General features: G+C 36.1%; 2 protein-coding genes across 3 annotated transcripts; one reads left to right on the top strand and one right to left on the bottom strand.

The window, feature by feature from the left end:
- Nucleotides 1-9,626: 9,626 nt before the first annotated feature.
- Nucleotides 9,627-17,359, bottom strand: LOC115950075 (amino acid transporter AVT1H-like). Its single transcript, XM_031067324.1, is given in 4 exon segments — nucleotides 9,627-10,172; nucleotides 11,555-12,173; nucleotides 13,062-13,415; nucleotides 17,142-17,359. Coding segments are annotated over 4 exon segments (1,737 nt in total).
- A 2,698-nt stretch (nucleotides 17,360-20,057) lies between these two features.
- On the top strand, nucleotides 20,058-70,521 carry LOC115994181 (DNA topoisomerase 3-beta). 2 transcript variants are annotated; one of them, XM_031118237.1, is made up of 15 exons: nucleotides 20,058-20,291; nucleotides 20,391-20,447; nucleotides 20,653-20,756; nucleotides 22,142-22,235; nucleotides 24,581-24,680; nucleotides 34,524-34,767; nucleotides 41,500-41,662; nucleotides 41,748-41,867; nucleotides 47,641-47,720; nucleotides 47,992-48,270; nucleotides 57,059-57,227; nucleotides 57,562-57,690; nucleotides 57,805-58,017; nucleotides 68,575-68,754; nucleotides 69,482-70,521. In XM_031118237.1, the coding sequence occupies exons 1-15, from the start codon at nucleotides 20,265-20,267 to the stop codon at nucleotides 70,115-70,117; spliced, it is 2,595 nt and encodes an 864-aa protein (XP_030974097.1). In that variant the 5' UTR covers nucleotides 20,058-20,264; the 3' UTR covers nucleotides 70,118-70,521. The 2 variants fall into 2 exon arrangements, with proteins under 2 accessions (XP_030974097.1, XP_030974098.1); XM_031118238.1 differs by having other exon boundaries at nucleotides 20,262-20,291; nucleotides 22,147-22,235.
- The last annotated feature ends 1,568 nt before the right edge of the window (nucleotides 70,522-72,089 follow it).

Here is a 72,089-nt window from a genome sequence, read left to right as displayed (position 1 = left end):
TACGAAATTTCGGGAGGAATGGCGTGGTTGGACTTTGGGATTAGCTAGGGAATTGCATGGGTGTAGCTTGTGCGAGTATATGGGGCTGGATGGGACACTTTGCAGCTGTTTGTGTCTTTTGAGGCAGGGGATTGTTCTCGTTTAAGATCTTGGCATGATGTATGGTGTGGAAGTCATTCTCGTTTATGCTTGTTTGCTTGATCAGTATTGGGTTGTCCAATGGGAGGAAGGGCGGATCTGAAATGTGATGAGATGGTTTTCATTGGGAGTTGGAGGTAGTTGATTCTTTCTTAGATCTCTTGTATTCCAATATTCCTAGGAGGGTGATAGGATGATATGAATATTCAAAGGGAGTGGCATCTTTTCTGCCTGCTCTTATTATGAGGCTATTCGTGGTGCACCGAAAAAACATTTTCCACGGAAGAGCATGTGGAGTGCTACGGCCCATAAGAGGGTCTCTTTCTATGTTTGGGCTGTTGCCTGGGAGACGATCCTTACCTGTGATAATCTTATTAAGCGGGATCTTACATTAGTTGGGTGGTGTTCTATGTGCTTGTGTAGTGGGGATACGGTAGATCATTTGCTACCAAATTTTGATGTTGCCTTGTTTTTATCTGGGTGGAGAAATTGGTTTGGGAAGCATTATTCAGCGATTTGGAATTTTGCACTGTTTTGTTTGATGTTGCTATTGTGGAAGGAGTGAAATAAGCGGTTTTCTGAGGATAAAGTCAGTTCAAAGAACCAGCTTTAAGTCGTGCTAATTTGATCTTTGTTTGATTGGTCCTGTGCATGGGCTCTCATTGATGTACCACTTTCCTGGATTTCAAAGAATCACTTTCTTTTTGTGCATAATTTTTGTTATTCTTTTAGGTAATGGAGTGCTCATCATTGTGAGCCTGTTGTAACCTTTTTCATCAATGATTTTTTTTTTTTTTTTTTACTTATAAAAAGTAAGTGGAAAAGAAAAAGAAAAGAATAGAAGAGAGAGGAGCTGTTAGGGTCTGCTCTTACTATTCATTCCATTTATAGAATGGGTGATTAAAATAAGACTAGGAATATTCTTGAATAGGACAGGTGGTAGGGACAACTCATCCCTTAGAAACTTTCTGACCCTTTCTAGAAGATTTCCACCCATACAGCATAAGGTGCAACCCATAATAGTATCTTCCTTTTCAGGGTCAGCATTTCACTTGTAATGGACTATGCAATGTGTATATTTAGTGGATTCATTAATGACAAAGTGACAGTTTTACACTGGCCGTCAACTTACTGCAATCCTGCTCCTTTTCCTGGACTTGGGATAGCTGTGAATAGAATATATGACAAGACCAATAGTATCAGTATCTTTAACAAATTGATTGTCAGTTCCTCGGATTGAGATCTTTTAGAGTTTTTAGGGTACTCTATCATGTAGAGTTCTTTTAATCTAAATCTTTCATTTATAATAGAGTCCAGTTAATGTGTGTCCTAAGGGCACACATTAAGCTTTCTATTTTTGGAAACATTTTCTCGGTAATTGAAAAAGTTGTCATTACTTTTTCAATTTTTGAAAAAATTATTTCCAAAAATGGAAATTAATGTGTGCCCTAAGGGCACACATTAGTAAAATCCTTTATAATAAATGGTCTAGATTTTGCCGTATCATTAATCCACTAATAAATCTACAAAAATAATGATTTTATTAAATAACTGCTCATAAATGATAGTTATTACCTTAAATGCAAATAGTGACTATGACATTGTAGCATTAAATGCAAAAGAAATTTGCTTATTTAGAAAATTGATTATTATTCACATAGATCAAGAAGCATATATATATATATATATATATGATATATATAACACAACTTGATCCTTCAAAGATTCCGTCTTTTCTAACATTTTCTTGCTGAAATCTAACTTGTAGACACAAAACAACTTTGTACGGTATGGACAAACCAAAGGTTGTGTGTTACTGGAACTAAGTAAGTAACAAAATTTCCATCAGAGCGTTGGATGATCAAGAAGTCACTTGATGTCTTCAGCAAATACAACTGATCATTGAAATTTTGTCTCTGGAAAATTTACTATCAACATGTTTTAGTAGTGTTTTAATTAGAAGGTTCAATGCTCTAGATTTTCGTGTTGTTCTCTAATCCTACTTATATTTTGAGTCAACTTCTAGTTGATGGGATAAGGTAATAATTATCATTTATGAGTAGTTATTTTTTAAACCATTATTTTAGAAGATTTGTTAGTGGATTAATGATATGGTAAAATCTAGACCATTTATTATAAATGAAAAACTTAAATTAAAAAAACTCTAGAAGATCTCAATTCCCGTTCCACTCATACAAGCATTTACTTGTCAGAAAAAGTTCCCACCCTCTCAATTTTCTTTAATTGCTGCAAAATGCAAATATAAATGCATGACAGTTTGGATAAAAACTGCACGTTATCCACTTGTATTTTTTCCCGTCCCTTTACTATTCGCATGATGCTCACGCTAGGTAAATTTCAGGTCATGCTTTTATTTCAGGGGATGCTTCAAAACCTCTGCAAATAACATTAATTGTTTGTTGCAGTTATTGATTGCACTGGCTTTCGTATGAGGGAAGCTAGAAAAAGGGTTTATCGTGCGCGGTTCTCTTCTGTTACAGACAAAGACATTTGAAGGCCATGGATAACCTTGTTGAACCCAATGAAGATGAGGCACTGGCTGTAGATGCTCGGCAAGAGATAGATTTGAAAGTTGGAGTTGCATTCACGCGATTTCAAACTACTTATTTCCAGGGAAAATATGGGAATCTTGATGCTAGAGTCATATCGTTAGTTCTATTTTGTCTCTCCCATTTTATTTTGCAGTTTATTTATCTGACATCATATATTCCTTTTGTCCTTAGTGCTTTCGCTCTTTGTTTTGATGTTTGTGAATGGTCAGGAAAACTCATATTCTCCTGAAATATGTGAATTACAGATATGGCCAGAAATTATATTATGGAAAATAGAAATAGATGAACACCTATTAAAAAGAAAAAGAAAAAAAAAAACATAGAATGGGTAAACTGAAAACAGGGTAGAGAAAACTGCAGTCTTAGTGATGGAGTCTTTGGATTATTTTTTCTTTATCAATAACTTTTAGAGGATAGATTCTTTTTTCTTTATTAGTAACTTGTAGAGGATAGATAGAAGTGACAAAACCAAGTCAAGCGGCAAAACATAGGTATATGCTTAGGGCTTTCAATTCTACTTCGGTTTTAAGTTGCAATTTTTTTTCTCCATAGTTTAAGTTTCAATTTGAGTTTGCTGACTAATTGAGGTCTGATTCAAAATACATTGGAGGCTGTGATCTATCACAGAACTTATAATTATTACATGGTTTTTGTTCTCAAATATTATGTTTTAATTAAATAAGAATTTGATTGTGTTTTTATCTTCCTTCTTGTCAATCGATGCGTGATCTATTATGAAATATTATATTTTTTTGAGTTCCTTCTTTGATGCACTGTGTGGTGCCAGCTATAGATTCTTTTGCCTACGTATGTGAGTTTATTTTTTTAATTTATCATAATATTTTTATTATCAGTCTCAGTTGAATACTTTATGGACATCTTCATTGTGTTTTGTTGCTTTATTATGTTATATCATATTTGCATTGGTATCTCTAATTATCTATTCTTGGTGGTTTAGAATCATTCTTATTAACACATTGTCTCTGGGAATCAGTTTAATTGCCTTGGGTTTGTGGATTTCATTCCCTTTTAATGTCAACTTCATGTATAGTGTAATATTAATTATTACCTTAGCTATAGCTCAGCTGATAGACCAGGTGGACATGAGTTGGGTAGATCCTAGGTTTACTGTTTTTCTAACAGCATTTCTAAAAGAATTTTAATCTTATATAATATATAAAAGCAGAAACTGAGAGAGAGTTCAGTCAAGACTCTAATTTAGGTTTTGATTGCACTCCAATTTTGTGTTGAGTCTCATTCTAATTGTCATTATTTGATGCCAAGTGTTTCTAGATTTAATGCACTCCAATTTCATGCTAAGTTTCCTTCAGATTAAATTCTAATCAGCATGTCAATTACGTTTACATGCAAATTTATGTATCTTTTTTTTTTTTTTTGAGGATGTGCAAATTTATGTATCTAAACTTAGAAAATATAAAAACACTCAATCAAATTTATTATGCTTCTAAGTAATACTATGAATGTATACCATCTATTACTTATTAATTAAGTAGAAACTTATTTATGTGTGTGTTTGTCTAAATATATATATATATATATATATATAAAGTCTTATTTGAATTAAACCAAAGCCCATAAATAAAGACCCATAAACTAAATAAAACTTACTTATTTATAAAATAATACCCATGGTCCATACCCAAAAATTGTAAAATTACTAAAATATCCTTGACTCTAGATTAACCGAATAAAATATTGTAAATTTACTAAAAATACCCTTCACTCTAGATTAACCAAATAAAATATTGAAACCTAATTAACTACCATGGACACTTATTCTTGGGCTTTGAATTAGCTTAGGCTTTCAAAGAGGATATTCTTTCTTTAACCATGCTATGGTTGTGCCATCAATTCTCCCCCTCTGAAAATAGCTTGACTTCATCGGGTTAGGAGCGAGACCAAGAATGCCATCAGAAGGCACAATTTTTTGAATAAGGAAGGCACTCTTCTTCAACTTCAAGATTGGCATGTCTTTAGCACATGTGAGAGTATACTTGCAACAAAAGGGTAAGTATTGACATATGCCCAGCATGGTGTGCATCGCACTCCCATATCCATGGCTAACCTAAAAGTATGTGACAGCGTTTAAGGGGAAGCACATCACACATAAAAGTCTCCTAAGCTTGCCAATTTCAAATGTGACTAGGCACTATTTATCAACCTTCAATTGTGTTAGTGATCCGTGACACATGATAAGGTTCTGGATTGAACTCTAATTTTAATACCAATTTCTTCATTGCTTCCTCAGATTTATATATGTTTTTGATAAGTAATAAACTTCACTGAAAAAAGATGAAAGAAAATATAATGTAGGGTGATTGTAAGGCCCTATAATAAGACCGAACATTGAAAACACCCCTAGGAGAGAGTTTCCACCATCGCATTTTTTCCGCCTCAGTTTTCCAAGATCCAGAATATATAAAGTCCATAAAAGAGACCACCGATTCTAACTTCCAATCTTGAACCAGTTGAGCAAAATTGATATTTTAATGGTAGTTTGCCTCTAAGGATGATAACAACTTAGCCATTGAAGTTAAACTATATTATGCACTCCCAAACCCCTATATTGAACCGGTACACAAACAATCTTCCACTTATCAAGTGATGCTTAAACTCATCTCCTAGTTCGCCCCCATAGAAAATCCCTCTGTAATTTTTCAATTTCTCTAGCACACCAATCCATATAGCTGCTGCCTTGAAAGTAGCACCTAAAGGAAGACCCAGATAAGTCAGAGGTAACAATTCCACTCTACATCTTAAAATACCTGCCAAAGCTTAGCATTAGGTACATCTCCAACTAAAACCAATTCAGATTTTCCCAAATTTATTTTTAAACCAAACATAATCTGAAACCAGGTGAAAACTGCTTTCAAATGCCAAATTTGCTCTAGAACTGCGCAACAAAAATTCAAAGTTTCATCTGCAAAGACAAGATGAGAGATCTCTAACTAACCCGCAAAATCTCCACCCTCCAAAAAACTTGTCCACCACTTGATCGAACAAGTTCCCAATTTATTTATTTTTATGTTTTAAAACTCATATTTTGTATTTGTTTCATTACTGAAAAAACGAGGTAGGAAAATTGGAGACGATTGAAATTTTAAGATTTTGTACAAAATTGATGCAGCATTAGATGGATTATTGGCTGTGGGCAAATTGGATAGCACCAAAATCAGAGAGGTTTTTGAAGAATGTGGTGAGGGTTGATAGGCAGGAAGTTTAAATACCATGATGAGCTTCTTCTTGCTGGAGAAACAACAATGCAAAGTGCTTAATCGGGGCGTCAATGCTCTTCCAAGGTTTTACTTTATTGCTCTACAATCTTTCTAATATTTTTCTAATAAAATATATCAATTTGTATATACATATGGCTTTAATGTTTGCAATGAAAAAAATAGTGGCATTGGATAATCTCAATTTGCAAAACCTCTTTTTTTTTTTACCATTGTTTTCAGAAATACTTTTTCAGTGGTCTTTGAAAAACAAAAGGATTATTATTTTTACAGCTAACACAAAGCAATGATCATTTAATATCCTTTAAGTGTTTTCAAGTTCCATTTCTTTTGATACATAGTGATATTGCTTGCTTTTGATGGCTATTAATATCTATTTCCTAATTTTGTATGTACTTTTAAATGGGATGGTCTGATAGTTTGTGGTGGTTGTATTTTCAAGCACAAGTAGTGGTTGCAAATATGGATCAGCACAAACTTCAAACTCAAAAGGAGCGAGAAGAGAGGTGTGAGAGTGTTTGTTGTTTTGGGATAGGGTTCTTTTGCCTTCATTTGAGATCTAATATACTTATCTATTTTCATCAATCTTAAATATTTTTTTCAATGGAAAATAATATGGTTTGAAATTAGACTAATTTTGTTTATTCTTTGTGTTTGGTGTAGAATTTGAAGGGAATGTTCTTTATTTTGAACAATGGAAACTAAGGAGAGGACATGGAAATGTTTCTGGCAATGCACATTGTAATTTTCCTCTTCTTCTTTTTTTTTTTAATGAAAATTTTATCCCCTCCATTAAATTATTTTTGGGGGTCAAAATTAATGAAAAATTCTTTTTTTTTAAGAAGAAAATTCATTTTTAAATGTGTCTACACCTAGATGTTAATGAGTGGATGTGATATTTTTGTTATGGAAATAAATTAAAGTTATAAGTTTAAATTCTATAAGGATGTGGTGTAAAACCTAAGTTTCACATCTTCCAATCCCAACATGCCACATCATCTTATCACATATTAAAGAATAAGCACAACCACGTTCAATCAATTTTAATACTCATTTAAAAATCCAACCAAATTGAGAGTTTATCGAAATGCTATTAGGTGTGGTAGAATGTATTGAGTTTTAAACAAAAAGCTAATGTGACAATCTCTTATTGAATGGTGTAAAATATGGGTTTTATACTCTATCTTTACCAAATTTTGATTCTAAAGTTATTATTATACATGTTATATCTTTTTATTTTATTTTTTTATTAGAGTTAAGTATTAAGATCTTTAACTTGTGAGTTTAGACACATATTTCAAACAATTAGATTTCTCATTCATTTGAGAAAATACTAGCACAAAGCCTCATTGGGTAAAGTACAGTGCTCCTTACAAAAAGGGGATCATTACAATATTTGGAAACTAATGGAAGGACATTGCTAACTATCCTATAAGGGCTAGCTATACCTATCTTATATACCTAAAGGGGGAAAGTGCAATCCACCAAATATACGATCCATTGCTAAGATATGCAATTTAACTAATTTGATTGATTACTAAATCAGGACCATAGATTCGTCAGAAATGCATCCAGTCAAGTTGATTACCTTGATGTTCATGGGCTGCATGCTTTAGCAATTGTTCAATTTGGCAACTCCTATTCCTATATCAAATTTCCAATAAGCTATATAGCTAGCATCCACTATTAATCCAGATCAAAACTCTCTCTCACACACAAGCAAAGCCAAAGCATATTTTACAATTAAAGATTCTTATAAATAGTATGCAGTATAACGTGTCCTACTAGCATTTGGTTATAAATATTCCCCCAATCCTTTCACTTCATCTTCAAGGTTCACATACAAAAGTTCCCACTACATCTTCTAGTTAGGTTCTTATATCTAATATTTAGTACTAGGAGTAGGGAGCTGATTTTCTTCATTTATAAATATACCCGGCCGTATGCTTCATTGGCAAGATCCATCCATTGTCTTGTAAATTAAGCTTGAGTGCCTTATAGTTCCCTCAATTCCATCACTCCAATCTTGTTGGAACTTGTTCAAGAGTATGTGGAAAAAGATATCTAAGTCCATAAGAAATTTACTTTGCCTTCAACCAAACCGTCTTCTGCACCGTAATGAAGTTCTTAATGAGACACTGCGTGGTGCCCACTTGGATGTGCAGTGGGTGAGCTCCCATGTTTGTTTAGAGGAAAGCAAACCATGCATGTGTAATCACAGCATTAAGAACTTAGAGTCTGTCAATATATAGCCCAGATATTGCTGGAATATTACAGAGCTGGAGGAATGGTATCTTGCAATTGGATTTTACTTACACCTCCAAAAATGGAAGTGCATGGCACTAATATAAAAATGAGAAGCGAAGTGAAATATGTTTGGATGAAAAATGTATGGAAATAAGTGTAAAATTGTTTAAACAATGAAAATTGTTGTCATTTAAATAACAACACTAACTGAGACATGTCGTATAAGCTTCATATGTTGTTCTAGTAACGCTATTTGTATTTTTTGGAAATACGTTTAGGTGAAAAAGTGTGGAAATACGTGTAATGTTGTTTAAACACTGAAAATCGTTGTCGTTTAAATAACAACACTAACTGAGTACATGTCGTTTAAGCTTCAGCTCTTCTAGTCGTTGGCTGCTACTTCTCTGTTGGTCTTTGATAATGTGAGAGTGAGAGAGGCAACAAACAACATCCTTCTCTATTGGGATGTTCAGCTCACAATTTGAAGTTGTTTTTATTTCTGTCTTGTTCTTTTCGTTTTAAATTATGAATGTGATGTTTACGGCAAAAAAGTAACAAAAATGGACACAAATACGTATTGGCTATTGGGAATTGGGTGCGCTGTTGCTCTCAAATATGAGGGTGTATTATCAATTTATAAACGTTGTTTTAAACTAATATTTTTTCGATTTTTCTAAATAGTGCAATACTTTGAATTAAAATTGCTTAGGCTATCTATAAAAAATATAATTAGTAAATAATTGCTTAGGCTAAAATGACAGTTTAATCACTTCATAAGTAAGGCATTAAGACTCCGTTTGGTAACAGTGTTTAAACAATGAAAACTATTGTTTAAATACCATAACACGTATTTCCATATAATTTTTCATCTACTCGTATTTCCACAAAACTTAAACAATGTTGCTAGAAATTTCTTACCAAACGAGCCCTAATTATTTTAGTTTTTAGAAAGCTAAGCTTGGAGTTGTGAGACTTATTTCAGTTTTTAGAAAGCTAGGCCTGGAGTGGTGAGGCTGCTGCTACTTGGACATATAATATATTCTTATGGCATAGCGTTGGGTATTAGATGCTTTGTATAATAAATTGGATTGTGCATCTTTGCCTGAATTTCATTTTATTTCCTTGCCCAACACATCCTTCCTTTAAGAATGCCAGGAAACATCCTTCCTTTAATTTTCCTTAGAGATACATAGATCTTACAAAGAGGGCAGTGATTGTTGCACATCAGAGTGAAATTGTGTGCAAACGACTGAAATTGTGTTTTTTTCATGATTTCAGTTGTTGCAAACTTGTGTCCATACACACTGATGTGCAACAAGTAAAGATGCTTTCAGAAAAAGTTCAAAACAAAAGCACTACCATTTTTTCAACAGCAAAAAAATAAATAAAAAATCTACTATATATTATCATATTCTTAGGCTGAGTGATGAGCTCTGCTTCGTAGGCTTTGCACAAGTAACTTGGATGAGGAAACGGCACCAAAGACCCCAAGAAGAGAGCCAAAGGCAATGAGGGTCAAGTTGAGAATTATGAGAGGTTTTGGTATTTGACCCCAACAAATCTTGGTGTGGAATGCACAAGGAAAGATTATGCAGATAGCAATGCTAACAAGGGAACCAGTGAGGCTGAGAACGTCCTCAAAATATGGAACAGAAAGAGCCAGTGCTAGTATCAATAGAAGTAGAAATGAACCTACGCAACCCCTTATGATCATCTTTAGCTTGGAACTCATTGAAGCCAGAAGGTTATGCTCAAGTTGAATGGCAAATGACGTTGTTTCCAATGCATATTTGGTCATGGATGTCAGCACAGTGGCCCATAATGCAATCTTTGTCACAAGAAGATGTGGAGGCATGCTGTGAGTGATTTGAGGACTGACTTCTGGCCCAAACAATTTGGCTCCAAAGAAAGCTAATACTGTATATAATGCTGTCACTATTGTGAAGCTGACAATAGATACCTGAAATTCCAAGATGAATAAATAAATAAAGTAGAAAACGAAATATTAGCTCTATTTTTTTTATTTTTTATTTATCAAAGGCCAGCTAGTGCTATCTCTTTTAAGGCCTTTCTCTAAATTCCCAAGCCTCATGTAGAAAAAAGATTCTCTTAATTTGTTTGTAAAATAGGGAGGTTCTAATATTGCAACATAAAGATTTAATATTTAACCAATTTAAATCAAGGTTTTCAGACCCGGGTCGTTCATTGAACCGTTAAAAGGAGAGGTTCAAGGTTTTTAAGGTCGAACTGAGGTCGAACCAGGGTCGAACCGTGATGATGTCATAATTAATTAAATAATTAATTAAAGCCTAAATATAGATATTAAATTTATAAAACTAGCAAAATTGACAATATATTTATATATGTGAGAGAAATTTAATGATTTTCAAGCATATATTTAATAATTAAATAAGAAAGTTAATAAAATAAAATAATAATCATGAAAACATTAAAATTTATGATTAATTTTTAAAGTAAAGTTGAATAGTTTTGAAGGCTTTTAATTATAATTTTTTTTATTCCTTGTAAGAGATGGATAATTTAATTAAGTAGAATAAAATTGTAAAAAAAATAAATAAATAAATTGCTAAGGGGTTGGACCGCACGGTTCTCACCGGTTCGTACGGTCCAACTCCAGTTTTAGCGGTTCACATAATTAAAAAAATCCGGTTCTTATGCTTAAAAAACCGATTTTCATCCCGATTCCCAATTTTCACGGTCCGACCTCCTGATCCGGTCCGGTTTTGAAAACTATGATTTAAATGTGATTGTGTTCTCATGTCATTTGAAATCGGGGTGGGGGGGGGGCGGGGGGGGGGGAATCATTGATTTATTTATTTATTTTTTTTTTGTATGCATGTGCTTGCACCTTTGAGGTTCTAAGTGTAACACATAACTTATTATGTATTATTTTTTCTAGACTTTATCACTTGACATGAATTCAATCTTTAAGTTTTTTTATTCTAGACTTTACTGCTTTGACATCTGTTTCTTATTCGAGGATCACACACTTTACCACCACGAGCTAAGTGACGTTTATAGAATATTAAATCCATTCTTGTATAAGGTTAATGAACAAGAGCATTGTACATCTAGATTTATAAAAAGAGGCAGGACTATATACCTGTATAGGGTAGTATTTGTTCACACATTTATTTATTTTGAATTGAAATCTTGAGTTGAAGATATAATTCAAATTGTGTCTTCAATTTACAATTTCATTTCAAAAATTAGGTGTGTAAACTATATATGTGTGTGTGTGGGGGGGGGGGGGTATCAACTATCAAGTGCTTTATAAATGGGAGACGAATAAGAGAACCTACATGGCTACATAGTGCATACCTTGGTAAACTTGGATGGATCTTTCATTTCTTTATATAATTCAAGGAAACCAATGTGCCCTATATAGCTGAAGATATATAGCCCATATATTGCAGGAATGTTATGGAGCTGGAGGACTGGCATCTTGTGACTGGGTTTTAATTTTACACCTCCAAAAATGGAAGTGCATGGCACTGATATAAAAATGAGAAGCGATATGAGAATTCCGGCAGATGAGAGGAAAGATATTGAAGATACATTTCTCTTCCACACTCTAGGGAGTGCTATTAAGAATACAGCCATTATTGTTAGGAGCTGAGATGAAGATAGTTTAGCCCATGGCACCTTAATCTGCATCCCTGAAAGTACTGTAATAAGGTTCTCAAGCAATGATATTGTATAGGACACTAGTGCCATGAAAATTTCCAAGTACATGAAGGTTGCAGCTAAAACTCTTCCTCTTTTCCCAAATGCATGCTATCCAATATCTGTAAAACTTCTTCACTTGGGATTGATCTTGTCAAGACATTTTCCTAGTAGATGAGAAGTATATGCATGTATTATCCCAAGTCCTATAAGCAGAAAAGCAGATACCCACCCTCCTCTTTCCAGTGCATATGGAGTTGATAATTGCCCTAAACTTGTGAGAAAATAAGTAAAAACATAACCAATTAAATTGCTTGACATCAACAATGGATTTGATAACTGAGAATACAAATCTTCTTTCTCACTTAGTATTTCACTTTATACTATATCTCTATTGTAGCCTATTATATGCTTGATTAAAAAAAAAAAATTGTTTGCTTTACAAGGAGAAAAAAGGGACGTGTGACTGGATGTAATTATTAAAAGATAAAATGGAATATCTTAAAATTAAAGGAGAAAAATAATTAATTGTAGGTGAGAACAAAGAAGAAAAATGAATAAAGAAAGATAATACAAGAAATTACGTGATTCGGCCTAATCGCCTACATCCATGTAAGAAAATCTTTGCTGGCTATATCTTCACTATATTAATTAAATTATGGTTACAATGAACCTTAAGTAGGAGATATGTATTAGGAGATAGGTTTAGGTAATATAGACTTAACACTATAATTGGACCCTTGGGTAAAACAAGAGAAATGCTAAGTTAACAACATTTTCACAACAAACCTAAAGTGGCAGATTGTTATTAGCTAGCATGTAGCAAATTACCATTCAAGATTTGTTGTAAATGTAACATTTCTTAAACACATAAACCTATATCTCTAATAGAATGCTAAGTGTTTGTTTGGCCAAATAAAATTAACCTTTTGTCTCTGTTATTTTTATAAAAAAAATTAACAAATCTTTTTTTTAAAAAAGAAATCTAGTTTTTAGCTTTTTTTCATACATTTAACATTAAAGTTTACAAAAATTATATATTTTGATAAGCACAATGCAAATAAACTACCAAAAACTATGGAGTTCCCAAACAGACACTAATAGAGGAACAAATGAATTTTATTAGATAAATGAAAGGTAAACATGAACAAATGCATGAAACTAATTAGATGATGGAAGAACTTGATTACCTATGAGCATCCTAATCATATTAATGACAGCATGAGCAAAGGAACCATTAGCCCCCACACTGTGCTCAATGGCTATGCCATTTTCGACAAACTCTAAGTTCTTAATGCTGTGATTACACATGCAAGGTTTGCTTTCCTCTAAACAAACATGGGAGCTCACCCACTGCACATCCAAGTTGGCACCATGCAGTGTCTCATTAAGAACTTCATTACAGTGCAGAAGACGGTTTGGTTGAAGGCAGAGTAAATTTCTTATGGACTTTGATATTTTTTCCACATACTCTTGAACAAGTTCCAACAAGATTGGAGTGATGGAATTGAGGGAACTATAAGGCACTCAAGCTTAATTTACAAGACAATGGATGGACCTTGCCAATGAAGCATATGGCCGGGTATATTTATAATTGAAGAAAATCAGTTGCTACTCCTAGTACTAAATATTAGATATAAGAATCTAACTAGAAGATGCAGTGGGAACTTTGTATGTGAACTTTGAAGATGAAGTGAAAGGATTAGGGGAATATTTGTAACCAAATGCTAGTAGTACACGTTATACTACTTACCATTTGTAAGAATCTTTTTTTTTTTTTTTTTTTTTGAGAATATTTGTAAGAATCTTTAATTGTAAAGATTTAAAATTACAAAGTAAGAATCTTTAATTGTAAAATATGCTTTGGATTTGCTTCTGTGTGAGAGAGAGTTTTGATCTAGATTAATAGTGGATGCTAGAATTTTTTTTCTAAATAACAATAAATATTAAAAAATTTAATTAATTGTCATGTTTCAAAACAATTTTGAAAACTAGCATCTCGAGTATCTAAAACTCGAGTTTCAAGAAAAAAATCGAGTTTTTAAGTCTCGATTTGTAAGTGGATTAGTTTAAAGTGGGAAAAAATTAAGCTGAAAATCGAGTTTCAAAGACTCGATTTCCATAAATTGAATAAAAACGCCGCTATAGGTCTATAAAACGTCACTATAGGGCTTAAAAACGCCACTATAGGTGAAATTTTTTTCGCATAAAACTCGAGTCTTAAAGACTCGAGATCTATGCGGCCTTTTTGAAATATGGATCTCGAGTTTTAGAAACTCGAGATGCTACTTTCCTTTATTGTTACAAACGTTGCTTAACTAACTATATACAATTCTTTTGCATTGCTGTTTTGCACATTACCTCGTGGATGCTAGCTATATAGCTTATTGGAAATTTGATATAGGAATAGGAGTTGCCAAATTGAACAATTGCTAAAGCATGCAGCCCATGAACATCAAGGTAATCAACTTGACTGGATGCATTTCTGACGAATCTATGGTCCTAATTTAGTAATCAATCAAATTAGTTAAATTGCATATCTTAGCAATAGATCGTATATATTAGGTGGATTGCACTTTCCCCTTTAGGTATATAAGATAGGTATAGCTAGCCCTTATAGGATAGTTAGCTATGTCCTTCCATTAGTTTCTAAACATTGTAATGATCCCCTTTTTGTAAGGAGCACTGTACTTTACCCAATGAGGCTATGTGCTAGTATTTTCTCAAATAAATGAGAAATCTAATTGTTTGAAATATGTGTCTGAACTCATAAGTTAAAGATCTTAATACTTTCTTCTAATAATAATAATAATAATAATAAAAAGATATAACATGTATAATAATAACTTTAGAATCAGAATTTGGTAAAGATGGAATATAAAACTCATCTTTTACACCATCCAATAAGAGATTGTCATATTAGCTTTTTACTTAAAACTTAATACATTCTACCATACCTAATAGCATTTTGATAAACTCCGAATTTGGTTTGATTTTTAGATGAGTATTAAAATTGATTGAACGTGGTTGTGCTTATTCTTTAATATGTGATAGGATGATGTGACATGTTGAGATTAGAGGATGTGAAACTTGGGTTTTACACCACATCTTTATAGAATTTAAACTCATAACTTGAATTCCTTTCCATAACAAAAATATCACATCCACTCATTAACATCTAGGTGTAGACACATTTAAAAATGAATTTTCTTCTTTAAAAAAAAAAGATTTTTTCATTGATTTTGACCCCAACAAAAATTAATGGAGGGGATAAAATTTTCATTAAAAAAAAAGGATAAAGAGGAAAATTACAATGTTTCAAACTAAAGAGAGAAATTATCTCTTAGGTTCCATAAGAGGGATGCATGGCTGCGCAGCCTGCCGGAAGATAGGTTCACGTGTAGGAATTTCCATTTTAATCTTATTCCCACGATGTGTTTTGTTATATTATTCTTTTATTTTAGGAATCCTTGAATCTCCTTCAGTTTAATTGTTTGGAGGTTTTTCACAAAAAAAAAAAAAAAAGTTTTTAGGAAAGTGATGCCATGGGCCATGGTGAGGTGTGATATACGAATACAACCCAAATCTTTCTCCTACATATATATATATATATATATATATATATATATATACACACATAGAATCTCATGCCAAAATGTTCTAGGGGACGACTTGACATGTGACATTATATTTGTAAAGGAAAGTTACGGCAAAAGATTCTAATGATAATCAAGGTTTTGAAACCCAAACCGTTCATTGAACCATAAAAGGGAGAGGTTCAAGGTTTTTGAGATCAAACCGAAGTTAAACCGGGGTCGAACCGAGGTTAAACCGATGTCGAACTGTGATAATGTCATAATTAATTTAATAATTAATTAAAGCCTAAATATAAATATTAAATTTGTAAAACTAGCAAAATTGACTAATATATCTATAGATGTTAGGGAAATTTAATGATTTTCAAGCATATATTTAATAATTAAATAAGAAAGTTAATAAAATAAAATAAAATAATAACCATGAAAACATTAAAATTTATGATTAATTTTTAAAGTAAAGTTGAATATCTTTGAAAGATTTTAATTATAATTTTTTTTATTCCTTGTAAGAGATGGATAATTTAATTAAGCATAATAAAATTGTGTTAAGTTGTTTTTATTAAAAAAAAAAAATTGCTAAGGGGTTGGATCTCATGGTTCTTGCCATCGATTCCGCATGAACCGTGCGGTCCAACCCCGGTTTTAGGGGTTCATGAAATTGCCACATATGCTCGATTCTCTATGCATAAAAAAACAGATTTCAATCCGGTTCCCAGTTTTCCCAGTTCGGTATGGGTTTGAAAACAGTGATGATAATTTGATCGATTAGATCTCTCATGCATTACATCTAAAACTAATTCTACCATTTACATTGGAAAGATTCTGTATGGTTTTAAAAATCGGACAGGACCAGTCAATCCGACCGGTTCAACCGAGAACCAGTCATTAATCCGGTCCAGTTATGACAAATAACCGAAAAAGAGCTAAAAACTGCAAATAGTAGAAAACAGCTCGATTCAACCGGAAAATCGGAAACTGGTATGGTTGAACCGGTTTTGCAAAATTGCTGAAACAAATTTGGAATGGAGCTTTTTTTGCAGTAAAAATCTTCTTTTTTCTCAAATCTGCTAATGGTGAGGACAGATTTTTGCAATAAAGTCTTTTTTCTTAAGATTGGCTATGCTTAAGAGAGACAAAATGACTGAATGTTCATGCTTGCCGTTGAAATTAGCATCTTGGAGTGGTATCTACAGATCTTCAGTGAGGAAGAGAGGAACCGATGATAGTATTGTAGAGATAAACAAATAAAACAATAGATCTAACTTCCTCTGTGAGAGAGAGATAGAGATATCGATTCTGTGGAGTGTACTTAATGGAGTGCTAATTTATGAGGTGTATACCGTGTAAAAAAAAAAAAAAAAGAGTAGACGTGTGGCTAGGAGTGGTGGAGTGGGAAAGTGTATTGGTAAAAGAGTAAGGCTGCGTTTGTTTTGGCTTCAAAGGATTTTCGAAAATGCTTTTACACCCACGTATATGTTTGGTAGGTATTGAAAATTGGGTCAAACGGAATTGGTATTCCGCATTGACTATAAAATAAGGCATTTCGGGCGTAAAACCATTTTAGGTTTTATTTTACCTTCAAATGAATTACACTCCTCTCACACACGCACCAACCTCATTTCAGCTCTAGCCCACACACCAACCTCAACTCCACACACAGTCTGACACCAAGCTCCGGCCGCCTAGCCAAGCCAAGGCCAGCCCAGATCATGCCGCCCCCATCGCCACTCCCTCCGCCCAGATCACGCCGCACCACTGAGATCATACCAAGATCGCACTGCGTTTGCACCCACTTAACCTCACCGCCATGCTCCACCGCTGCATGTCTCCAATCCACCACTGCCATCACCACCCTCGCCATCATCCAAGCTACCCTCCTCCATATTCCGATCCACATCCAAGCTACCCTCCGTTGGTACCGATCTCTTTCTTTCCCGATCTGGCCGCCGCCGTCCTCCGTTGATATCGATCTCTCTCTTTCCCAATCTATCTCTCACTCTTTCTTCCTCCTCTCACCGAGTATATTATGGATATATTGTGAATAAATGATTTTATTTTGATTTTTGATTGTGTTAAGTGTATATTTTGAAATTCTCTGTTATAAAATTTGTTTGGAAGTTGAGAAAATAGCTGAGAAAATGTGAAGCATTTGTAGGAAAATAGCATTTTCAGAATGTTATCAAACACTAAAAATCGTTTTCCGGACTATTTTCCATTGCTGAACTAAACACCCGGATTTCACTTTCCTTACGGGAATTCATTTTCCCCTGTATTCATTTTACACTCAGAATTCGATTTACACTCAAAATTCGATTTACATCGAACCAAACGCAGCCTAATAAGTCAGTGACTTGTCTAGTCATCTGACTTTGGGTTTTATTTTTTTTAATTTAAATTTTCTTGAATAAATAAATAGTTAACATTATACTATTGTTTATACAAACTAAAAGATAAAGCTTAAATGTTAAATAGTTTATTCTTTGTCAACTGTTACTGACAAGAAATGAAAGGTGGTATGAAAAAAAGCAATTTTTTTTAATATAAGTTATTAAAATTCAAATTTTAAATAAAAATTATTTTAATATTTTAATTAAATTATTTATGACGTCACCGATTCAACCATTGGTCGGACCCCGATCCAACCAGAAAACCGGTAATTAGCTACTTTTTCGGTTCTTTCTCCGTACCGGTTTTTAAAACCTTGAGATTCTGTTGAAATTAAAGAGAAAAAGTATTATAAAGACTATAGAAAAGTGGAAACATGTGAAAGAAAGAAAGAATACGCAAAATCATTCAGCCTGACAAGATAAAAATCTTTACTATATTCTCAAGTAGTTTTATATTACAATCAACCCTAATAAAGTATGTGTGTATATATATATATATATATATATTTATATAAGAGTCAGGTTAGGGACCAGGTCAGTCCGAGACAGATTAGATGGAGCATCACACATATACGTCTAATTAAATTAGACTAGAATAGTAGAATTCTATTTCAGATCTTAAGATTAAAAAAAAAAAAAATTAGAAAAAGATCTTAAGAAAAAAGAAAAGAAAAAAAAAGAGAAGTAGAGAGACAGACTTATAATATAATTGAATCTCTTATATCATTACACATAATAAGCCACAAAACAAACCCATTAATAAATACTAGCCTTTGAGCACGCGCGTTAGACTCTTTTATTTTTTGGGTAAAGATTAATAATTTGCATTTATTATAATTTGAGATTTTTACTTTTTCTAATCACAAAAAAAAAAAAAAAAAAGAATACGTGAGGTGAGTTTTGTAGATTGGAGGAGTTTTAAAACTAACAAAAGAGTGATCTTATTTTGTAGAGAGTTAGAGAGTAGAAGTGAGAATTTAAATTAACGTAAAAGTAGGAGTTTATTAGAAGTAGGAAGACATTTCAACGTAGAAGTAGGAATTTATTATTTTTGTCAATTTACTATTTTAACCCCATTTTTAAGTTGTTGGTTAATTAATTTAGGGGTATTTTTGACAGGAAAAAAATAATAACTAACTTTCTGAATTCTCTTAATATATACAGATATATATATATCTTCAACAGATTCTACAGATCTGCATTAATTTATTGGATATTGAATAGAAGTGGTTGATGTCACTAATTCCATATCGTAAGCATGTCCAGGGATGGCAATTTTTCCCTGCCCCGCTTAACATGCCCCTCCCCGCTTCACCCCGCGCGGGTTTTTCCCGCCTCGTAAACGCAATGGGGCGGGGATAGGGCAAGATTTTAATTCCGCACCACGGGACGGGGATGGGTTTAGACTTTTTAGACCTGCCCCACCTCACCCCTTCCCATCCCCACCCCACCCTGCATTACTAAGGGTTATAATTGTAAATTTTTCATACCCCAAAACCCTACTATTTAAATAAACGTATTAATATTAGCATATTTTATTCTACCCAATGTGATTCTCTGTTTCTATTTTGTTATGTGTTATAATATGAGATTTTTATTTTATTTTTATGATTGTCTTGTTAAACACTTGGATATTTTATTCAATTTTTTATAAAAATTGATTTGATTTGATTTGATGGGATAAATTTATAATTTCAAGTATATTTTTATTAATGAAATAAGTTTCATTAAAAAAATTGTACTAGTTGTAGGGCAAATTAACAAAAAGTAGAGTTTTACGGGGTGGGGTGGGGCTTCGCGGGATCCCAAGGGATGGGGATGAGGTGAGAAAGTATTCCTTGTCATGCAAGGCAGGGACGAAGATCCCATCCTTCAACCCCGTCCTATTGCCATCCCTATGCCCATGTTGCAGGTTAAGATATTACTACATGCTTTAATTCTTTGATACAGTTCGCATCTTAAGAGGGCTAAGAGGACTAGTTCTCTCTCTTTTTTCTTTTATTACTTTTTTAAAGGATTTATTTGCAATGTCCCATAACTTTTTGTCACACATTTAACATAAAAAGTTATCAAAAAATAAATCTTTTGATAACCACTATACAAATAAGATATCGAAAATAAGCCAATTAAATCTAAACACACTTTAAAACATCCTTTTTTTTTTTTTTTTCTTCTTTTTTTGAAAAAGCACTTTAAATCATCTTGATTGAAGAGAACTGTGAGAAATTAATCTCCGTGAGTTCTGCATTTGATATGAGAATCTTATAGTTGAATAGCGCCTGATCGAGAGACGCAGAACCAAAAAAAAGAAAAGAAAATCCGAACCCAAAAACCGAAGACTAAACAAATCTCATCAATCTTCTTCTTCTTCTTCTTCTCATGGCTCCTCCCAAAGTTGTTCTCATGGTACTCTGTAACATCATTATTCTAAAAAATTATCTTGTTTGCTTATTTGTTTTAGATTCTCTCATTCATACTCTCTTTTTCAATCTTGTTTCTATGCAGGTGGCTGAGAAGCCCAGCATCGCTGTCTCCATTGCTACCCAACTCTCCCATGGCCAAGTACTCCTCCTTATTTTCAACATTCTCAAACCCTAGCTTTATAATTTCTAATTTCAGATTCAAATTGTGCCCTTTAATTGTTAATTATTTCATTTTTCTGTTATTTCCTGAATTTTTATTTATAATAAAATTCTATGTCCTTGTATCGTTGAATGTGGAGTGTTAGTGAGGTTTATTCAATGGCAAATGTGTGTGTGTGCTGCAGATGTCTACTAGAAGGGGTAGCACAGATGTGCATGAATTCGAGGGAATGTTTCTCGGCTTTCGCGCTCAATTTAAAGTCACCTCAGTCATTGGGCATGTGTTCAGGTCATTATTCTCTCAGAAATCTCCCAAAAATTGTACTTTAATCAATACTATACTAGTTACTTGATACCCTTAAATTCAACTTTCTTTGTTTACTGTAATGTACTTGTTCAATGTAGGCTTAAATGCAGTGTTTGCCCAGTAATCACTTTTGGTCCTTTATATGACAAGGCCAAACAAAAAACTGACATGTTATCAATCCATAGGGACTGAAAGTGGTAACTTTAAGCTTTTTTAGGGACTAAAATTGCAGTAATGCTTGGACCACAACTAAAGCCACAACTTGTCAACGTGGCAAGTTGAGTGGTGGAGATGTGGAACCACCGTTCATAACTTGCCACGTGGGCAAGTTGTAGCAAAAGTTGTCGTCCTAGCATTTTTGCTAAAATTGAGCACTTTAAGTTTTTTTGGGTACTAAAATTGCTCACAGGTTAAAGTTTAGGGACCAGCAGTGTTTTCTGGACTTCTATGTATTATTTGGTCTTCATTGATTCTTATTTATGCTTTACAATATTTGGATGCATCCATGTACTATCTTTAAACGATTTCTTGTTACATGTTATGCCATCAGTGTTTTTTCTTTGTAATTTTCCAGTGAGCATGTGCTCTCTTCCACTAATAAAGTCAAAACTTGTGCATAGTTTGAGCATAGGAAGAAATGCTAGTTCCAGTTGAGAGGAAAAAAAAGTGAAATCTTTTGTTGGAACACATAAAATGTTTCTGTTTTCATAGAAACTGACAAGGAACCAACTGAATTCTGTTTTCGCAGATATGAATATTGATTTTAAATTATAATGTCATCATTTGTGTTAGTCGTGTTGATGCAGCGTAAAGCGTGTAGAAGCAGAATCTTACTACAACTCTTCCACAAAACCTAAGTTCCACAAGAACACTAGGCTAGTAGGCAAAATAATAGAGAAAACATCTCTAACAAACTTTTATTAATTAACGCATAACATCAATTATCAACCCCTCTATAAAGAGTATTTATAGAAATAGAATTTCTCCTACTCCTTATAGGAAAAGAAATAATAAACCTACTTCTACTTGAGAAAGGAAAAACAATTTAACTAGGAAAAGAAAAACAATTAAAATCCTAATTCAACTAGGAAAAAGAAAATAACATAAAATATTAAAATATTTTATTCTTCCTTAACCAATCTGCATCACGTGTTCAGTTACTCGAGTAGTTGTAAGTTGTAAGTCTAATCATCTGAGAGAATCTGAAAATTTCCAGTGTTTAGCAAATGTAACAAGTAGCATTAGCTTTAATTCACCATTGCTTTTGAATTGTTAATTCTATCTAGTACAACTTTCCATGCTTTGCCTATCTTGATGACTTGTGGTTGGATTTTTCAATGTACTGTTTTTTCTTTGTGTGAATCTAGTGTAGATTTTCCAGCAACATATCAAAATTGGACAGTCACCGACCCTTTGGATCTTTTCCAAGCTCAAATTACTAAGACAGAATCAAACCCTAAGGTATAGCCTTTTTTATGCTTCCTTTCTATTTTTAGTTTCTTTTTCTTTCCGTGTTCATCTTTTTTTTTTTCCTTCCTCTCCCCACCCCCCCAAAAAAAAAAAATCTGGAATTTTTGTACTAATTTAAAAGGACTGGTTGGAATGAATTTTCCCTTTTGGCCCAAAAACTCTTCTTTTTTTTTTTGGATAAGTTGCCCCAAACCAGAGTTCTTGCAGTAGTTGGCAACTTGGCATAACCTTTTTCATGCTGAAATATTGTTGCTGGATATGTAAGCTGCATTATCTGAGATTCTGAGTACATGAAAGATAAGTACATATATAACAGATTTGGCACATGAAAGCAGTTTTTCTATGGTTTCAACTTATATCTGGTTTGAAGATTAATCTAGGGAAATCTGAGTGCCAGGGCTTGAAGTTTTGGTCGGTATTTTGAGGTTTAAGGTAGCTCACTTGCCCATGACTTATTTGGGTCTATCTCTAGGCTCCACTTTTAAAGCAAAAGCTGATTGGACTGATGCTCTAGAGAAAATGGAGAGGTACTTGGCTGGTTAGAAGAGCATGTAGCTTTCTAATGGTGGACAGCTCACATTGATTAAGAGTACTTTATCTAGCTTGCCTACTTACTATCTATCTCTGTTCCCAATCCCAATGAGTATTGTGCGGCTCATGGAGAAGTCACAGCGGGATTTTTTTTTCTTTTTTGGTTGTGTGGGGGGAGGAAAGGGAAATATGGGGGGTTTAGGCGTTTGGGATTTGGAGGTATGCAATGGAGAGGGACACTTTGTGGAGACAGGTGGTGGATACCAAATATGGAAGAATGGGGGGGGGGGATGGTGTTTTAATAATGTGCAGGGGTCTTATGGTGTGTGCTTGTGGAAGACTATTAGGAAGGGATAAGACACCTTTCAATGATTTGTTAGCTTTAAGGTGGGGGGTGGCTCTTCTGTCAGGTTTTGGCATGATTTGTGGTGTGGGGAGCTCCCTTTGAAAGAGATTTCTCCTAAGCTTTATGCTATTTCTTGTAATAGGGATGCTTCAGTAATAGAGCTCCTATCTTTCTCAGGGGATAGTTACCATTGGAATGTTAGTTTTAATAGATTGGTACAGGATTGGGAGTTAGAGTGCGTTTTTTATGGGTCTGATTTATTCGACACCAATGAGACGGGATGGAACGAATAGGATATGTCGGAAAGTTTCTTCTGGAGGTATTTTTGAAGTTAAATCCTATTATAAGGTGTTGCATTCTATAGCTAAATTGGCTTTTCCTTGGAAGCTTTTGTGGAAACCTAAAGTTCCAAATAAGTTTAGTTTTTCTATGGAATACGGCGTGGGGAAAAAAATTAACCATTGATGAGGAGGTGCCGAATCATTGTGGTCGATTGGTGTTGCATGTGCAAAAAGGATGGGGAATCCACAGATCATTTACTATTACATTGTCCTGTAGCTAGGGAGTTGTAGAATATGTCACTCTTGCTCTTTGGGGTACAGTTTTTTATGCCTAGTGGTGTTAAAGGAGCTTCTTGCTTGTTGGATGTGCAAATTCAGCGAGCATAAAAATGTAGTGATTTGGAGTATGATCCCTCATTGCCTCATGTGGGGTATGTGGCGGGATAGGAATACTCTGACCTTTGAAGGGTGTGAAAGATCAATTTAGGATTTGAAGCTTGCGCTCTTCTAGACTTTGTTTGAGTGGACAAATGCATAAGAAGTTTTTACTTTTTCTTCTTTGCTTGATTTGCTTGATAGTTGTAATTTTCATGTGTCATAGTTTTGTATGTTTGCTGGGTTCTTAGCAAACTGCCTGTGCTTTGTTTCTTTGTACTCATTTTTTTTTTTTAAATGAAGCATTATTACTTATATAAAAAGAAAGTATACATAGTATTATTTGTTTTATTTACTTAGCAAAAAAGAATTATTTGTTTTATATGGTAGTATTAAGAAACTATACGATGTGTTGCTTGTATTGTGTGGTTCTTGGAAGTTTGGGAAGCTGTTATGAGTGTTTGAATATAGAAGATTTTAATGAATTAGATATGTGGACATATCAGTGACTGTGGGCATGTCCGCTTGCTTGCATCAGTTGACATCTTTTGCAAGTTCTTGTCCCATGTCATGCATGCAAATTTTTTTCCTCCCGCAAAAAGTGCAACAAGTAAAATTTCAGGATTTGAATTTATATCATATAATTATCTTCCAGTAATTTTATTTGGATAATTGTCCATGTAAATCAAACTTATAGTCAGAAATCGTTGTTGGGTTGAAGTGTAATTCCATTTCTACGCTGATTTGGATATTGTAGACTTTCTTTCGTTTGCAATAATTTTGACTAGTTCTCTTGGTATAAGGCTCATATTTGTAGGCATTTAAGTCAAGAAGCTCGCAGCTGTGGTTATTTGGTGTTATGGTTGGATTGTGACCGTGAAGGAGAAAATATTTGCTTTGAAGGTAACTCCCCAAAAACCCATTATTTATTTTTCTTTTTTTCATGTGAGTTTTTGTGGATAGTATCAAGTACAATTTTCTTGTTTTTATGACAATATCTTTAACAAGAGTGTGAATGTGACACACTGTAACTTCTACCCCACGTTGAAACACTACTTCATCAAAATGTAATGCACATATGATAGTTACAGTGGGAAGTTACAGGTAACTAAAACACTCCCCCCGTTGAAATACCTTCCCACCCACTGCAAACAAAAAATTCTCAATAGCTGAACTTCTCACAAACAAAAACTCATCCCAGTAGTTTGTTACGGTACAAGGATTACTATTCCTATTCCTAATTGGAATAGAATTTTTGTCAGCAGCTACTGTGCTCACAAACAAAAATTCTTCTCAGTCGTTTAATACCTGTACAAAGATTACCGTTCCTATTCCTAATTGACATACACTTTTTGTATTCCTCAGGGACCATGTATCATATGCATGAAGCTTACTAAAGCTTTAGTAAACTCTGATACCAATTTTGATGTGTTATATTTATAAAATAATCACTAAGTTAGGATTCTTGATGAACTTAGGCAGGAGAAGGCAATCACCCCCTCAAAACTTAAAATAAGCTATTGGAAGTTTATTAAATTCAATCTCTTTCTAGGATTCATAATAATGAAGAATACTTACTCAAAATTTCTAAACCAATTAGGAGGACTAACATTTACTAAGACTCATTGGCCTTTGGTACAATCTAATAGCGATGCAAGAAAAATATTAATGCTCTCAAGAAAGAGAGAATTTGAGTAGAGGGAGAAAGTGGCTTAGAGAGAGAGAGAGGAACGTCAATATGATCAAAGATAAAATCCTATTCAATGTATACTATCGAGTTTTATAAGCTTAAGCTTAGCTATTTAACATTTATAGCCTAATGGGTTAGTTATAATGACCTCATGATGGCACCGTCTTACCATCATTCATAACAAATTTCCTAGATTTTAGCTTGTTCATTTATTTATTTTTTGATAGGTAATCAGAGAACTAATATTAATGAGAAAAAAGAAAAAGAAAAGAAAAGTACAAGATGTTCATGATGATGAACAAAAGGAAACAATTGAAACAAACAACAAACAAAGGAGAGGGAAATCAGAAAGTTAATCTAAGGGAAAACATAAACTCGGAAAGAGACGAAGAATCAGTAAAACGCCAACATCGAGACCACTCAAAAAGATTATGCTGGCATAAAACCTTTAACTCATCCAACGTCTTCTCCATGTTCTCAAAAGAGAGACGATTTCGTTCCAACCAAACAATCCACATTAAGCATCTTGGAATCAAATTCCAAATATTCGAGTTATGCTTCCCAAGCCACTGATACCAACAAGATAACAATCCCACCACCGATCCTGGCATAATCTAATGAATACCGAAAGCCTGAAGCATGAAAGTCCATAAAGTATGTGTAACAGGACAATGGAGAAGAAGATGGTCTACTGACTCCCCATCACAGCAACACATACAACACCGATTTACCAAAGGGTGACCCCTAAGCATGAGATTATCCAACGTGAGAATCTAATCGTGAGTAGTTGTCCACAAGAAGAAAGCCACTTGCTTAGGAATCTTTGGTTTCCAGACACCCTTCCAAGGAAACAAAGAATTTGGAGCACCCTGAATTACTTGGTAATAAGATTGGGTGTCAAACTTACCATCACCTTTGAGCCGCCAACAAAGAGTATCCCTCCTATCACCCTGAGGAATATGAGGTTGGATAAACTGAAGTAGAGAATAAGAGGTGGCTAGCTCCCAATCTTCAAAAGCTTTAAAAAACCTTAAATCCCACACTCTAATAGTACCACCTTCTGGAAGCCACAAAACCTTAGAGATGCAAGCATCCTTGGCATTTGAACATGCATAGAGCTCAGGATAGAGATCTTTTAGGGTATTATCCCCAATTCACCTATCATGCCAGAAACGGATACGGGTGCTTTCACCCACTACGAAAGACAAATGCTTAGAAAAACTCTCCCACTCTTCATGAATGCTTCTCCAAAGGCCACATCCATGAGTCATACTGCACACTTTTGTACACCACCTCCCTTGACCCTCGCCATATTTATTGGAGATAACTCTCTGCCAAAGATGGGTAACTTCATGCCCATAACGCCACAACCATTTCCCTAGTAAAGCTTGATTGAACGACGGCACACTTCTTATCCCCAAACCACCCAATTTAACAAGCAAACACACCTTATCCCAAGCCATCAAAGGATATTTGAAACTCCCCTCAGAAGACCCTCAAAGAAAATTCCTCTGAATACTTTCCATTCTAGCAACCACAGCTTTAGGAATAGTGAATAGAGATAAAAAGTATGTAGGAAGACTTGAGAGAGTACTTTTTAGTAAAGTGAGCCTACCACCCTTAGAAAGATAGAGACGCTTCCACCCTGATAGTTTCTTTTCCATCTTCTCCAAAATAGGATTCCAAATTGAAGCTGTCTTAAAAGAAGTTCCCAACGGCATTCCCAAATATTTCATAGGCAGACTCCCCTCTCTACATTGAAGAATACTACCCAATGCAACTAGATTATTCACCTCCCCAACAAGGACAATCTCACTTTTCCCAACATATACCTTCAAACCCGTAAAAGCCTGATAACAAGACAACGCCAACCTTATGGACATCAACTGTTCCCTAGAGGCATCACAAAATAAGATAGTGTCGTCCGTAAACAACAAATGGGAAATTTGCACACCAACCGAATTCATTGCTCCCACCTAAAAACCCCGAATAAGGTTATTCTCCTTTGTCTTCTTCAAAATTCTGCTTAAAACCTCCATTATCAAGAGAAACAAAAGCGGGGATAAAGGGTCTCTTTGTCTCAACCCATGAGAGATTTCAAAAAAACCTTTAGGGGATCCATTTATCAAGACTGAAAAATGGACAGAAGTAACACAAGCCTTAATCCACCCCCTCCATTTCAACCCAAAACCCATCTGGTCCAACAGATAAAACAAGGCCTCCCAGTTTACATGGTCGTATGCTTTTTCAATATCAAGCTTGCAGACCACACCCGGTAACTAGCTCTTCAACCTACTATCTAGACACTCATTTGCAATGAGCATTGAATCCAGAATCTGCCTACCACCAACAAACGAACTTTGAGACTCTTAAGATAAGTTTATCCAAAACCGCCCTCAACCTGTTAGCCAACACCTTGGACAACAACTTGTACACACTGCCCACCAAACTGATAGAGCGGAAAGTCCATAATGTTAACAACATTACTCTTCTTAGGAATTAAATGAGAAACAAAGCATTCAAAGACCGTTCAAACACAAAGTGCCGATGAAAATAATCAAAGAAATCCATAACATCCTTTTCCACAACACTCCAACAATTGTGAAAGAAAGCCATTGTGAACCCATTAGGACCAGGGACTTTATCACCCTCCATCTCCCTTAAGACCTGGATAACTTCCTCCTTAGTGAACTCCTTCTCTAAGGTCAGCCTCTCCTCCTCTACAATGCATGCAAAATCTAATCCATCCATAGTTGGGCATCCCAATTCAGTTTCCTCGTACAGTCCCTGATAGAATAGAACTAACTGAGAACGCACATCTGACTCGTCCTCATAAAGAACACCATCCACCTCAATCCTCTTAATAAAATTAGCATTTCTATGAGAGTTTGCTAATCTATGAAAGAACCGAGTATTATTATCTTCCTCCACATACAAAGCCCAAGATTTTTGTCTCCAGGAAATTTCCTCAAGAGAAGCCAACTGTTCTATATCTCCTTTAAGTTGGATACGACGAATCTGTACCTCATTCGATAGACCCAGCATCTCTTCTCTCGCATCTAAGCCCATCAGCTCAGTCAACAAATTTTTCTTTTTAAAAGCCAAGTCACCAAACTCCTCCCTGTTCCACTTTTTTAAATCTGCTTTCAAAGCCTTCAATTTTTGAGCCAAAATAAAACCTGGTAAACCCACAAAACTGTACCCATTCCACCATTGCTGAACTCTATAAACAAAACTCTCAACTTTCAACCACATATTTTCAAATTTAAAGGCACTACGACCACGACGAATAGCACCAGCTTCCAACAAAAGAGGGCAGTGGTCTGAAATAACACGAGGAAGCACCCTTTGGGAAACATTCTCAAAATGTTCCTCTCAATCTAGAGAAACCAAAGCCCTGTCAATTCTTGACATAGAGGGAAGACTAGAGTCTTTAAACCAAGTGAAGGAAGCCCCCTCTAAAGGTAAATCAACTAATGACATGCTCTCTATAAAGTCCGAGAATGCAAACATAGCAGGGCTAAACGACTCACAGCCAAGCCTTTCACTTGGGTCCCTAATGATATTGAAATCACCTACTAAGCACCATGCCATGGGCCATTTGGCACGCACCTGTGACAACTCCTCCCACAAAGTAGCCCGCTGCCCATCATCATTGGAGCCATACACAACTGTATAAGCCCAAACAAAGTCATCCACCACTCCTCTCAATAAGATGCTGACAGAAAACTATCCAGCAATTACATCTAATTTTTCAAAAACCCTCTTATCCCAAATCAACAAGACCTCTCTTGAAGTCTGCACAGTGTCCAAAATAGCCCAATCAATAAAAGGACTACCCCATAAACTCCGAACAAAAGCAACATCAGTAGAAGATACTTTCGTTTCTTGAAAACAAACAATATCACACTTCCATTCTTTTAGAAGATTCTTACAAACCTCTCTCTTCCGAGGATTGTTAAGTCCCCTTACATTCCAAGAAAGTAGTCGTAGAGTTTACAACTATCAACAACCCCCACAGTAGTCGAAGAAACTTTGCTCCTACTCCTAGAAGAGACACCATCGTAATTAACATTATAGATAAGCCCCTTAAGCTCCTTGAGACCTCGTGACCCTGAATTTGCAGGTCACTTGGGCACCCTATCATCAATCACCTTGAGACACTCCTCCTCCAAAAGGTGAAATAGAGCCACACATTGAGCTTCGTGTTTCACGATTGGGAAACCCACCATGTTACAGAAATTTTTCATCAACTGGGACACCCAGTTCGAAGGTGGCCCTGATTCCGTCACCTGAGTTCCTTCTGCAGAGTCCTGAGCCAGCACCAACTCTATGAGTTCATTGGGTTCCTACCGAGACAAAGGGTCACACTCCAACACACAAAAAGCTTTCTCTCCACTACCACAGATATGGTTAGACACTTCACTGGTCTCCCACGGTAGGAGTTGAAGCCTAGAATCTGTTTGAAATCCCCCAACAGCATCCACTGACCTTTGTAGTGTCGTATCGTCATGGTGATTACTCCTCTGAACTTCTTCATGATCATCCCCTTCCACAAACACATCTTCTACCCCATTACCTAGGTCTGAGAGAGGAGAAAATTGATTTTGAACCACCCATGGATACTAACCAAGGCTCGGTAGCACAACATTCAGAATCGGAGCTTCAATTGTTGCCGTCGCCGAGCTAACCACCGTTTCACCGGTGAACCTAGAGCCTCGGTTGCCAAGTCCATGAGTTACCTCGGCATCGGAAACTGTGCACCTAGAAGAAACTGCCTTACCAGAGTCGAGAGCAACTGCGGTGGAGCTACTCCTTGACGCCGAGACTTTACCGGTCTCTGGAGCTCCTAACACACTCTTCAAGTTGGAGGCAAAAAGCTCCAAAGCTTGATCGGGGCAAGATATCGGCGATATACCTGCCGTCAAAGCCTCAGGCGTCGCCAGTAATACCGTTAACTTCACGGTGGTTTAGAAGTCTTGCCCACCACCCTCGCACTTTGTTTATGAAGCCAACTTCTCCAACCCACGATAATAAGAAACCTCCCCTTGGGCCTTACCACATGGGTTAGCTAACTAGGCTTTGTCATGCCCAGAAAACATATCAGGCTCACTATTAATAGACTTATGAGGATTATGTGGGTTCAACCAAGTAACCACATGTTTACCACCATTTGACTTAGACACTCTTAGCGCCAAATTAGCAGGAGTCAGCTCAAACGTAAACTCACGCGTGGGTCTGCCATTGATGGAAGAGACAGTAACGCCAAAACCACCCTTCAGCACGTTATGTCTCGAAATAGCTCTAGAAATTTCAAAATTCCTTAACTTCCACTGGTTCCTGATTTTGAAAGATTTCTTCCCATTTTGTCCACCACAATCCATCAGACCACCACCCACATCTTCAGTAGAAGTCCTCCCTTCCACCCAAACAGAGTTTGAACTTGATAGGAATTTGTCTAATTCTTTTGTAAACAAGCACCACCTAGACCGGTTTGAGCTCATAGGTACCATAACCCAAACACGTCAAGCTCCACTATAAAACACAGCTATCTCTACAAAGATACCAGCCTTATTCGATCTTCCTCGGAATTCAAAAAACTTATTATTCTCTCTATATCATTTGCAGAGATAATACCTTCCAGGAACCCAATCATGAATATTGGCAAAACATGAGAGAATCCTTTCCAATCCCTTACGACTCAACCAAACAGAACTTTTAAAATTCCGACAACTTTCGTGAATAGCATTAGAATCAGCCCGCCCACCGTCAAACGAGAAAGAAAAAGTTTTGGAATTTATGTGAAAAGAACCATTACTGCCCCCTCTGCCTTGAGGAGAAGGTTTAGGAGCAGTGTTAGGGGGAGGCGAATTGTTAGGACGAGGTGAGGGTGATACTGTAGTGGTTGGTCTAGGCCATAACGGTGGTTGTAAAGGCAAGTTAGAAGGAGGTGGGGTGTTCAGAGAAGAAGAATGTGGTGGACAGAAAGAGTGAAATGGAAAAAAACCAAAGGAAGATGGGAAGGGTGATGGAAAGAAAGGTGGTTGGTTGAATGGCAGTGGTAGAGAGGGGAGCAGAGGAGGGAAAAGTGTTGGCTCCATGCTAAAATTCAAATACAAGCTATAGCTATCTCTAAGTTTAATTAAGCACATGCTTAATTAACTTTTACAACAATAATGACATTTCTAAAAACATTTAATCACATGTTAAAGAAGCCTTACTTTAGGAACACTACCACATCAATTTTCTATGTGGGATGATATGCTTGACCACCACATCATTATGCCTGGTTGGCCACCTCATCATTGCTTCCATCATACCTCACATTCTAGAAAATTTGAAAATTAAAAACTATAGGAAAGCATAGTTAAAATTGAATTATGAACTTTCTAAGTGGGTTGGACTTGGTGGGTCAATTGAGTTGATAGATTGGACCAACTGGTCGATGGAGCATACCTACAGGGCATACAATTTGGGTTTGGTTTAATGTGGGTCAAAAATGTATTGTGGGCTCAACACTTTATATAAATTAACTGGGCCCACAAATAATAAGAAGGCTGAATCAAACAAAAAACCAAACAGTGGCTAAAGACAAACATGGGAATTACAATTTGGGGTTATTCCTATCCTAGACTAGGGAGAACCAAGCATTGTGATCCAAACAAGGGGTTCTGCTTCTAACTTTGGCAATCAATGTTGTGGACGACACTTGGAATCTGTCGACATCCACCACTCTGGCAACGGAACTTGTCATTGACAACTGAGGAACACAGGAAATGCTACAATTCTTCAGCAACTAACCACTACGATCAAAGGAAAAAACATTGAGCCAAGTTGAAACATGTTGAGAACCACGGTACCCCTACTATAAAGGCTGTGAAAGGCCCATGAAGCATCCTGTTCTCATCGAAAAACACCAACTGCAGTAGCTATGGGCTTGGTTTCACTGTTCCACGACAACAACAGTGGTGAAGACTGGAGCCATTACCAACGTTTCCACTCACCACCCATATAAAACAAGGGTACTACCCATAATAGTATCTTCATGATACCATGTCAAAGAAAAGAAATGAAATATGATATTGCCAAAGGGTAGGAGACTGGCGCTTTTCAAATGCATTGTTGAGTTTACCGACGTATTACCTCTCCTTGTTTACGATTCCCTGTAGTGTGGCTAAATGGTTGGAGAGGTTATAGAGAAACTATCTGTGGGGTGCCTCGAATGAAAAGTTAAGTTCTCTTTGGTGGCATGGGATAGTGTGTGTTCTATTGCTACTAGTGGGTTAGGGATATGAAGGTTGGGGAGTTTTAATCAAGCTCTTTTGGGTAAGTGTTTATGGCAATTTGGGACTGATGTAACTCATTTATGGAGATGGGTTATTGCTACGAAGTTTCGGGAGGAATGGCATGGTTGGACTTTGGGATTAGCTAGGGAATTGCATGGGTGTAGCTTGTGGAGTATATGGGGCTGGATGGGACACTTTGCAGCTGTTTGTGTCTTTGGAGGCAGGGGATTGTTCTCGTTTAAGATCTTGGCATGATGTATGGTGTGGGAGTCATTCTCTTAAAGAGTTGTATCTGGACCTTTATGCTTGTTTGCTTGATCAGGATGCCTCAATCCGTTCAGTCTTGGGTTGTCCAATGGGAGGGAAGGGCGGATCTAAAATGTGAGATGGTTTTCATTGGGAGTTGGAGGCAGTCGATACTTTTTTAGATCTCTTGTATTCCAATATTCCTAGGAATTTATCAAAAAAAAAGTATTCCAATATTCCTAGGAGGGTGATAGGATGATATGAATATTCAAAGGGAGTGGCATCTTTTCTGCCTGCTCTTATTTTGAGGCGGTGCACCGAAAAAACATTTTCCATGGAAGAGCATGTGGAGTGCTACGGCCCATAACAGGGTCTCTTTCTTTGTTTGGGCTGTTGCCTGGGAGAAAATCCTTGCCTGTGATAATCTTATCAAGTGGGGTCTTACATTAGTTGGGTGGTGTTCTATGTGCTTGTGTAGTGGGGATACGGTAGATCATTTGTTGCCAAATTTTGATGTTGCCTTGTTTTTATTTGGGTGGAGAAATTGGTTTGGGAAGCATTATTCAGTGATTTGGAATTTTGCACTGTTTTGTTTGATGTTGCTATTGTGGAAGGAGTGAAATAAGCGGTTTTCTGAGGATAAAGTCAGTTCAAAGAACCAGCTTGAAGTCTTGCTAATTTGATCTTTGTTTGATTGGTCCTGTGCATGGGCTCTCATAGATGTACCACTTTCCTGGATTTCAAAGAATCACTTTCTTTTTGTGCATAATTTTTGTTATTCTTTTAGGTAATGGAGTGCTCATCATTGTGAGCCTGTTGTAACCTTTTTCATCAATGATTTTTTTTTTTTTTTTTTACTTATAAAAAGTAAGTGGAAAAGAAAAAGAAAAGAATAGAAGAGAGAGGAGCTGTTAGGGTCTGCTCTTACTATTCATTCCATTTATAGAATGGGTGATTAAAATAAGACTAGGAATATTCTTGAATAGGACAGGTGGTAGGGACAACTCATCCCTTAGAAACTTTCTGACCCTTTCTAGAAGATTTCCACCCATACAGCATAAGGTGCAACCCATAATAGTATCTTCCTTTTCAGGGTCAGCATTTCACTTGTAATGGACTATGCAATATGTATATTTAGTGGATTCATTAATGATAAAGTGACAGTTTTACACTGGCCGTCAACTTACTGCAACCCTGCTCCTTTTCCTGGGCTTGGGATAGCTGTGAATAGAATATATGACAAGACCAATAGTATCGGTATCTTTAACAAACTGATTGTCAGTTCCTCTCATACAAGCATTTACTTGTCAGAAAAAGTTCCCACTCTCTCAATTTTCTTTAATTGCTGCAAAATGCAAATATAAATGCATGACAGTTTGGATAAAAACTGCACGTTATCCACTTGTATTTTTTCCCGTCCCTTTACTATTCGCATGATGCTCACGCTAGGTAAATTCCAGGTCATGCTTTTATTTCAGGGGATGCTTCAAAACCTCTGCAAATAACATTAATTGTTTGTTGCAGTTATTGATTGCACTGGCTTTCGTATGAGGGAAGCTAGAAAAAGGGTTTATCGTGCACGGTTCTCTTCTGTTACAGACAAAGACATTTTGAAGGCCATGGATAACCTTGTTGAACCCAATGAAGATGAGGCACTGGCTGTAGATGCTCGGCAAGAGATAGATTTGAAAGTTGGAGTTGCATTCACGCGATTTCAAACTACTTATTTCCAGGGAAAATATGGGAATCTTGATGCTAGAGTCATATCGTTAGTTCTATTTTGTCTCTCCCATTTTATTTTGCAGTTTATTTATCTGACATCATATATTCCTTTTGTCCTCAGTGCTTTCGCTCTTTGTTTTGATGTTTGTGAATGGTCAGGAAAACTCATATTCTCCTGAAATATGTGAATTACAGATATGGCCAGAAATTATATTATGGAAAATAGAAATAGATGAACACCTATTAAAAAGAAAAAGAAAAAAAAAACATAGAATGGGTAAACTGAAAACAGGGTAGAGAAAACTGCGGTCTTAGTGATGGAGTCTTTGGATTATTTTTTCTTTATCAATAACTTTTAGAGGATAGATTCTTTTTTCTTTATTAGTAACTTGTAGATGATAGATAGAAGTGACAAAAACAAGTCAAGCGGCAAAACATAGGTATATGCTTAGGGCTTTCAGTTCTACTTCGGTTTTAAGTTGCAATTTTTTTTCTCCATAGTTTAAGTTTCAATTTGAGTTTGCTGACTAATTGAGGTCTGATTAAAAATACATTGGAGGCTGTGATCTATCACAGAACTTATAATTATTACATGGTTTTTGTTCTCAAATATTATGTTTTAATTAAATAAGAATTTGATTGTGTTTTTATCTTCCTTCTTGTCAATCGATGCGTGGTTTATTATGAAATATTGTATTTTTTTGAGTTCCTTCTTTGATGCACTTTGTTGTGCGAGCTATGGATTCTTTTGCTTACGTATGTGAGTTTATTTTTATTTATTTATCATAATACTTTAAATTATCAGTCTCAGTTGAGTACTTTATGGACATCTTTATTGTGTTTTGTTGCTTTATTATGTTATATCATATTTGCATTGGTATTTATTCTTGGTGGTTTAGAATTATTCTTATTAACACATTGTCTCTGGGAATCAGTTTAATTGCCTTGGGTTTGTGGATTTCATTCCCTTATAATGTCAACTTCATGTATAATGTAATATTAATTATTACTTTAGCTATAGCTCAGACGATAGACCAGGTGGACATGAGTTGGGTAGATCCTAGGTTTACTATTTTTCTAACAGCATTTCTAAAAGAATTTTAATCTTATATATAATATAAAAGGAGAAGCTGAGAGAGTTCAGCCAAGACTCTAATTTAGATTTTGATTGCACTCCAATTTTGTGATAAGTGTCATTCTAATTGTCATTATTTGATGCCAAGTGTTTCTAGATGTAATGCACTCCAATTTCATGCTAAGTGTCCTTCAAATTAATTCTAATTGCATGTCAATTACGTTTACTTGCAAATTTATGTATCTAAACTTAGAAAATATAAAAACACTCAATCAAATTTGTTATGCTTCTAAGTAATACTATGAATGTATACAGTCTATTACTTATTAAGTAGAAACTTATATATGTGTGTGTGTCTAAATATATATATATATATATATATATAAAGTCCTATTTGAATTAAACCAAAGCCCATTAATAAAGACCCATAAACTAAATAAAACTTATTTATAAAATAATACCCATGGTCCATACCCAAAAATTGTAAAATTACTAAAATACCCTAGACTCTAGATTAACCGAATAAAAAAAATTGTAAAATTACTAAAAATACCCTTTACTCTAGATTAACCAAATAAAATATTGAAACCTAATTAACTACCATGGACACTTATTCTTGGGTTTTGAATTAGCTTAGGCTTTCAAAGAGGATATTCTTTCTTTAACAATGCTATGGTTGTGCCATCAATTCTCCCCCTCTGAAAATAGCTTGACTTCATCGGGTTAGGAGTGAGACGAAGAATGCCATCAGAAGGCACAATTTTTTGAATAAGGAAGGCACTCTTCTTCAACTTCAAGATTGGAATGTTTTTAGCACATGTGAGAGTATACTTCTTGTTGCCTTCAACAAAGGGTAAGTATTGACATATGCCCAGCATGGTGTGCATTGCACTCCCATATCCATGGCTGACCCAAAAGTATGTGACAGCATTTAAGGGGAAGCGCATCACACATAAAAGTCTCCTAAGCTTGCCAATTTCAAATGTGTTAGTGATCCGTGACACATGATAAGGTTCTGGATTGAACTTTAATTTTAATCCCAATTTCTTCATTGCTTCCCCAGATTTATATATGTTTTTGATAAGTAATAAACTTCATTGAAAAAAGATGTAAGAAAATATAAAGGGAAAAAACACACAAGTAGTGTGCTAGAAACAATGAAAGTACATAAATCAAGCATATTAGGTAAAGAAATGAAAGTAAAAACACCCGAAGCATTTGCCCAATCAAGCAAAGTCTGAAAAAAGAGAAGTTTCAACTCATGAATTGATCTTTCATTCCCTTCAAAGGTACGTATATTCATTTCCCTCCAAATGACTCATACAAGACAATGAGAGATCATTCTCCAAAGCACCTTAGTTTTGAGTCTGTTAAACTTGCCTGACTGACTTGCTCTAAGTTCCACAATACACGACATGACTTAATAAACCCCAAAAAGTGAACACACCATATTCCACAACTCTTGAGCTACTATTGAGCTATTCAGCAGTGTTAAGAGTAAGTGATCAATGGTCTCCCATTCCTCTTGCACATGCAACACCAATCCACCACCACCACTTTTCACTTCCTTAAATCATCAACTATTAATATTTTCCCCAGTGCCGCTGTTCAAATAAAGAAACTAACTATTTAGGCGCTTTTGGTTTCCACAAAGGTTTCCATGTAAAAGAAATGGAATCTAGTGATTGTAAGGCCCTATAATAAGACCGAACATTGAAAACACCCCTAGGAGAGAGTTTCCACCATCGCATTTTTTCCGCCTTAGTTCTCCAAGATTCAGAATATATAAGGTACATAAAAGAGACTACCGATTCTAACTTCCAATCTTGAACCGGTTGAGTAAAACTGATATTTTAATGGTAGTTTGCCTCTGAGGATGATAACAACTTAGCCATTGAAGTAAAACTAGATTATGCACTCCTAAACCTCCATATTGAACCGGTACACAAACAGTCTTCAACTTATCAAGTGATGCTTAAACTCATCTCCCAGTCCGCCCCACAGAAAATCCCTTTGTAATTTTTCAATTTCTCTAGCTCACCAATCCATATAGCTGCTGCCTTGAAAGTAGCACCTAAAGGAAGACCAAGATAAGTGAAAGGTAACAATTCCACTCTACATCTTAAAATACCCGCCAAAGCTTAACATTGGGTACATCTCCAATTGGAACCCGTTCAAATTTCCCCAAATTTATTTTTGAACCAAACATAATCTGAAACCAGACGAAAACTACTTTCAAATGCCAAATTTGTTCTAGAACTGCTCAACAAAAATTCAAAGTTTCATCTGCGAAGACGAGGTGAGAGATCTAACTAACCCACAAAATCTCCACCCACCAAAAAACCTAAAACAAAGTACAACTCTCTGTGTCAATTGCCAAAGAACATATTTGTTCCTTGCAATTAACTTGATTTTGAAAATTCTTTCCCCTATGATAGCGGTCTTCATTCTCTTGAACATCTTGTTTAAATATAGTAAGAAGCGGACAAATGATGCCTATCATACCCTCATCATCTTGATCTAGGAAGTCAACATTCACTTTTAAGTTAGCATCGAGGGGTTCACAAATCTCATCTTCAAGTTCAAGCTAGGGAGCATGAACACATCATTTGAGCTGTCGTGTTCGTGTTTGACACATTTGGGACACATCACAGCCTTTTTTTTTGTTGTTGAAATATGATGGGACATGATCGAGGTGCATTTTGTTTTTTGGGTTTTGTTATGGTATTATCCATTATTGCTCTTAATTTGATATATTTTTAACATTATATGAAAAATGAATTGATGTTGGACAACCTAGGCTTCCCACCTAGATTAGTCCCACGGTAAACCTCAGGTGGTGACCTTAGGCTTCACCACCTAAGGTTGTTTGTATTCACCACCAACCACAATGCAAACAACCTTAGGTGGTGAAGCCTAAGGTTGTCCTGCATCAACTTTGGTATTAGAGCTAAATCCGATCTATCTAGCTTTCAGCAACCCAAACCAAATAAGACGTACATCTGACCAATTTTAACCCAATCCAATTTAGTCATCAAAGGACAAACCAATTAGATATGACATTATTCAAGTTCTTACCCCATGAGATTTTGAGCAAGCTTGAACCAGAACCAAAACCAGTCCATCGTCTATACCCACTTTAACCACATGAATTTTTCATCCCAAAAAAAGTTTCCTAGCCAACAGAGAAGCTTGCTACTTCTTCCAAGCCTGACCCCAATCCATGCCTAACTCTAGATTACAAGATCCATGATTCCAACCACCACAACACCATCGCAACCCAAAATTTTCAGATCCATGACAACCACAACTCCAACCCAACAAATTGAGAACAATAGCGTTTGAAAACCATCATGTAACCGCTGATCTTGCCACTGGAATGATGCCATCACACAATTTGCCACCAAAATCCACCGTCACTGACAACCTTCGACCCTACCATCACCGATCTCTCCATGCTGCTTCATGAAACCTAGCTTTGATACCAAAGTGCCACGGTAAACCTTAGGCATGAAACTTAGCTTTGATGCCAAAGTGCCACGGTAAACCTTAGGCTTCACCACCTAAGGTTGTTTGGATTCACCACCAAACACAATGCAAACTTTGCATGAATAATCTTTGAATAATATTAATCATAGTATGAATACAAAATAAACCATGTGGAGCTTTATATAGCTTCCAGGAATTACAATAGATAAAAGGTACGCATACCTAATATGAATTCTAAACAATGTTAAATACTAATCCAATACTAATCAAATGCTAAAGATAAACCCAAATAAAGATAAAGGTAACATAAATGATAATCTCCTCAGATGTGATATAATGTGGTGTCTGCACCATGAATGCTTAACCATATATAAAAAATAAAAATAAAAAATAATATTAATAATTGATTAATATACATATCCCTGTCATGTTGTGTCCTAGGTTTTTAGAAATTGTCGTATTGTCATGTCGTACCCATGCCTGTGTCCGTGCTTCCTAGGGTTCAAGTTGCTTGGAACCCTTGTTTGCCTCTTGACTAGGATTATCCTTTTGGAGCACAACAATTGGTTCTGAAGGACATTGAAAAGACATACGGCCAAAACCATGACAAGTATGACACTTTACTCTAGGACTGAAATTATCTTGAGACTTATCAATAGACTTCTCCCAATTTGAACCCACAATTGTTATCTCACTTCTACTTATCAAAAAATTGTTATCTCACTTCTAATATTGCTTGCCGTTGAAGCTCTCATTAAGGCATTGCCTTCACCTTAGACTTTCTTTGGATAGTAACCAATTAGTAAATTTATAACCAAATAAAATATAAAAACCAAATTAACTGCCATGGACACTTTTTTTTGGCTTTGCCTTAGCCTTAGGCTTCCAAAGAGGATATTCTTTCTCTAACTATGCTATGGCTGCGCCATTAATATACAACTTGGTAGATTCCTTTTGCTTTTCTGAGGGTGAATGTCCACCATGTTTGTATTTTGCTGAATGCATGCTCCTTGGTTTTGCTTTTCTCTTTTGCTATTGGAAGAGAAATGGAGGGAATTCAACAAAGGAGGAGGACCACCTGTTGTTCTGCTTACATCTCTCATAGCCTTTCTTCTATCTTTCTCCCATTCTCTTGTAACGAAAAAATCCTTCAATCTTCAATTCTCACTTTCAAACTTTATTTTAAGTCTTTCAAATTTCAATAATCAAGTTTATAATTCCAAATTCATTATTGTGGGTCAGAAGAAACCTGGTATTTGTGTGAGTGTGTGGAGGTACTTAAAGAATAAGATATAAAACTAGAGAATATTGTAATTTAAACTATTCTATAACAATAGAAGTATAGAACTATAAAACATGTAAAACAAGTAAAAATTAAATATAAAATAAACCTGATGTGTGTGTGTGTGTGTGTGGAGATACTTAAAGAATAAGATATAAAACTAGAGAATATTGTAGTTTAAGCTATTCTATAACTATAAAACTATAAAACATGTACCTATCAAAAAAAAAAAAAAAACCTATAAAATTATAAAAAATGTAAAACTAGTAAAATTAAAATATAAAATAGACCACAATAATGAATTTGGAATTGTAAACTTGATTATTGGAATTTTGAACACTTACAATTAAGCTTGAAAGTGAAATTGAGGATTGAAGGATTTTATGGTTACAAGGAGAGGATGGGAGAAAGATAGATGAAAGGCTATAAGAGATGTAAGTAGAAGATTATGGTGGTGCCCTCCTTTATAGGAGATATGCACTTCTTATAGAATTTTATTTCTTGGAACTTTCTCTTTGGTCTTCCCTTGTCATTAATTGTATTGTTAATTTCTTTGTTCTTTGTAGCCATCATTTTGTGTTAGATTTTTTTTAATCATGTGAGCCATTATTGGCTTTTGAATTGCTTTTGAAGTTGGATGCTGATGGGGAAATGCACGTCTTTGTATTTTGCCTTGGTTATTTGATGCCTTTGTTGGTCTTTGAATCATTTTGGATGGATGCTTAGTTTTTGTTTGTGGATGCACAAATTGGTATGTGTATGTGTGTGTGTGTATAAGTATGTATGTATTGCACCCCTGCATATGCACATGGGTTATAAGCTAGTTTAAAATAATTTCCATGAAGCTATGTTATTAATTGACATAATTCTATCTGCGTTCTAATTTTAATTTCAGTCATCAATAAATTGTGCTTATGAATTACTTGTTTCAGCTACGGACCATGTCAGACTCCTACACTTGGGTTTTGTGTACAGCGTTATTTGCAAATAACTACTTTTAAGCCAGAGAAGTTTTGGGCTTTACAACCTTACATGATACAAAATGGTTATGAACTTAAGCTAGAATGGGAGCGTGACAAGTTGTTCGACTTAGATGTGAGCCCTTATTTGCGTTAGCTTTGTAGTTCTCTTTCTTAACTTTTGGCAAACATAATACGAGTTATACTTGTACATGTTGCAGGTTGCTACGATGTTTCAAAAGTTAGTAATGGAAGATGGAATTTTAGAAGTTACTGAAATATCAGAAAAACAGGAAAGCAAAAGTCGGCCTGCTGGTCTTAATACAGTGAATCTTCTGAAGGTCAGAAATTTTTGCAAATTGACTTGTCTTTTATTGTCTAATATCATTTGGATTGGAAATTAATATTACATTGGGCAGATCAGAATGTTTTTAGCATATGGGTTTGAGATGTGTGCTTTACAAGCCAGCTATGTTCTTAACCAGCTTATCAATGAGATACAACCCAACAAATATTTCCCATGAGAAAAATGATAAGAGATTGATTACTATAGTATCTAGGAACAGAGGTTTCCTTATTGCATGAACAGTTAAATATGAGTGACATATGTGTTTTAAACGTGCTGTTTCATTTAAGTACTTCATAATTTTGGCCTAGGTTGTGAAGGGAATGTGAATAAAAAATATATCAGCCATGTCTTGGTGTGGGCAAGTGGGAGGTAGAACGAGATTGCTGCTTGAGTTCTTGGCTGTAATATGCCCACATGTGCATGCAGACATACACATTCACATCCTCATATGCATACATAGATACTTACATATAGGGCTGACCACGGGTCGGGCCGGGTCGAGTTTGGTCTCAACCCGGACTCGACCCGCTCAGGTCGGGTGGAAGATAATCGGACCCGCAACCGACTGCCGATCACCCCGGGTCGAGTCGGATCAGATTTCAAAAAACGATCGGTCGGTTTGGTTGAACCCGATGAAGGGCGGCGGCGAGCGAAGGAAGGCGAATCTTGGCTAGATTTGAGCGGAGGAGAGTGAAATGTTGCCGGATCTGAGCTTAAACATCGCCGGATCTAAGCCAAAGTTACCAGATCTAAGCGGGTTTTTTGAAAAATATCATAAGATCTGAACCAAAATAACCGGATCTTAGTAGATATACGAAAAATCGTCGCCGTATCTGAGCGAAGGAGGGCTAATCATCGCTGGATCTGAGCGGAGGATGGTTAATCTGAAGTGGTGGTCGGGCGGGTCGGGTGGCTGGGGTTTTAGTGGAGAAAACCCGCCACTTGACCTGCCGCCGACCGCTAGAGTCGTCGGATCGGGCGGTGAGCGGGTCGGTCCAGGCGGGTTTCTCGGTTTGGTCGGGTGCTCGGGTTACTTGGACACCCCCACTTACATATGTACATTTAGTACATGTATCTGATTAATTGGCACTTCTTGGTGTTTCCAACGGAGATTTCTAGGGTTTAAATCCCACTTTCCCCCAACTATCAAATTATTAAAAAAGAAAAGAAGTACATACATCTGATTTAAATGTATTTGAGGGTATATTCTTAGCCCAAAAAAAAGTGCATTTGAGGGGTATATTATCATGCCCACACTTCCAAAAGTTGTAGGGAAACCTAAATATATGATGTTGCTTGATTATCTTCCTTATGGTAGCTGCATGATAAACAGGGTTTCCCATTATGACCAAAAATGGGGGGTATGCTGTAATCCAGGGATACCTGAACATAAGTTGGATGCAGCTATATGTTAGCTATACATGTGTCAATATGTGCCTGCATATCTTAAATTCATAAATATTTTTTGAGAACTCGTTCAAGTCTAGGTTGACATATGACAAATTGGAGAATTTGTCTATGTATGCTTGTGGTAGGGATAGCAGTAATTGTAGACCTATGGTTTTGGAATTGTAATTGTTGAATAAAGGTTTATGAGGTTGTGTTAAGAATTAAAAGATGTTCGGTGAGTTATTTGATGGCAGTTTGGTAGAAGTATGTAGGGTTTTAGGGTTTTGATAGGTAAAAGAAAGGGCTTGATTTGGGGTTGTATGGATGAAGGAATAGGGAGGATTTTATTGTGTTCAGGGGCTGTATAAACAGTACCCGTGATTAGTAACACAATAAAGAGAAGAAGAAAAGACAGAAGAGAAACGGAGAAAATAACACACAAAGGGTACCATGTCTCAATGCTCAAAACACTCAATAATTTTATTAATCAATTCCATCTCTCTTTGAGTAAATTGAACGCAAATATATATAGACTCTTTCTTTTTCTTTTTTCTTTTTTTTTGATGGGTAATAGATATTTCAATTAAAAAAAAGTACATCATGTTCACGATGATGAATAGATTTTATTAGAAACAAATACAAACAAATCAAACAGAAGTAAATTGCACGAAATCAAAAATGGAAATACATTGTGTAAAACTCCAAATACGAGACCACCCAAACAATGTCCTAACTAGCAAAGACTTAAAAAATCAGCAGATTTCTCAACATCGGGTATTTCATGTACTAGTTTGTTGTTTATTTATTTATTTATATTATTATTATTATTATAAATTTTTATAGGAGTCTTTCTTGTACTAGTAATATTATGATTTATGACTAAGGTAGTCAATAGCGTATCGGTACTGGCATTGGCGGTATATTCTGTACCGGCCATTAAACTGACACTTATCTAAAATGTTCCGAATAAAATATTGAGATGTACCAACTTGTACCAGTTATAATGAAGATTTTTGGGTATGTATATCAGCTGGTACATTAAAAAATAATTAAAAAATTGTTATAAAACATGTTATTTAAGCAAATATATTAGGTTGATGTATTTGGGCTTATAACATATGTGAAATTTAAATTATAAGTTTATAAATAAATAAATAAATAAATACATACATACATATATAAATACATACACGCACACGCACACGCACACGCACACACACACACACACACACACACACACACACATATATATATATATATATGGGGAGAGAGAGAGAGAGAGAGAGAGAGCAGTAACCTCAAAACGGTACACCGGTATCAATTGGTACCGAAATATTTTGTTTTCTTGGCCAAATTGAATTAGTCTCTGGCGCGAAATTGACTCCCTTGATTATGACTTTGAGTTTGACTAGTAAATTAAAAACTTAAGAAAAGACTAACTCGGACTCAAAGAAAATAAAACCTAAGATACCTAGGATCTTCAACAAAATTCTAGACACAATTAAATTACCAAAATACCCTTAATTTGCAAGAATTATGAAAATTGTAGACTTGCCCCTTAATATAAAATTTCCTATATCTAATGAAATAAAAAAGCATGGAAGAGCATTTGGTGTACTAAGGCCCCGAAGAGGGTCTCGTTCTTTGTTTAGACAGCTGCATGGGGAAGATCCTTACATGTGATAATTTATTTTTATTAAGTGGAGTCTTACCTTAGTTGGGTGGTGCTCTATGTGCTGTTGTAGTGGGGAGATAATAGATCACTTACTAGGATGGGACAAAGTGTGTGCACCTATGGACTATGGTGGTTTAGGAATAAGGAAAGTAATTGCCTTCAATAAAAAAGCCTTACTAGGGAAATGGCTATGGAGGAGGGTGGTAGCTTCGAAGTTTGGGGAATAGTGGGGGGATGGACTTCTAAGCTAGGCAAGGGTGTACATGGGTGTGGTTTATGGAGAGGTATTCGTATGGATTGGGAGGATTTTAGTAAAAATACTTAGTTTGAAATTGGGGCGGGGAATAGAGTGAAATTTTGGCGAGATTGGTGGTTTGGGAATCAATCTCCCCAATTGACTTTCTCGTTTCTGTACGAAATTGCCACTAATAGAGAGGCCTTAGTTGACTTTTCCTTGGCAAGGCAAGGAGCGGGGGGAAAGGAGAAGTTGGGCTGTTCGTCTCACTCAAGATCTAAATGATTGGGAGTTGAATGTAGTGATGGATTTCCTTCATATCTTGGAATCCAATATACCTTCAACAGATAATGGGGTTCATATGAGGTGGAAGTTGAAGAGGAATGGGGATTTTGACATCTGTTTGTTTTATAATGAGTTGAGATGTTCTTCTTCCATTGTCTTTTCTTGGAAAGGTATTTGGAAAGTTAAGGCCCCTCAATGTGTTTCTTTATTTGTTTGAACCATAGCTTGGGATAAGATTCTTAGAGGTGATAATTTGAGGCATAGGGATTTTGATTTTGTTGATTGGTGCGTTATGTGTCGTTGTTGTGGGGAGACTGTAGATCATTTGCTGCTTCATTGTGAGAAGACTCATCGGTTATGGAGTTTTGCTTTTAGATCTTTTGGGATTTCATGGGTCTTACCAAGAACGGTTCTAGATATTCTCTTTGGTTGTTGAAATTGGTTGGGGAAGCACTCGTTTAACATTTGGAATTTGGCTTTGTTGTGTTTAATGTGGTGTATTTGGAGGGAGCATAATTGGCGGACTTTTGAGGACACAGATAGTTTCGAAGACCAGTTGCTTGCTTCTTTTAGTGGTTCTCTGTTTGACTGGTCTCAGGCGTGAGGACTCACATCTAGTGATTCTCTCCCTTTATTCCTCAGTTCTCTCATTTTGTTGTAATTAATTATTTTCTTTGTTTTTTTGTTCATCCTTGTAATTTGTGGACTGCTTTGTTCTTTTTATGCATAAGGCAGCTTTTGAATATATTCCTTTCTTAATTATCAAAAAAAAAAAAATCCATTGTGAGGTTACTTTTGAATCCATTGTGCTACCAAGGTTGGTGGCTGATCTTTTTTATCTAGGTGGAGAAATTGGTTTGCGAAGCACCATCTGGTGATTTGGAATTCCGCACAGTTATATCTGATGTGGCTATTGTGGAAGGAGCGCAATAATTGGGCCTTTGAAGATAAAGTCAATTCAAAGTACCAGCTTGAAGACATACTACATCGATCTTTGTTGGATTGGTCCTGTGTGTGGGGTCTCATAGATAGATAGTACCTCTTTACTAGATTTCAAAGAATCACTCTCTTTGGCATAATTTTGTAATTCTTTTAGGTTTTGGAGTGCTTATCATAGTGAGCCGGTCATAACCTTTTTCATTATTTAATTTAATTTTTTTAAAAAAAAGAAAAGAAAAGAAAAGAAAAGGTCATTCAATATTCAATCCTACTATTTTTTTTCTTCACTAATCTAGTTTGTTGCTGGAATTTATTCTTAAACCCTTCTTCTACAATAGACCTAAGTTATCTTCGCTGTATCATGTACTTTTAATCTATTGGCTACATGGGCAGGTGTGGTAAATCAGATAAGGAAATACATGGTAGTGTAATCCTCTTCAACAAATATAATTCTGACAACCTACATTTGTTCTCCTATCTTTTTGAGGATATTATCCGACACCGCATGAACTTTAAATGAGGAACCCAAAGTCTGTCCAGAATAGTTCATGGGCAATTGCTTACCTTACACCTTAAGACCCCAGCCAGATTTTTAACAACTATACTCTTGTACCCCCCAATGCCAACTTATTCTTACTCAAGTTTATCCTGAAGCTTGAAACTACTTCAAAAGAACAGAATTATAATTCTTAACTTTCAGGACCAATATTGCAAGACAATATATATATATATATATATATATTTTTATATTTATATTAATCATTAATGAAGAGCAAATGAGAGATTTTCATTCCACTGTTATTTCTTATCTTGATCAGAAACCATGTACCCACCTTCCATTAAACTCGAGAGCATCTTTTAAGAGGTTCACATGTCTTAGAAAATTCATGATGCTAAAGTCTGAGTTAGAAAACAACGAGGAGCATATTCTGGAAATTGATCAACTACAATCTTTTACATTTGTTACTTCTCCAAAAGAAGAAAACTTTTACAGTTGTTAAAGTTCATCTATGACCCCATCGTGAAGTAATGTGTTTTATCATTTTAAATGATATACTTTTTTATCGTGATAAAATTAAAACTGCTTTTTAATTTTATAAGCCTGGTTAACTTGTTTAATATGTAAAAGCTCCTCCTAGAATATTCTTTGTGAATTTGAGAAATAAAACTAACTTGCTTAGTTTGTACAAGAATATTTTTGAACTTGGGGATAATTCAAGTTCCTTGCTTTAATTTATCCAGGTTGCTTCAAGTGGCATGGGCTTTGGACCTCAAATGGCTATGCAACTGGCTGAACGCTTGTACACTCAAGGATTTATAAGGTCTTGTAGTAATCTTTTTTCCATTGTGAAGTCATTATATGTTGTATATGATATATATTCTACGGGAAATACTCCGAAAGTAAAGCAGATATTATAATTTTATTTGTGGAATTTTCCTTATTGGAGAACATAAAAATAAGATTTGTGACAGAAAATGCTGCAATGTCTTAAATAAAATTGATATGGTTCAGTATATTATTAGTTTCTTAATTGTTTATTGTTCAATGTTTGGAACCTAACTACTAATAATTTTCATATGATCTTCATCTAGTTATCCACGCACAGAGAGCACAGCCTATCCTTCTTCGTTTGACTTCAGAGGCACACTTGGTGCACTAGCAAATAGCACGATATGGGGCAATGATGTACAGAGATTACTTGCCAATGGGTATCATAAACCGCGATTGGGATCCGATGCAGGCGACCATCCTCCTATTACCCCAATGCAGTCTGCAACTGAGGATATGCTGGGCAAAGATGCTTGGAGACTATATCAGTATGTCTGTCAACACTTTATAGGGACTGTCTCTCCTGACTGCAAGTATTTAAGGTAAAAAAAAAAAATCTATCCTTCTTGTTTATTGTTTCATCTTATTGTCTTTGTTCATTCTATAGGGATTTTCCTTGGCACTACAAATAAGCCTTGTAGCTTATGAGCCACTCTAAGCTCAAAGGCACACTTGATGACATCTTTTTTGAAAATAATCAAACATGCTCAAGCTTGAGCAAACATAAGCTTGGCTTTTATTAGGCTCACAAACAAGGCTCATGAACGAAGTTAGTAAAAATAGTCTTGAAAAAAATTTAAAAAATGTTAATAATAATAATAATAATAATAATTATTATTATTATTATTACATCTAGATAGAGAAAATAACTGGATAAACTGAGTTTCTGTCCTGGTATGAAACTAAGCATCTGTCCTTTGAAGTGGGTGATGGTACTCGTATCCGCTTTTGGCATGATAGGTGGATTGGTGAGAATTCTTTAAAAGATCGCTATCCTGCGCTTTATGCATGTTCAGCGGTCAAGGATGCTTGCATCTTTGAGGTTTTGTGGGCTCCAGAAGGGGGTTCTGTTAGAGTGTGGAATTTAAGGTTTTATAGAGCGTTTGAAGATTGGGAGTTGGCTGCTTCTTACTCTCTTTTTCAGCTTATCCATCCTCGTATTCTTCGAGGTGATAGGAGAGATACTCTTCGCTGGGGGCTGAAAGGGGATGGGAAGTTCGACACCCGGTCTTACTACCATGAGATTCGGGGTGCCTCGAATTCTTTATTTCCTTGGAAGGGTGTTTGGAAACCAAAGATTCCTAAGCGCGTGGCTTTTTTTCTGTGGACTGCTGCCCATGGTCGGATCCTCATTTTGGATAACCTAATGCTTAAGGGTCGTCCTCTAGCTAATTGTTGTTGTATGTGTTGCTCTGATGGAGAGTCGGTAGACCACCTTCTTCTTCATTGTCCTATTATTCATTCCCTATGGGCTTTCATGCTTCAGGCTTTTGGTATTCATTGGGTTATGCCGGGTTCGGTGGCGGGTTTGTTATCTAGTTGGCATCAATGGCTTGGGAAGCATAATTCGGAAATTTGGAACTTGGTTCCAGGGTGCTTAATGTGGATTGTGTGGCTGGAGCGAAATCGTCGATCTTTTGAAGATAAAGAGAAAACGTTGGAGGAGTTAAAGATTTTATGCCATCGCAGTCTAATGGAGTGGTCTCATTGCTGGGGTTTTACTGAGTGTTCTTCCATCTCTGAGTTTATGCCTTCCCTTAGCTTAGTTTCCTGACTTCTCTCTTGCTATTGTGTTGTGTAGTGTTGTGCTGTGTTGCTGTTTTATTGCTGTTGTGTTGTGTTGTTGTTCATCATCATGAACATCTTGTACTTCTCTTTTCTTTTTTTTCCTCTTTAATATAAGTTTTCTAATTACCTATCAAAAAAAAAAGTTAAGTTTATATCAAAAAGCTGATTCTGCTCTTACATAAAAAGTCTATTTATAATCTTTAACTACTAGGGAATAAACTAGCTAATAGTTACATCTAGATAGGCTATCACAACATAAGTCAAAGCTGAAATTAATGAGCATATATGGCAGATCTAAGAATTCAAAATAAGGGGATGGCTGGCTGCCCTAAGAGGTCAGAAAGAGTGGCTGGCTGTTTGGCTTGTAGAGAGTGGCTGGTTGTCAGTCCTAATTGTAGAGGGGGGTTGGTTGGCTGGCCTAAAGGTAGAGGGTCGCTACATCAATTCGAGTATAGTCCATTGGTTTTCTTTTGCAGAAAAATTACTATATTTTTCTTGTAATTAATCAATATGATGAGGACGGAGAGTACGCAATTGATAAGCTTACCATTCGCCTAGGTTCATGGCCCAACCCCATTATCTTGTACACACAGATTTTAATCAGAGCCCCTGATCATACCCACCTGAAAGAGATAATGAAATCTGAAACTAGCAAACCAGCCCTAGCCATATTTTTGCAACAAGGATTTGGGTTTTTTTGGGTGTTGGCTAGGAATTTAGGACACGACCTTCCTATGTGGGAATGGAGAAATCTAGCAAAGGTAAATGAGAATGATTCTTTTGAAAATTTCCATACTTTAAGTTATTTTTCTTTAGAACCTTATTGGATTGGTTGTTAGCTTTGCGAAACCAATCATTTTCTTATCTTCTTGATTTGCTTGATTCATGTAATTTTTGTATTTGATTTGTTGACCCTTGTACTTTTCCTGTGCACTAGGGTGTCCCCTTTTTGATATTAATAAATCTTGTTGCTTAAATAAATAAATAAACAATTCTTTTGAAAATGTGAGATTCCATTGGTTTAAAAGTTAAACTAAAATTTTCCCTGTTGTTGGGTAACATTCTCCGTTTAAGGTGTGTTCTCTTGTTGAGTGTGGTGGACTAGGGATAAGGAAGATCACTACCTTCAACAAAGTTTTATTGAGGAAATGGCGGCGTTTTGGGGTTGAGGAGAATCTGATGTGGGAGACGCAAAAAGATTTTTATTTAGTATTATTTATGTTTGCAAGTCAATTATATTTTTATGTTTTAGGTCCTATTAGTTTATTAGGCTATTAGTATTTTAATTTGGAAGCAAGGTTATATCCGGAATTGTTTGTCTGTGTTGTGGTTTAAGAAGCTTTAATTTCTGATATGATTTTATATGCGCCAGATGGGGAAAGTAGGACTTGGAACTTACTTTTCCATCGTGAATTTAATGACTGGGAAACGGGGAGATTTTACTCTTTTTGAGCATGATTCCGCCAGAATACCAAGGGGGGAGGGTGATGATGTTCTGATTTGGCAGTTGAATCGTAGTGGTATTTTTAATGTGTGCTCCTTTTATAATTCTTTATTAAAAGTCCCTTCTATTTCTTTTTCTTGGTAGAGCATTTGGTGTATTAAGGTACCTAAAAGGGTGGCTTTCTTTTTATGGACTGCTGATAGGAATTGGATTCTTACTGTAGACAACCTTGTTAAGAAAAACTTGCCCCTTGTTAATTGGTGTTGTCTTTGTCGGTGTGATTAGGAAACTATGGATTACCTTTTACTCCATTGTAAGTTTGCTCATGCTTTGTGGAGTGAGGTTTTCCTTATGTTTGGGGTTCAGTAGGTGATGCTGTATACAATTGTCTCTCTTCTTTTTGCTTGGAGGAATTGGTTAGGGAATTATTCTTCAAATGTTTGGAATATGGTACCGGCTTGTCTTACGTGGTTAGTATGGAAGGAACGCGATGCCCGAACTTTTGAGGATATTGAGAGACCTATTGAACTGTTGAAGACATCGCTAGCTAGGACTTTGTTTGAGTAGTCTCGTATTTGGGGCCTCACACATTGTATTTCCTTGTCTGATTTCCTTATTTCTGTTAGTTTCTATTTGATTTGTTTGTATTCTTTCTTTGCCGTGTGTTTACAATTGTAAACACATTGCATTTTCGCTATCAATAAAACTTTTATTACCTATCAAAAAAAAAAAAAAATTGGAAGCAAGTTTATTTTTGTAATAAGGCAATTAGGGTTTTCTATGCCAATTAGAAGTAGGATTTAGCAATCCTTTGTAAGCAACCTATTGTATCCTTATGGAGATAATTGATATTTTGATGAATGTAAAGAATGGCCATTTGGTCTCTTTGGTTTGGTGTTGATTCTAGGTCTACACCCTAGGTGCTGACTCTAAGCTAGGCATAGGTGCTGACTCTAAGATAGGCCTAGGTGCTGACTCCTAAGTCATATCCCTTTTTTCTTTTTTCTTTTTTTTTTGTTTCATTTTGTTCTGGTTGTCCTGTGTCTTAATTGATCATGGAGGTGTGTAGTAGTTTCAAAGTTTGGGGTGGATAAGGTGGGGCTGGTGTTTGAAGTGGGGTAGGGCTTCACATGTTTGTGGCTTGTGGAGGAGTATTAGGATGGGTGGGAGGGATTTTCCTAGTATATTCGGTTTGAGGTTGGTTTAGGGGATAGGGTACAGTTTTGGCATGATCAGTGGTGTGGAGATCAGCCTCTGAAGTTGACTTTTCCGCTATTAATTGCAATTACTTCAAATAGAAAGGCGACGGTGGAGGATGTGTTGGTGAGACAAAATATGGGGGAAAGACGCAGTTGGGATGTGTGATTCCAACGTGGGTTTAATGATTGGGAGGTGGAGTTAGTAGGGGTTTTTTTTCACAAGTTGGAGCTTCATATTCCTTCAAATGTGAATAGGGGTCGATTGAGGTGGAGTTGAAGTGTTGAAGAAAAGTGGAGATTTCGACATTCCTTCTTTTTATAGTGCTCTGAGGGGATCTTCTCCTATTATTTTTCCTTGGAAAAGTATTTGGGGGTGTGAAGGCTCCACTCTCGAAGGGTATTTTCTTGGTAGATATCCTTAAGAGACTATCGGTTGTGGGGTTAGTGGATTTTGGTGTCAATAGTGTGGATAAAGTTGGAACTGAGAGTAGTGTGCTTTTGATTCAAGGGGCGGATAACAAGGACACCAGGTCGATAGATATAGGTGAGATTGGTCAGCCCAAGTTAGCGTTGATGGAACCGAGTTCAGATTGTGGCCTATCTGGTTTGGGTGTCTCGACAGTGGTGGAAGTGGCTTTCTCAAAAGTGGTTTCGGGTGAGGAGGAGAACTTGGCAGATTGTAATCTGTTGTTTACTATTATCCCTTATGGGCTGGCCTTGTCGATGGAAGTGGACAACGATTCTAAGGTGTTAGATATTGGTGGTACGTTGGATGTCTCTAATTGGGTGAAGAACAGAATCCCAGGTTTTCGTAAAGTGATTGGGCTTCCTATGAATTGTCATGAAAAGTTGTGTATTGCTTATCTTCAAAGGCTAGAAAGGGAGATGGCGGTTATTAACCAGCAACGGAAGAAAGCAGCTGCTAACCAAAAAGTAGCATCCTCCACAGGTAAAGGGAAAAGAGAGTCGAGGAATTTAATTACAACGGTTAATTATGATGGGAGATAGTGTGGTGGAAGTGTGCTAGAGACAGTTGTGGGGCCATAAAAGTTTTTATGAAGCTGAAAATGGTTTCATGGAATGTTGGAGGTTTGAATGACTCCCAAAAATGTCTAGTAGTGAGAAACTTGTTACGTGAGTGGAAGTGTGTTGTTGTATGCCTTCAAGAAACAAAGCTTGCTAGCATAGATAGGCAGCTGGTTTGCAGTATTTGGGGCTGTTTGTATGTGGATTGGGTGGCTTTAGATGCTGATCAAACGGCTGGTGGGGTCTTGATTATGTGGGATAGGAGGGTTTTAGAAAAGTTGGAGGTTCTGGTGGGCACGTTTTCGGTGTCAGTTCAGTGGAAAGGTGTGGAGAATGGTTTTATTTGGGCATGTTCAGGGGTGTATGGCCCAAATGGTAACAATTTGAGGGGTGATTTGTGGGATGAGTTGGTGGGTATTTAGCAGTATTGGAATGTTCCTTGGTGTTGTTTTGGGGATTTTAATATTGTTCGTTTTCTTAGTGAACGGAGGGGTGGGTCTAGGCTTACTCCAGCTATGGAAAAATTTTCTGAATTTATTGAAGATTTAAACTTGATAGATTTGCCGTTGGAGGAAGGGAGTTATACATGGTCTAGTGGTACTGACCAACCATCCATGTCTAGGATCGATAGGGCTCTAATGTCACATGACTGGGAGCAACACTTTTTGGATGTGACCCAACGGATTCTACTACGACTAGTTTCAAATCATTTCCCAATTCTCTTAGAGGTAGTGGGTATGGCAAGGGGAAAAAGTCCCTTCCGGTTTGAGAATATGTGGTTGAAGTCAGACAGGTTTGTTGATAGAGTAGATTCATGGTGGAATCGTCATTCTTTTTTGGGTACACCTAGTTATGTGTTTGCTAAAAAATTGAAAGCTTTGAAAGAAGACATTATGCAGTGGAATCGCCAAGAGTTTGGTAATGTTGGACGCAGGAAGAAAGAATTATTAGGGGCTTTAGAATTACTAGATGCTAAGGAAGGGGTTCTTGGACTCATTGAGATGGAGAGAAATGAGAAAAATGAAGTGAGATCGCAAGTAGAGCATCTTATTTCTCTAGAGGAGATCTCCTGGAGACAAAAATCGAGGATGTTATGCATTAAGGAGGGAGATAATAATACTAATTTCTTCCACAAATATGGCCAATTCTCCTAGAAGGTATAACCATCTGAGTTTCTTAGAAGTGGATGGAGTGATTTATGAGGAAGGAGCAGCAGTGGCTGCTCAGGTAGTTCAATTTTATAAAACTCTGTATCAGGAGACTGAGGAGTGGAGACCTTTTGTGGAAGGACTGGAGTTTGATCAAATAGGGGAGTTGGAGATGGGCTGGTTGGAGAGGAGATTTGAGAAGGACGAGATCCTATCAATGGTCAGAGATATGGAAGGAGATAAAGCTCGAGGTCCAGGTGGCTTTTCTGTGGCATTTTTCCATCATTGTTGGAGAGTAGTAGAAAGAGATGTTTTAGCAGTTTTTGAAGAGTTCTATCAACACTGTAAGTTTGAGAAATCTCTTAATGCTACCTTTATAACTTTGATTCCTAAGAAGAATGATGCCTTTAACATTTGTGATTTCAAACTTATCGGTTTGGTGGGGAGTTTATATAAAATCTTGGCCAAGGTTTTGGCAAATAGATTGAAAGTGGTGTTAGATCAACTAATATCTGAATCTCAGTATGGTTTTGTGGGAGGTAGGCAAATCCTTGATTCAGTTTTCATTGCTAATGAATGTGTTGATAGCAGAATGAAGAGTAAGATTCCGGGGGTGATTTGTAAGTTAGATATTGAGAAAGCTTATGACAATGTGAATTGGGAGGTACTTCTGAAGTTGTTGAAGAAAATGGATTTTGGGGAGAAATGGTGTAGCTGGATTCGAACCTGTATCTCTACAGTGCAGTTTTTCTGTGTTGGTAAATGGGACCCTAGCTGACTTCTTTGATAACTCTAGAGGTTTGAGACAAGGGGATCCGTTGTCTCCTTTATTATTTTTAGTTATGATGGAGGTGTTTAGTAGGATGGTGAAGAGAATGGAGGGGGCAGGTTTACTTAGTGGTTTTAGGACGGATGGTAGGAGGGGTAGGGGGGAATGTGTTTCACATTTGTTGTTTGCGGATGATATTATTTTGTTTTGTGATGCAAATGTGGAGCAAGTCCTACATGTTCAATTGCTGCTACTTTGTTTTCAGGCTGTGACTGGTTTGAAGGTTAACGTAGCTAAAAGTGAAATGGTCCCTACAGGGGAGGTAAATAGCCTGCATGCAAAGGCGAGGGCATATTTTGGTAGACTGGCGTTGTCTTTGTCAGCGTAGTTTGGAGGATGTCAACCATCTGTTGATTCATTGTGAGGTTTCCAAGTTGTGGAATTTTGCCCTTATGTCTTTTGGAGTTTCTTGGATCTTTCTGAAGAAGGTGAGTGATTTATTAATGGGGTGGAGGAATTGGTTGGGGAAGCATGCTTTGAATGTTTGGAATTTGGTGCCCTTGGCCTTGCGTGTAATGTGGATTATTTGGAGGAAGCAGAATAGTCATATTGTTAAGGATTAGGAGCATTTGGTGGATTAGCTTATAGCATTATTTACAGGGATGCTGTTTGATTGGTCTCGTTCTTGGAGATTCACTTTTAGTGATTCTTCTATTCTGTTGTTCTTAGATTCCCTTCTTATTTGTACATAGTTTGCTTTCTTTTGTGTTTTTGTATATATCTTTTTGCTACTTCATTCTTATTGCATGAAGTAGCCTTTTTCTAATGAAATTTTTATTGATCAAAATGGAATCACCCATATACACCTGGGGGTGTACTCAGTAGCAGTACAATCAATCTTTCAAGATTTAGTTTCTTTTTCTTTTTGCCTTCATTTTCTCCGTAACCAAACATATAAAGACAAAAGAACAGAAAGTAGATGAATGGATTATCAAGGCCAAGACCTACTAAGACGAGATTTCTAAGAACACAGTGGGCCAAAGCATGGGGTTTTCACACACAAAGAGAGAGAGAGAGAGATCTTTGCTTGAGTCAAGATTCATGCTGGCGGTGAGGAGGAAATATGGCATGAGAATTTTTAAAGATTTGGTTGTTTAAGGTCCATTCTAGTTTTTTATTTTATTTTAATTATTAATTTAGGCCACTTGGCAGCCCATGTGGCAGATTTTATTTTTAATTTAATTTTTTTATTAACACCGTTAGCCACATTAGCTTTTTTCATCCACTACTTAACGGTAGGGATTATTTTGACACAATACCAAAAGGTTCGGGACTAAATTGACATATTTAAAACGTTAGAGACCATCTTCACATATAAGGCAAATTTTTGGGACCAAAATAGGAACTAATCCTTATAATAATATTAATTGACAAGCATACACTCAGTGGTCTTGAACCCTTCCTCTATCCCATCACTATAGTGGGAGGAAGAACCACTGGAGTTAGATTTCATTTAAGAGTGCATGCTTGTGTGGTTTTAAAACAAAGCTTCAGCTTTGGCTTGATCTCAAACAAAAGCTTGAAGTTAACTCTTTTTGCTTCTTAAGCCAAGCTTAATTAAAAATTTTCAAGCTATTGCTCAAACGTGGTTATTTGGATCTACAGTCAAACTGGACTCGAGCTTGGGTTTGTAGTATTTGCACAAGTAAAGCTCTTAAAGCTCTGCTCATATTCAGCACCGTTTTTGTAGGTAATTAAATGTAGTCAAGCATGAATTCATGAACTAATTGACTTATGACCACTGCATTCTCTCTCTTCTTTTGTGATTAAGTTGCAAATGCTCTTTAGGCTCAAAGCTTTTGTCTACTTTTAATCTGTTTTGAGCAAAGGTTTTCCCCTTCATACGCATCATGTATGAAGCTGAAGAAAGCCATTTATTCTTTTAATCTATTCCAGGACAAAGGTCAAATTTTCAATTGGTGGAGAATGCTTCCATTGCACTGGGCAGCGCGTTATAGATGAAGGATTTACATCTATTATGCCATGGTTGGCAGTAACTGAGAGAAATCTTCCTCGGTTTACAAAAGGAGAGAAGATAGAAGCTTCAAAAGTGGAGCTATATGAGGTAGTAATTTTATCCTCCTAAAAAACTATTATATTTGTTAACAATTTTCCATTTATCCATTTTTTAATTTCATTTGAGCTGTTAGAAATTCAAAATGCTCTTGTATTCACCTTTTTGGGGGTGGAGAAATAGGGCTGGGGGTTGGTTGATGGGTAGAGAGTTTGGCTCTAACATGCTGCCTCTCCTTTAAGGATAGGATGATATGCTACTCTCTAAGATGATATTGAATAAGGGGAAAACAAGGAAAGGAAAAAGCTAAAATCAAATATCTTGATATACTGATGGTGCATTTTATTATGTTATTGATGATATCTGAATTTCAAACAATCTCCAGGGGAGTACCATGCCTCCAGATTATCTTAGTGAGAGTGAACTGATTTCCCTGATGGAGAAGAATGGAATAGGCACTGATGCTTCAATACCTGTGCATATTAACAACATATGTGAGCGCAACTATGTGCAGGTTTCTGAATCTTTATATTGCTAAATGACTTGTCTCATTTGGGACATTCCATGGGTTTGTGTAGAAAAATTCTCTTTCCAAGATTTGAATATTCTCTTTACAATGAAATTGCAGGTACAAGCTGGCAGGAAGTTGGTTCCAACCAGCCTGGGTATCACCCTGATAAGAGGCTATCAATGTATTGATCCAGATCTCTGTTTGCCAGATATTCGAAGTTTCATTGAGCAACAGATTACTCTTGTTGCTAAAGGTCAAATGGATCATTTTCGGGTTGTGCAGCATGTCCTACAACAGTTCAAACAAAAGTTCACTTATTTTGTTAAGCAGGTGAGAAAATTTCATCTTGTTGTCTCCCCCCTCCTCCCCCCCCCCCCCCCCCCCCCCCTTCCAATTAAAAAGGGGAATTATGCCTTGTGTATTTCTCAACTTGCTTATTGAAGCCCTAATCCCTGGTCCTTGGGGTTTGCTGCACAAATACTTTCCGCCATTTAGCTTTGTGTGGTGCTTGATCTTTTCCGTAAGTGTGGGATCAATGGATCGTGTTCCTTTGCACTTATGTAATTGTGTTCTTTTTTGCTTTAATCACCTTCAATTCAAATACCGGTGCAACCTTTGGTCTGTATTCCATGTTATCAAATTGTTTGTAAATGACTTACGTTGTCCTGAATTTGTACCATCTTTTGCTTGCCCTGATTGCACCCATTCCTTTCTTTTATCATCCCCGTATTTCTATCCATCCATGTCAATATCCTTATTTCAGCTGAACATTTCTGTATATGTACATTTGTCTGGCACATACCTTACATGTCTCACTGACTATAATTTTGTTTAATAATGTAGAGAGAAGGTGACCCGTTTTCACCTTTGCTATTTATCCTATTGATTGAGGTGCTTAGTAGGATGATTACTATAGCGATGATGGGAGGAAGATTGTTGGGCTTCAAGATAGAGGGAGGAGAGGAGAGGAACTAGTAATTCCCCATTGATTATATGTTGTTGACACTATCTTATTTTGTAATGCAAATATGGAAAATATCTGAGCACTGAGATGGGTGTTGATTTGGTTTGAAACAGTTATGGGTTGAGGGTCAATTTGAATAAGATTATATAAGATGTAAGGTGGGTTATTAGCAAAGGATTATATGGCCCTACTATTGTGGCCACTTAGTTTAGAATGATTTAATTGAAAGGACCAAGAGTTGGGTAGCAGTGTGGGAGAAATTCTCTCTCAAGAGGGGAAGAATTTTGGGGGGGGGGGGGGGGGGTTGTTGGGGGTGTGGGGGGTTGAGTCACTATTATTAAGAGTACCCTATTGAGCTTGCCCATATACTTGATGTCTTTGTTTATGGTACCAGTAAGTGTTACAAATAGATTTGAGAGACTGCAACGTGAATCATCTGGTAGATTGGAGACAGGTGACACTATCATTGAGAATGGGGCAGTTTGGCCTTTTTTCCCCTCCTAAAAGCTGGACTGGGCAAAGAACTGGGAAACGGGAGTGGTTTTTAGTTTTCTAGTCCAACTGGGGTTCAAACAGTGGTTGATAAATAATTTAATTAATAATTATTTAACAATATTAAATAGAATAAATTTATATGGTTTTCTATTTTATTTTGGGATGTTTCAAAATATTTTTCAGAGGTACTTCTTGTTTTGACCTTGGAAGAAGATTTATAAACACTTTAGTTAATTATCATGCAAATTTTCATGCCACTGTAGTACATTTTCAGTGTACTTGGGTTGGCTATTCTTTAATAAAAAGTTCTTACGTTATATATCAAAAAAAAAAAAAAAAAAAAAAATTATCATGCAAAATTTGGAACTTTTCTTCTCTAGAATGAAAGACAGAAAAAGAGTGGCTCCTTTATTAGTACAAGCATTCTTAATATCATTTTTTTTTCAATCTTGGATTCCCATTGGCACCTATAACTTACCAATTAAAAAAAAAAAAAAAAAAAAAAAAAATCAATGAGGGACTTATTGTTTTGTAAGAAAGACTTATTGAAAGTCCCAGATTGAAATGAAAGGGGATACCATACTTCCTCCTCAATAAATACCTATCCATCAAGAATTTCAAACATGAATACATTGTTTAGTTTTTGCAAGGGCCTAACATTCTTTAGTTTTTAATGTTGGGCTAGCTTATGTGTAAACCTAACATATAAGGGTTATTTATATATATATATATATATATATATATTAGATTGTTACTTATCAAAAAAATAATATACAAGGTTTTCTTTTGCAAGATAAGAAAAAAATTTAGTAATTAAAAAAGGGGCCAAAACTGATCAAACTGCTCAAAACCAGAAAGCGGTTTGACTGGTTTTGAGCCCTTCCAATTTTTTCCTGGTTTTTTAATGTGGACCATACCAGTCTAGGTCCCAGTTCACTGTTCAACTGGTTAGACTGGCCGCTCTGGTCTGCTTTAAAAATTTAAGCTCCTTCAACTTTGCATTGTTGGATAAGTGAATATGGTGCTTTACTCAGGGAAATGACCAATTGTGGAGATGCCTTCTGAGAATTAAATATGAGCAAGATTCCCAGTGGACTACAGACGGAGTAGAATTTCCACATGGAGTGGGAGTGTGGAAAGGAATAAGAGCAGGTTTTGGGAGTCCTATAAATTTATTAGATTTAAAATTGGGGATGGCATGAGGGTGAGGGTATATGGCTTGATGCATGGTGTGGGAACAAGGCTTTTAATTGGTTAGTTTACGTTAGTTTATGATCCTTTCCAAATTGCAGCTAACAAACATGCTAGGGTTAGTGATTATTTGGATGTTAGGGGTAAAGTAGTGCATTAGTACCCTATCTATGTTAGGCAATTGCAGGATTGGGAATTATTGTCTCCCTGCCCTGTTTGATTTACTGTATTCTCAATGGGTTCAGCTTTGGACAGAAGACAGCATATTGGAAACTAGATAGAAATGGTGACTAAATCCATGTGTATGCTTGCTAGCCTGCTGTGAGGATACAGAAGGAAACCAAGTCCCTTTAGAAGTCTTGAACCTAGTACCATTGTGCTTGATGTGGACTTTGTGGAGAGAGAGAAATGGAAGAACCTTTGGGGGGCAGGGGTTGTCAGGTGCAAGGGTTAAGTCAGTATTTGTCAACTCATTATTTCATTGGATATTAGTAGATATGGTATTACCCAATGGTAATGTAGACTTTTCATTTTTTAGAGTTTGTTTGCGTTGTAGGTTGGTATACACTCAGTACACTCACTGCATCCAATGTACTGTTGTACTTATTTTATTATTAATAGTAATTCTTATTACCTAAAAAAAATCGTACTGCCTTAATTTAATTCACTCCACGGTATTCCTGCTTTTGCCTTTGTTCAATTATTTTTGTTTATATGGTAAAATTCTTTGGTATTTGGACAGAACAATACTCTAATAGAGTGTCACTAAAAAATTTGTCACAATCGTGTAAGATTACAATTTTTTCCATTCTGACAATTTGATATAATATGCACTTTTATTGTCCTTAAGGCATCAATACACAAAGTTCAAAGAAAGATGTGTATGAACCCTTTTTTTTTAAAAAAAAAAAAAATTTAAACTTTAATTTTTTTGACAGTGTAGCTTATGAACCTTGATGTACCTGTTAAGATCATATTTTCTGTGTTTTTTTTTTCTCAAATGGACTACTGTTAAGTTCGTTGGCCTATTTTCCAGCATATATATGAACATGTTAAAGGCACAATTAAATATAAAACCTTTTTCATCATGTTCACCACCGTGAACATGATGTTCAGTTTTTTTCAATAAAAATATTATTACCTATAAAAAATATATATAAAACTTTTAAGCTCTAAAGATCTATTATATGTGAGTAGCGTCTACTGGCATAATGCAATCTGGAGTCTTAAGAGAGATTTTTTTTTTTTTTTTCCTTCTTACAGGAAAGTATAATTTCCTTAAAAAGCACAAAAAGGGGGTGCCACCTAGTACATGGGAAGTTTACAAAGGAAGAGTCTTAGGGAGAGAGATATGAGGGGGCTAACAATTTTTACATATTTTTCTTTTGAGTGGTATTAGTGGTAATTCTAAATTACACCTGCTGAAATGGCTAAGGTTTGTAGGCTTGTGCAGCTTGAGGGGCTAGGTATAAGTCGTTTGAGAAGTTTTAACTCTGCCTTGTTAGGCAAGTGGTTGTGGAGGTATGGCATAGAGACAGATGCTTTATGGAGGAAGGTTATAGAGGCAAAATATGGGAATGTTTGGGGTGGTTGGTGCATGAAAAAGGTGACAAGTGCGTATATGGTGTTAGCCTCTAGAAGTTTATTAGAAGTGGTTGGTTGAACTTTTTTGAACTCCTACGGTATGAGGTGGGTGATGGTACTAGAGTGAAGTTTTTGAAGCATATGTGGTGTGGGGATTGTACCCTCAAAGAGGATTTTCCAGAACTTTACTATCTTGGTAGGGCAAGGGATGCTTCGGTGGCAGAGGTTATGGGTTGGTTTGGTGGGAGGATTCATTGGGATGTTCGATTTCGTCGTCCATCTTAGGATTGAGAGCAAGAATCTTTTGATCGGTTTATGGACCTCGTCTACTCTTCAACCGTGAGGGGCTTTGGCCCTAACAAGGTTTGTTGGAGACTAGCTAGGAGTAGAGGCTTTATGATGCGGGAGACGAAAGAAGATTTTTATTTAGTATTATTTATGTTTGCAAGTCAGTTGTATTTTTATGTTTTAGGTCCTAGTAGTTTATTAGGCTATTAGTATTTTAATTTGGAAGCAAGGTTATTTTTGTAATAAGGCAATTAGGGTTTCCTAGCCAATTAGAACTAGGGTTTAGCAATCCTTTATAAGCAATCTATTGTACTCCTTGAGGGTATAATTGATATTTTGATAAATGAAAAAAAATGGCTGTTTGGTTTCTTTTGGTCTGGTGTTGACTCCAGGTCTATCATAGGTGCTGACTTCTAGTGGTTTCTCTGCTTGGTGCTGACTCCTAGGTCATATCCATTTATTTTTCCGTTTTAATTTTGTTCTGGTTGTCTTGCGTCAGTTTTGGTATCAGAGCAAACACTGATTTGTTTGAAACATCATCGCAAGTCAATCTAGAACTAGACCAAAAAAAAGACATTCACCATATTTTTCCACCCCTAGAAATCCAGCCACCATACCACCTTCAAAATCCCTTCCCACATCTTTGCCAAACCAACATCAGAAAACCATCTATCAATACCCACAGGGCCACACGTATCAAGCCACCAAAAGGTCACCCAGCAACCCAAGCCCTTTGACCCAACAACCAACAAACCCCACAGCCAAACTTGGTCAAGTTCTTTCAAAAGGTTCTTCACACATCACCACCCATTGGAAAGCCAACGTTGCCATCCCAATAAATGATTGAAGCACCAACCTATTCCCCGGTCACTTTGAGTTCCTCCTTTGTCTCAATGCAACACCGCTCCACCTTGCTGTCTCAAAGTACCACGTCGCCAACCCACTCCACTAGAACAGTACTGCAAGAATTCGTTAATGTCGAACTCACCCAGTCGTCCCAAAGTTGTTGCCCACAGCCATCACAAGACCGCCGTTGTTGCAACAAATAGCCAGTCCATCGAACCCATATCAGAGGTAACCCGATAGTTGCATCTGAGTTCTTTCTTCCTAGCAACATTAGCATCCTGTTTCACTCTCAATTAGGGGAGCCAATGTTTGACCCAACCCACAAACTTGATACGGGTTTTTGCGGGTTAGGGAAGGGCCTTAGCGGGTTTGGGTCGTAAATGAGTTAACTTGAAAGCGACACGATAAGAAACATGTTATAAGCGAGTCAACTCGCGTAACCCGCAATAGACACGTTTGACACACCAATTTATTTGTGTCAATCCGAAATGACTCATTTAACACAATCCGTTTAACTAGTATAACAAATAAATATTCATTTTATTTTAGATTTGTCAAATAACTTTTATATCCAACCTATATTTTAAATTTAAAAAGAAAATCAAGTAATTACAAAAACTTACAAGAGATATAATTGGAAATTGAAACTTTACAAATCCTGAGGATATTATATTTTTGTTGTCTATGTTATTTTATTTTGTTGAACTATGTTATTTTGAATTTGGGTTGAAGTGTATGCACTTCTTTTGGGGTGTAAAGAACTTATTTCTAGATAGATATTATATTTTTGTTGAATTATATTATTTTGAATGTGGATTAAAGACTTGAAGTGTATGCACTACTCTTGGGATGTAAAAAAAAAAATTATTTATAGATGGATGTCTCAATACACACTTGTTTCAACCCATAAAAGATATATCAACCCAACTTGCCACTTAAAAATATATATATGTGATTAAAAAAAAAATGATAGCCCAAGTTTCATCAGCCCAATTGCCAAAAAAAAAAAAAAAAAAAACCATTAGACCCAAAAGTCAACCTATGCGCTTCAACTTTGAGCAGAAAATTTAGTTTCAATCTCTGTGTTTCACTATTTTGTGCCTCATAGCTGAAAATGACTTCCTTTGATGAAAAGCTTGAGAAGCAAATTGAGGAGGTTGGGAATAGATCCTTAACCTTCCTTCCTCCATTGATGATCTTCTTACTCTTCTTGATAAAGTTGAAAATTTGTTAGCATATGTGGAGCAAGAACCATCCAAATCAATGCGAGATGCACTTTTACCCTCAGTGAAGGCATTGATCACTAATAAACTTTTGAGACATGTTGAAATGGATGTGAAGGTTTCAGTTGTATCTTGCGTTATTGAGATTACAAGGATAACAACACTAGATGCCCCATATAAGGATGAGCAAATGAAAGAAATATTTCAGTCGATTGTGGCAACATTTGAAAATATGCCTCATGTGTCTACTCGCTCTTATAAGAAGGTGGTTTCAATTCTTGATACCATTGCAAAGGTCAAGTTATGCTTGGTGATGTTGGATCTTGAGTGTGATGCATTGGTTGTTGAGATGTTTCAAAATTTCTTAAAGATAATTAGGTCCAACTATCCACCTGTTGTACTTTCAGCTATGGAAACAATTAGGAATTTGGTCATAGATGAAAGTGAAGACATTTCCTTGGATCTTCTTTGTTCACTTTTTGCTAGTGTAAGAAAGGAAAATCAGAATGTTTCACCTATGTCGTGGAAATTGGGGGAGCAAATAATCACTAGGATTAATCTAGAAAAGATAATGGCACCCACTCAAAAACAATGCAGCAAGCTTGAGGGTGCACATGATGTGAAAGTTGAAGTTGTTGAATGTGCTTTTAATCAACTATCCATGGTGCTTGAAGATCTACATCTTGGCGAAGTCAAAAAGGTTAAAACCACACTGTTTCCTGTGGTTCATAAGGTTCAAGACGAGATTATACTGATCCCACACACTAGGTTGCACGGACACGCCATTTTTGGCGTCGTGTCGATGTCAGACACGTGTCGGACACTGGAACGGGGACAACTCGCCAGATTCCAGTGTCCAGCGAGTGTCCTCTTTTTTTTTTTTTTTTTCGTTTCTCCGACACGCGTCGACGTGGCTCAGACACGCGTCGACGCGGTGCCGACACGGCTCCGACGCGGCGCCAACTCGGCTCTAACGCGTCTGACACGCCAGAAGTGAAGAAAAAAAAAGAAAATTTCGGCATATTTCGGGTCATTCCGGCTATTTCGGCCGAAATGAAAATTTCGTCCGATACAAGATTTTGACTGGAAAAAAAAAAAAAAAAAAAGAAATTCAAAATCCTACCTCCTTCTGGGTTTCGTGCTTTTCTTCCTCTTCTTCTTCCTCTTCTTCTTCTTCTTCTTTTGGTTTCGGTCTACCTGACGACCTCTTCTTCTTTATTTGTGTGTCTTGGCTGTCATCCACTTGTGTTTAGAGTTCAGACTTTACAGTCTTTAGGCTTTAGATATTTTCTTTGTTTTGTGGTGTTTGTGAGCCCCACGTGATACTCATTCCTTCCAGGCTCTTTTGTTTTGTCCGTTTGAATTTAATTAACAATTTTTTTTTGCTTTGTTTTGTTTTTGTGAACCTCACGTGACTCATAATAAAAAAGAAACTTTCAACCTTTTGATTCCATAGTCACTAAAATTAGAAAAAGCATAGAACTATAAAATTTTTTACAACTTTTTGTTACAATTGTGATGTGATAGATTGTGATTGGTGAAAAAAATTATATACTTATAACTTTAAAACCTTCAATATTTATTATATGGATTTTTTTATCAATAATATATATATATATATAAAATAGTGGTAAGCCTGAAACAGTATGCAACAATATGCCGAAATATAAAATATAATTAATTATTTAACCGCCGTGTCCCCGCCGTGTCGTGTCCTTATTTTTCAAATGTTGTCGTATCCCTGTGTCCGTGTCCGTGTCCGTGTCGTGTCCGTGCAACATAGCCCACACATTGATTTTGTTATTCCAAATGAGTTTGATGTGGTGGAATTCAAGGTTTTTCTTTTCCTTGTGCTCCCTCAGGTGATTCCAAACTTGAAACAAGTGTTACTTGTCAATATCCTAATCCTTCAATGCTTTAAAACTCGAGGTTGAGTTTTCTCCAATCAGAGGAGAATGATGTGGGAGACGCAAGAAGATTTTTATTTAGTATTATTTATGTTTTCAAGTCAACTGTATTTTTATGTTTTAGGTCCTAGTAGTTTATTAGGCTATAAGTATTTTAATTTGGAAGCAAAGTTATTTTTGTAATAAGGCAATTAGGGTTTCCTAGCCAATTAAAACTAGGGTTTAGAAATTCTTTATAAGCAATCTATTGTACACCTTAAGGGGATAGTTGATATTTTGATAAATGAAAAAAATGGTCATTTGGTCTTTTTTGGTATGGTGCTGATTCTAGGTTTACCCTAGGTGCTAACTTTTAGTGGTTTTCCCGCTTGGTGCTAACTCTAAGTCAAGCCTAGGTGCTAACTTCTAGGTCATATCCATTTATTTTTCCATTGTTTTAATTTTTTTCTGGTTGTCCTGCATCACTTAAAGGTTAGAGGATTTTATCTTTCCTTCCACCCTCCTACTCTTACTCCTTTCCCTTGGAGAATAGTATGGCAATTGAAGGTTCTTCCAAAGGTGGCTTTTTTCTCATGGTCTGCTTCTTTAGCTAAGATTCTTACAACTGAAAACCTTCACAAAAGGTGTATTATTGTTCTTGATTAGTGTTATATGTGTAAGAGGAATGGGAAGTCGGTGGATCATCTTCTTCTTTATTGCCCCATAGCATTTGAGTTGTGGTCTTTGGTGTTTTGTTTGTTTGGAATTCACTGGGTTATGCCACATAAGATAATTGAGTTGTTTAAGTCTTGACAAGGTAAGTTTGGGCATCATCGCAATATAGGCTTTTGGAGACTCATGCCTCATTGTTTGATGTGGTGTATTTGGAGTGAGAGGAATGCTAGATGTTTGAAGGGATGTGAACGGTCCCTGCTAGAGATTAAGTCTTTCTTCTGCCATACTCTCCTTGTTTGTAGTGTGGCTTTGTCGCATTTTACTTGTTTTTCCATTCCTGTTTTACTTGATCATTGTAATTTTGGTTCTTGATTTTTGCCCTAGTGTACTTGGGTTGGCTTCTTTTTTTAATAAAATTTTTTGTAACCTATCCAATTGTTTTTTTTTTTTTACAATTGAGGCTTTAGTTGAAATTTCCTCTTTAGTCTCTTTTCCATATTCTTTGATTGTTTTGTCAATTTGGTGATAACTTATCTATATAGTATAATTTTAAAACTAGTTCTATGTAAAATGTTCTAATACTTTTAAGGTGATTTTTCTAGTTGCCCAATGCCAGATGTTGCTTAGGAAGTCAAGCGCTTAGACCACTAGTATTCAACTCATTGACGAGACTCCCATAGAAGAATCCCTAAGGAATACGAAGTCGAGTTCCCTTGAATAAGAATGCATACTTTATAATGTAGGAGGTGGTGGGATGGGCACCAAACTGCATACAACAGTTTCAAACAGGACCAAAATATGGATCACTAATATATAGGTCCTCAAATATTTAAAAGAGAACTGTGTATCTCATGGTAATTAGGAAACATAAACATCAATTCAAAACCTCAGCTGTTGGTGACACAAAGTAGTTAGAATGCCAGATCAAGTGTGTTTGGCATCAGCTTTTAGCATTCTCTTATAGCTTTTAACTTTTAAGTCCAGCTTTTTAAAACCTCACTTTTTCCCACTTTTTCCTAGGTACAAATATACTTTAGTACACTTTTAGCAAAAAGTTAGATAAGTTGTTCCCAAATGAACACCAAGTGACTCAGCACAAGTAACTGTACATTTAATTTATTCTTTGTAAGCTAGCCTATTGCCATGATGGAAAGTTTTAGATGTGTTTATAGGAGGCTTGTAATGCACGTGTTGATGTCATAGTTTTTCACACACACACACACACGATTTTTCCAGTGGTCGAGGCTTTCATCCATAACTTGATACACAAGCATATAGTACAATGGGTGCGTACACACACTATGCCTATGCTATTTCCTTAATTCTTTTTTAAAATATTAAGACTCTTGTATTGTCTTCCCCCTCGGTATTATAAATGAGGGAACTCCTCATCATCCCTCTTAAGCCTTAGCACATTGAGCCCCTCCTATCCCTCTCCCACTTGCATAATTGCATTCTCTCTCTCTCTTTTCAGCACATTGATGCTCAGTCTTATTCTCACTATGTGCATAAGTATTTTGGGTTAGGGGAAATTATAGAAGATAATCACTAGAAGCATTGATGTGGATGATGCATGGCATTTTTTTTCCTGATCTAAGAGTGCGTTTGACTCAATGTTTTATTTTAGATATTTTTCTCATTGATCTGGTGTGCAGTTACAACCCTCTTGAATCTATAGCTACATTCGTTCTTAGCTCATCATTCAACTTTTCTCCCTCCTTTTGACCCTTTCCAGATTGAAAATATGGATGCATTGTTTGAAGCACAGTTTTCTCCACTTGCTGACTCAGGACGTGCTCTTAGTAAGTGTGGTAAATGCCTGCGGTACATGAAATACATCTCTATGCAACCATCACGTCTGTACTGTGGTACATGTGAGGAGGTTTATTATCTTCCTCAAAATGGTACCATCAAGGTAATTTTATTTATTTATAATTAATTTTCATTCTTTAAAGTGTACCCTTCATTACCTTCAAAATCTATTCCCCTTTTTTAGTATAATTGGTGGATATATTTTACTATATTCTCAGGTCTTCATATAGAACATAAGGTTGGCATTGGTTTCTGAACAATAATGGTTTACCTTATATACAATTTCTATATTGCCTTTGTACTCTACTTAAATTTTTGTTCCTCTCTCTCTCTCTCTCTCTTCTCTCTTCATATATATCAATAAACAAGGTTGGGTCCTATTCACCGGTTCATTGGAAACTGAGCCGAGGCAAAAATACCTTTTTGGTCCCTATATTTTAGTCATGTTTTTAATTTGGTCCTCAAGTTTTTATATTTTCATTTTGGCCATTTCTGTGCCACTATGTACAGTTTTAGATTAATAAAAAAATAAATTTTCATGAAGAAATGGACCCTCTCCATTTCAAACAGAAGGAGAGGATCCTAATTCATCTTTTACTTTTAGTTCTGAGAGTTATTGGTGTAATTTAACATTATCAGCCTTGATTTCAATCTAAGTAACTTTGTTTCTTTCTTTAGCCAAAAGTAAATTGGTGTTGTATTTCTCCACTCAAAATAGAACTGTTATTACTTTTTGTCCAACATGAATTTATTAGCATCTTATGTCCAACACCCATCACTGAATATCTTCTTATTTGATATATAACCAAAAAAAAATTATTTATCTGCAGTTATACAAGGAACTTTCTTGCCCTTTAGACAACTTTGAGCTTCTGATCTTTTCCATGCCTGGCCCAGAAGGCAAGTCATTCCCACTCTGCCCATTCTGCTACAATAGCCCTCCATTTGAAGGTGTGGACACACTCTTTGGTGCTGTTAAAACCGGCAATTCTGGCAAATTGGGGAAGGGAGCTGGAATGCCCTGCTTCCTCTGCCCACACCCCACATGCCGACATTCACTGATTGCCCAAGGAGTATGTGCTTGTCCAGAATGTAGTGGGACACTTGTTCTAGACCCTGTAAGTGCTCCGAAGTGGAGACTTAATTGCAATATGTGCAATTGCCTTGTCTTCCTCCCTCAAGGTGCTCACAAGATTTCCACTACTCAGGAGCGATGTCCTGATTGTGACTCTAAAATCATAGAAGTTGACTTCAACAAGAAGACAACACCTTTGGAGGATGGAGCTACCGTATATGTTGGTTGCATTCTTTGCGATGAGTTGCTTCATTCACTTGTTGAGATGAAGCATGGCAAATCATTTTACAAGCGCATGGGTTCAAGAGGAAGGGGGAGAGGAGCTGGAAGAGGACGAGGACGGAGCAGCGGGAAAAGGGTGGACCCCAAAATGAGTTTCCGAGATTTCTGAACTACACATGATATACATACTTTTGACATCTGAAACTGCCAGCGCTGTTCAACTTAGAAACTGTTTGTTGTTTTCCCTTTTCGAAGCAAAGTTGACATTTGGGTTATGTAGAGTGTTGTCGTCCATGACAAGGGATTCTGTCTTGTTATGTGGAGTGGCTCTCATCAGGTTGAGATTTGGTCTTGACTCTTGAGGGGATTGAGCTCTTCTATCTATTTGTAATTCTTATGTAAAAAAAAAAAAAAAAAAAAAAAAAAAGGGAAGAAGGGGGTGTGGGGGGAAACAAGAAGTTAAAAAGGAAAAGCACAAGTTGTGAAATTTTTCTGTACCTAGACAAACATGTCGTAATTTATGTAAGTTTATTTTTAATGGTCCTTTATTATTATTACTTATTTATTTTTTAATTTTTAATTTTATAGGTAGAGGTAGTGGGGGAGGGGGAAGAGTTTTTTAAACACATGAGAATGAAAACCATTAAATTTTGTCATACATGCATGATGCATCTGCTGGAATGTATGAAGTCATTATTTTATTTTCTCTATTTTTCCTTCGTGATTTTGACGCCTCTGTTTGTTTGTTTTTTTTTGGGTGGTGTCACCGTTCGAAGTCTCTTTTGACTTTTCATTGCAAAAAATATATATACTTTTCTTGTTTTGTGAAAATTATTTTTATGATTATAGTGATTAGGGCTGTCCATAGGGCCTGAAAAATTGAAACCACCCGGCTGACCCAATGTCAAGGTGATCAAGTAACGGGTTTTTGGGCCTTAAGAATTATGGGTTTGGGTTGAGTAGCGGGTCCAATGATCCTGATTCGTTGAAATCAACTCAGCTGAATATATATATATATATATATATATATATATATATATATATATTAAAGATTTGCTTGATTAGGTGTTGCACCCTCATTGTTTGGAATTCCAACCTTAGCACATATTAAGTTTATTTTTTCCTTGATCAAAATACATCTCTCTCTCTCTCTCTCTCTCTCTCTCTCTCTCTCATGTGAATGGTATGGAATGGGATTAAATCTATGCATTTGGATTAAATAGTGACTTTTTTTTTGTTGATGAAAAAAGACTTTATTGAACAGAGAAACAAAGACTAGCTTCTTACCTAATAACAGAAACAAAACAGGGAGGGCAACTACCATAATCAAAGGAACAAAAAAAAAAAAAAAAAATTACAAGCTATAGACCACTTAGGGAGTGAGCTACCATATTAGCTAGCCTCGGAACCGAAGAGATAGAAACATAAGAATAAGTTACAAGAAGAGATTGCATGTTAGCTAAGATTGAAGCAATTTTCCAAGGTGGGGGGAAAATCTACTCATAAATAGCATCATGACAGATCTTAGAATTTGGCTTAATAATAATATTCTCAGTCTCCAACTTAGCAGCAAGTGATAAAGCCAATCTAACAACTTTAGCCTCTACTTGGAGAGGGAATGGTGGTTTTCGCTTTTTGAGAGCAAGCAAAAATCAAATCACCTCTCCAATCTCTAGCCACCAAGGCTAAATTGGGTGAATGCATCTTGTCATAAACACTTTTGAAACATAATAATTCAAACCCTATACAGATATTTGGAAACACATCATATATTAAACAAATATATTTTTTTAGTATGGATTCTCAATTGATTAAATCATGATCGACTATATGTATTTTATTTTTATTTCTCTCTATTCTATTCTATATAAACCCATACCTTTTGTTACTTCCCTAATTGACATGCATTTTTTTTAATTACTTCTACTAATATTATTGTATTATTTTGGCCTCCTCGTACTTAAAAATAAAAAATAAAAATATCCACCAACAAAATTTAATTACCATATGCAAACAAAAATGTAATTTGGACAAAATACCCCTAAAAAAATTTGCCTTTTGTTTTTCCTCAATTGGAGTGAACTAGAAAAGTTTGGATTGAGTCAGATCTAAATGTGGGTTAGGGTAAGTATGTGGAGTAG

Source organism: Quercus lobata, chromosome 6 (assembly GCF_001633185.2).
Source record: "Quercus lobata isolate SW786 chromosome 6, ValleyOak3.0 Primary Assembly, whole genome shotgun sequence".
NCBI classification, from domain to species: Eukaryota; Viridiplantae; Streptophyta; class Magnoliopsida; order Fagales; family Fagaceae; genus Quercus; species Quercus lobata.
This window is presented reverse-complemented; position numbering and strand designations above follow the sequence as displayed.

Excerpts from the sequence above, each read along its gene's own strand:
- LOC115994181 (XM_031118237.1), top strand. The coding sequence starts at position 20,265 with ATGGCTCCTCCCAAAGTTGTTCTCATG. Across the intron at positions 20,292-20,390 it reads CTCCCAAAGTTGTTCTCATG|GTGGCTGAGAAGCCCAGCAT; the intron begins GTACTCTGTAAC and ends GTTTCTATGCAG. Across the intron at positions 41,663-41,747 it reads ACAAGTTGTTCGACTTAGAT|GTTGCTACGATGTTTCAAAA; the intron begins GTGAGCCCTTAT and ends TACATGTTGCAG.